Below are 72,089 nucleotides of genomic sequence, written 5' to 3'. Positions count from 1 at the left end.
AGGTTTGGTTTTTGTTATTTTTTGGGGGTACGTGTATTTTTCTACATGAGGTAGCCCAGATAGCTGATTTGCTTTGCGACCGACATCTTGCCCGGTGCATTTGGATCTGCCTTCCAGGTTGTTGAAGAGCCTCCAATGCATTGGGGGCTGGGGCTGATTTGTAAATGGACATGGTATGCATGTCAATTCAGAGTTTTCATCGGATGTGTGTTCTGGATTGATTTGTCAGCCCATCATGTAGGGGAAAAGGGAGACTAAAGAATCTGAGGAATATGTTTGCAAAACCTTCGCTGATGTTTTGTTCTGCTAGCAGTTTTCTGGATGCACCTCAGTATGTCATACCTCTGCTAAAGCATTGTATTTTCAAGTTGGTTTTTTAGCTGTTGTCTATGCTGTATAAGAATTTGTAGTCGATCCAATTACTTATTGGTCTATGCTCCTCTTTTTTGATGTTTGTAGTCCATGTCATATTTCCTACCAAGAACGAAAAATTTTCTGCTTTATTTCTAGATGTTAATATACATAAATACATACAAGGATCAAAATTTCATCACGTATCGGAGCCTTCCCAATACGCCCCTAGAGGGGGTGTTTTGAGTCGGCAAGTGGTTCAGAGGGTAGACCGGCCTTAAACCGGCCCCTGTGGTATATACATATTATTATTCGGTGGCTCGTTCTAGATGAGTAGATGCTAATATTGTTGCACATCTTGTCAGGCTTCTAATTATAGCTTATGGTTCTTTTGTTTGGCTGTCTCTAGGTTCTCTTAAGCTTTATTGTCCAAGAACATTTGTTTAACACTGCAACTGGACTGTTTTGAAGATGGGGGTGTAGCACATGCAACCTTCTGATGGAAACTGTATTGGTTATCATAGTTTCAATCTTCTGCTATTCTTCAAAGTTTGTAGATTTTCATAATACTATATATTTCGTAGGCTGGGAGAAGCTTTAGAATGTTTTGTTGATCCAAAGGATTGGATTTTGTTATCCTGGGTTAAGCCACATCTGTGCTTATGTTAGCTCAAGTATTATTGGCACTAGGCATGCTTTTGTTACTTAAATTCGACATATTTTACCATAAGATTAAGATTCCCCTTTTTGACGGATGCTTTATTATTATATAAATATTTTAGTGATTTAGCCCCCCCTCCCCAAGAAGATTTGGGTGGCGTTTGGGAGTGTCCTATGCATTTGGGCCTGGAAGCAGTTGGATCCAAGTTTGATTTTTGTTAATATTCGGATGGATTTCCTACATACCTCACTTTTTTGATATCACATCTGCGCCCCACATGCACATCTCAGCGTGCATTTGGAACGTCTCCCGAAGTTCAGTGGGAGATGCTTCCAATACACGGTTGGTATATGCTGTAGGGCGCAGATGTGAATTCCACTTTTTTCTACTTTCTTTGCTTTTTAGTTAATATTCGGATGGAGAAAATTCCTTGAAAACATTTTTTTTCTACTTAAAATAGGCTATACGAATTATGCTTTACATTTTTTTTCAAAGGCAAAAAAGCTATTGGAACAAAATAAAGGATGGATGGAGGCTTGTACTGATTCATTTATTGGACGCATTTTTTGCCTTTTCCTTTCTTCAGTGAACAAAAATTGTCGCCACGGCTATCTAGATTGCAATTGATATTTGTGTTACCTACGTGAAAACATCTCAGTTGTCACCCACAAGTCCACAACATCTCTTTGTCAATGTGTGGTTGAAGTGTTTGTAGGTAGCTAGATCCGAGCACCGCTGCCATGGGTTGATTATTGCCTTATTGGAGTCCTATAGACGTACAAACCGGATTCCCATGAGTGATACTCATGTCAGTAGGATAATGAAGTCAAGGCAATATGGTGCCGGGAGGGTAATATACGGTATACCTACCACCGGAAAAAAATGAGGCTATTATACCGGAAGGACTTTGACCGATCAATACCTCCAGTGAATTTTGACGAATACCCATGCGATTGATTACCGTATGACACCAATTAATTGGTTATCAATTTCATTGGTATCATGCTCTTTTGTTTCATACTCGGACTAGACAAGGAATTAGAATGTAAGCATTGCATGTGCTGACTCTGGGATAATTAATGCTGAAACCTTGCTGAAAACCCCAATTTTATTTCAGCATCTATATAATAACTCTCTCCCTTGTGCCAGCGGTCCAAATGGATGGGTTAGGGTTGGATTTGGGTTGAAGACGAACCCATCCACCTACCACCCAAACCCAAGGTTCAAACTTTAAATTTAAGCAAGTGAATCTTTATTAAGGAAAAAATTAGTTTTCAGTTTCTCATAATGCCATGTATCATCACTATATTAGTTTAGTCCAAATACAAAATTAAACTCGATTAAGAATTACATATTTTTTTTTAAGAATTACACAATTTTATGTGATTGCCCTAAATGGGTACCCATCAACCAACCTGATCAAACCCTTTTTGGTTGACCTATAGGGTTTGGGCAGATTATTAGCGGATGGGTTGGATGTGTTAGGGTTGTAAATGGACTTTGAAAGTCTGAAATCTGATTTGATATCATCCAATTATTTCGGATACAGATCTTAAAACCTGAATCAATTAATAATGGGATTGGATGTGGATTTTATCCCATCGGATCCCATTAAGATCCAAGTTCATTTGAAAATCATTAACACAAAACAGGCCATGTCAGCAGGCCTTCTTTCTCCTCTCCCTAACCATGCCTTCTCCTTCATTGAGTCTCTCTCCTCATTATACCCTTCCTAGGCTCTTAACCCTCTTCCTCTCATGTCACCACATCAGCAAGGCCTCTATCTGTTAGATAGTGTATGCCCTTAGCTCCAATCGGAATGATGTACATTATGACATTTATTGTAAATGAATAAAGTACAAATTTGATTCATGTTATTATGGTGTGTTTCTGTGTAATACCCTTAAACTGGATACATGAGATTCGTGTTAGTTTAAAATCTTCATAGCCGTTGGATATATCTGGGGAGATTTATCTTGCCAAGGCAGACACTGATGTGTCGCCAAGTTGGTTGGGGTGGTTTGTCTCAGCTGCCAGGGTGAGACCTGAGGTGCATGTAGTGTGGGTTTTCTTGAAACCCTGAACCAGACCAGAACTCCAGTATTGCCCTATACCTTAGAGATAGATGGGAAAATTGGAATGTCACACCTGACCCCTAGACTCGATTATGATACTACACTAGGTGTCGGATTGGGCTGTCTTGATATGCCAACCAGTGAGATCCTTAAAGGGGGTTAAAACCTGGGTATGTTGGGACAGTCTGAGAATTCATCTGAGTGGGTGATCATAATGACATGATCAGCCCCTTTGTCGGACAAAGTGAATGATCGGGGATGCACTCTCTCTGATGGAAACCTAAACTACCAGCAGTTGATTTCAACCGTTGAAATTTGTTTTGCAAATTATATTTATATGGTTTCAAAATGTTTGCAAAAGGTTTTAATTCCCAGGATCCATGTGAGTAGAGAGTGCAGCACTATACTTTGCAGCCGAGGGAGAGGTCCTCTCTTGTCGGGCAGTGTTTGATCATTATGGCCTGAGAGGTTAAGTGTAAGACCATTGAGGGTAATACCTGATGGGCTAATCTTGCATATGCCCACAGTCCTTGGGTTTTTATAATGTGACTTGACCCAATGACCATTTAGTGTAAATGTTGGGCCCATTAAGAGCCCATGGTGATAGACTCAGGGGTTCACTGTCTCCTACAGTGAATTCGGCCAGGCCTTATAACAGAGGCTATGCTGAGCCCATGTGTCTGATGTGTAGATCAATGTTTGGGTCCTACACCATACAAGATAACCAACTAGGCAGCAGTTAGGAGGCTAAGTGAGTAGATGGACTTAATGGGCCTAAAGCCCAATTCGAACTGGCTTAATGAGATTAATTAAAAGATGGCGGTTCTGAGATTTAGATCAGCAGATAGGATAAGGGATTATCCCTATCCACTCAAAGAGTCTACACCCCAATAAAGATTTGGATCAGGAAACTTCTAATTAGATTAGGAGGGCTGATCTTTATCTACAGATAAGATAAGGGATCTTATTTCTTAAAGAGAGTCCAGATCCAAATACAAGATTTGGATTAGGAAACTCCTAATGGGATTAGGAAAACCTCTCTTTAAGGCTATAAATAGAAGAGCAGGGCGAACCTCCAGATCATCTGACCGACTGCTGAATTGTAGAGAGAGACAACACAGTTTGAGTGCACTATCTCCTTCTCTCCTGCTCTTGCCGCCATACCAGTTCGATCTCCACCTGTGGAAGCGATCAAAAAGGGTTCTTGATATTACCTTTTGGTTGAAAAGGTAATCTGAAGTCGTGCTCACTAGCCCTCTATCAGATTCTTGCTGAAGAACCATCATGCTGATTCTGCTTCATCCTGTTCCGTGTCATCTTTGGCGGAAACAGTTTTTGGATTTTTCCTTGGGCGTGAACACCTTCATTGGAGGTTATTACTACTTTGTATCAGGTATATCCCTCCACTCCTTTTTGGTTTCAGATTTGGTCTGGTTTGGGTTCAAGATTGATCATTGAAAATGTAGTTTTCTAAAATAGGGAATGTGATTCCCACATGGGAGAGTGAGAAAATTTTGAAATTTCGCCCAACCTTCTTACAGGGTTCGACCATCCATATGATGGATCTCTCATCCCTTCACTATCCTTCCCCCCCGCCCCACTTTATTGGATCAAGTTGCACTTCAAAATTGTGATACACTCAAACCCCTCATATTTTAACTTTTTTTTAGAAAATCAGTCAAATCATTCCCGTTCGGGAATATTATACTTCGCTTTCATCCAAACCATTAGCTACATTTAGGGGTGGCAATTTATCAATCCAACCCACCAACCCACCCGACCCACCCAAGCAATTGACGGGTTGGATTGTAACCAAGGTTTAAAGTATCGGAAATGTAAGGTGTATCATAAAGGTAAATTGCCACCCAAACAATAATAAAAAAGGAGTTTTATGTGAGTATAATTAATTTATTTAAACATAAAAACTATTCTTTAATGATTTATATAAAGTATCGGGATATAATTAGTAACCATTGAAAAATAATAGAATAACTAAAATGTGTGTGTATATATACTAATATTTATTAGTTAATATTTTTTTGAAGTCATTTATTAGTTGGGTTGGGTTGGTCAGGTTGAACGTCAGGTTGGGTTAGGGTTTAGAACTTAGGGTTGGGCTAGGGTTGGCCTCAACCCGACCTAACTCGGCCCGACTTGCAGCCCTAAAATAAGTAATTTTTATTATCTCATAAATTAAGTAATAAAAAATAAAAATATAGAATTTTTTGTAAATTTTATAGAAAATTTTGAACATGCATTAATATTATATATTCTTCATATTAAACAAAAATATGTTTGAAAAATAAGAATTATTGTTAGTAAAGATAGAAATGGCTAAAATACAAAGAAAAAAATGAATTAATGTCTTAATCATAGTCAATTTTTCTGGTTAAATAGGTTAATGATTCAACTAGTAAGGTCATTTGGTTGCTGACTATCATCATCATCATCATTTGATATTGGCACATGCAACACACACGTGCACTTTTACTAGTACTTTTAAAAGTATGAAAAACCCCAAAAGCATGAAGTTAGGTTTTTATACCTTGTGCTTTTGGCGAAATTGTGTTTTTATTTTCCTGCAAATAGGTGGTCACGTGTGACCACCCTTTGATAAAACTACCGACCTTACCTCCGCTCGCCATTTCTAGAGTTGGACCGTCGTCACCAGTCTCTGACCCCAAAATCATTGGAAGCGGTCATCGGAAGTAAAAGCAGACATGCTTTTGCCAAATAGAAAATGACACTTGTTTTGGAAAACATACTTTTCTAAAGTTTTTATTCAAACGATTTTCAAAGCAAAAATACCAAAGTGAAAGTATTTTATGTAATTTATACTTTAATATTTTTAAAGGTATATTACAAAGGCCCCCCGTACTATGGGGTTAGTGACAAAGACCCCCTGTACTTTTTTTCTTTTTTTTGCAACAAAGACCCCTCCCTATGTTAGTGTTCTATTAGATAACTTCGAACAAGATTCTGATTTTACTTTTTAAAGTTTTCTAAATCCCTAAACTACCCTTTCTAATTTATTTTAGCTTTTTCTCCTTTTCTGCTATTATCTTCATCCCATTTACTTTGCTCAAACTACCCTCTTCTCTCTCTTTGGTTTAAACTCTAGAGTACAGAGAAAGAAAATGAAGAACACTAACAGAGAGCTTCCGAAGGGGGTTCCTCTGATGGCTGTGATGGCAAATTGAAGAACAACAAGCAGAAGCTCTCTTACATCTCGGTCCCATCCAAGACCGAGAGCCGACCATCCGAAACACTCGTTTCCCCTAGAAACCTCAATGCAAATGCTAGTTTCCTCCACCAAAAATTTCGTGTTGTAAAACTGATCGGCGGCATTGGCCACTCGATGATTGGCATGCCACGGCTCAAGCTTTCCGTCATTGAATTCCAACTGCAGTGGCTCAGAAAGGTAGAGGTAGACATGTGAGATAGAATATCCACCTGGGTGCTTATTTACGCACCAATAATCCTTTGTTTTGTGCTTTTATTCGTTCCTCGAATCCCTCAGGCAACCAATCATCTGCTCTGAATTCAAAGTTGCCTAATGACCGATATAAAATTCCTACCACTTGCCTCCAAAGCAATAGCCAATTCCATCATTTGTGAAGCGGAACGTAAAAAACAAAATCTGGAGGCTGCATATTGAGCCACTCGATGCATTGATTTGGGGTGATCCTGGCGGCTTTGTCCGTACGGGTTTTGTAGGCCAAGGAAGAGGCGGTAGGCCCAATCACCCAAACGGGCCGACCACTCACCCTTCTAAAATATTGTAAACCAATCCGATCGAAGTCCTCCAAAAGCCCGTCTGATCTCAACCACAGACGAACCTGTCTGTATGAATCTAGACCAAGCATCAGTTCCATTAGTGTACGGTTTGTCAGAATCCGTTTCGTAGCGAGAACTTGGGAGAATGAATTTGGTAGTGGGGGAGGTGTGACAACATGGAGAAGTAGATGGCCATGCCATAAGCACTGCCAGCATTGAAGACGAAATGAAATATACCCCAGGTCGTTGGCGACCTCAGCTGACCATCCCAAAAGCATGTCGGTTTCTTTGTCTTCTTCATCTCTCCAATTTCTTCTTCTCTCGCTCAAGAAGTTCTCCAGGAATGCCACCTCCTGAGATTATGCCAGCTGGTTCTTCATCATCTCTTCAGACCTTATGCTTAAATAACAACCCTAATTCTGGTAAGTTTTAAGAGAGAATGGCTGTGGTGAACGGATTGTTACTTTTGGGCCAGTTAAGTTTTATGAGAAAATGGCAATAAAAAAAAAAAGAATTTAAAAAGGTTAATGGGGTATTTTAGTAATTTAACGCTTTTAGGGGGTCTTTATTGCAAAAAATGTACAGGGGGTCTTCGTCACTCTCACCTCATAATAGAGTGGGATCATGTAATTTACCCTATTTTTAAAAGTACAAAAGTAAAATTCTATCAAAACAAAGCCTTAACTTCTCCCCTTCGTCTTTTGCAATTTTCTTCCTTGTCTTTACTTTTCTCCTCTCTCTCTCTCTCTCTGATTTATGAGTTCAGCTTGGATTCAAGGACACCATACGTGTCTCTAGTAAGCCCGGACAAGTGTCAAAGCCCAAATTTGGGACGCAGCACAAAGGTTGTTGTATTATGAACCAACAGTGTCTCATCCTTTGTTTCATTTATCGCTTTCCTGATTTTGATGCAAAAAGAATTTATTCCAATCGCAGGTATGTTTCTAGGGTTTTACTAGAACTTATTTTCTTTTTTCTTAGTTCTTCACAGAAACTGATCGGGGTATGGTTGAGATGGTTCTGGACGCCATGTGGCACCTACGTGGCCGCCCTATCTTCTCGGTTACGTCAACATCACGTCGGCATCTGTGGCCTACCTTATATCCTTGGCTACGTCAGCATCGCGTTACCTTCGCGGCCCCACTCTGCCTTTCTAGCCACGACAACTCTACGTCATGTAGACACGACCAAGACAGAAGAGCAAATGGGGACAATGCCGCTGGGGATTAGGTCTTATCCCGAAGACCTTGGCGGTTAACTTCATCTTGACAACCCCGGAAGTCTAATCCGATCAAGACACGGATCTTCGGCTATAAAAAGATACTCCCCACTCGAGGTAAGGGATCAAACTTCTGATTCTCATACTATTACTTTTCTTGGACCAGCACTGTTCTCCAACTACTCGGCCCGACCACCTAGTGACTTCTATTGACTTGAACGTTATGGGGGATAACTCCTCGAGCCTCTGACTTGTTTCTTGCTTGCATGTCTCATTGTACGGTTTCATCCTTCCACCTCAGCTCTGCCTAGTTGGCAAGTATCATTTGATTGTGACCTCGATTCTTGCACCACCTAGGATCGAGCAGTTTAAAAACATAAATTAAATTTCAGATATGAGTTGTTGGAGTAGTTTCCGAGATTTGGGTATTTGTGTTGTGTGGTTTGCAAAGAGCGCCAATGTAGTTGGCTAAAATGGTGAAGCCACCCTTAGGGTTCCTTTGAAATTCCAACGGGCTGTAAATCCCTTCTGTGACCAGAGAACTTCAAATTTTGGTATGTCTACAGTGATTTTCCAAAAATCAAATCCCTCTTTTCTATTTAGGTAAGACCAGGCAATGAGATTGTTGCAGCGGTATAGAAATTAAGAGCACTGGAGCATCTGGTTTTTAATTAAAAGGATGAAGTGACACGGAAGATGAAATTTCGTGGTCTAATATTTTTTTCATTTTCTGCATTTTTTCTACAAATTTTGTTATATTATTGTGTAGCATTTTATATTTTTATGTTTTTTTGTAATTTTCTGCAATTTCTGTTATTTTTGTTCATTTTTATGTTTTTCTATAATTTTGTTATATTGTTTAGCAATTTTTTTGTCTTTTTGTAATTTCTGGTTTTTATTTGTTTTTCCAATTTTTTTTAGTTTTCTACATTTTCTATTTTTTATAATTTTGTGCAATTTCTATTATTTTCTGTAATTTGTATATTTTCCTATAATTTATATTATTTCCCCAAATTTTTTATGTTTTTATAATTTATGTATTTTTTTACAAGTTATAGGTCACATTTAATGAATAATAGATTAACGGGTTGGGTGGATTGGGTTAGATCAAGGTGGGTTTGGGTTGAACCTAATCCATTTAATTTAACGTTAAAAGGTTAATGGATTAGATGGTTTGGGTTGAAGCTGAACCCACCCAAACCCGCCCAATTGCCACTCATCCTCGCTGCTTTTAGAATTTAGAGCCAACGGCTCTGCTCCTTTGATATGTTGGATGACACGTTGAAACTAGGGCTACAACTTGGGCCGGGTTGGCCCAAACCCAACCCGAAAAAGTTGGGTTGGATTGGGCCGGGTTGATGATCGGGTTAGGGTTAGGGTTGAAATTCTTGAACCCGACCTTAGTTCGGGTTGGGTTAGGGTTGAAATTCTTGAACCCGACCTTAGTTCGGGTTGGGTTAGGGTTGACCCCTTAGGCAACTCGACCCAACTCAAACCCGACTCCCTATAGTACTAGACTACTAGTTTACTAGTCTACAACTCTACTACATGTCATATATATATAACATACACTGATTTGTTTAGATGCAGGATAGTTGTATAGCCCCCTACATACTATCATGCCTTTCTTTAGTTTAAGTTATTCATAGGTACTTGACTACTTGTCTTTTCCATTTGTTTTGTAATTTTTATGTGTGACCTATCAAATGGATTCAAATTATTTGCCTGATCTTATGAATTGTTATTAGTGATTTTATTTCCATAATTTTATATTTCATTATTGTTGATTTCATGAACTTATATTTTTGAGTAAAATTCTATCATGTCATAATTCATGATAAATAAATACTTATTTTTCTACTAGATTTTAAGGGATGGGAAGGTTGAATTGGGCCCAACCCAGCCCGAAGTTGACATCGGGTTGGATTGGGTTAGGGTTGAAGGAAATAATTAGGGTTAGGGTTGAATAGGTCGGATTGAATTAGGGTTAAGGTTGGGGGTTTAGAGCATAGGGTTGGACTAGAATTGGCCTCAACCCGACCTAACCCAGCCCGACTTGCAGCCATAGTTGAAAATGCTTGGTGTCTTTGAAGGCCACACAATGATTCGTTATATTTCTTTTAATTGTATTTTTGTAGAATTCAAACAGGAGGAAAGACAGTATTGTGCTTTTTCAATCTGCCCTTTTGGTAAAGTATAATTAGTCTTCCAATTTTCAACAATGGAGGAAAGACAAGTTTCAAACAGATAAGTTACGGTACAAGTTTCAAACAGAAAATTTCTATTAATTTACCATTAATTTAAAATAAATTAACATTTTAATTTGGGATTTAAATTTTGGATTAACATAACACTCTTGCTAATATATACCTAGATTGAAATCATACCAAATGTAAAGAGAAAATAAACAAAAAAACTAACATAAATTATCAACAAAAAATTAATAGATATAATGATTATTGTTTGGGTTATGGTTGAGTTGGCTACAGGTGCCACATGGAAGCTTCTGCGGCCATCTTATCTCCCTAGTCACGTCGGCACCACGTGGAACAGATAAGTGCGACCAAGAAGGAGAGTTCTGCACGGACAAGGAAGGCGGCATTGCCGGGGAAGAGGACCCATCCCGAAGACCTTGGCAAGTAGCCTCATCTCGACAACCCCGGAAGCCTCATCCAAATAGAACACGGATCTTCGGCTATAAATAGGTAACTTCCGCTCAAGGTAAGGGATTTTTGGATCTTCAAACTTTTATTTTGCCTTTTTGCTCAGACCAGCATTGTTATCATCTACTTGGCCCGACCACTTACCCTTCATTCCACTGACTTGAGCGTCGGAGTATTTACCTGGGGAACAACTTCTCGGGCCTTTGATCTTCTTTCTTGATGCGTGGTTTCGTCCTTCCACATCAGTTTCACCAGTTGGCATGATTATCTAACTGCGATCTTGGTTAGAGACACCTCGGATCGGACAACACCAATTATATTTCTTTTAATCATTTTTGTCATCTACTTGAATAACAGGTTTTCCTGTACGAGGCCCGTTATTTCTCTTTAGTTTTGAGTTGGTCATTTTTAACTTTGTTCTATATATTGAAGTTGTAGATTAATACAAAGTTATAGAAAACATTGTTCTACAATAGAGTGTTCCTTAGGTACGCACATAGGGGTGTCAACGGTATTCGAAAATCCAATTTCGAATTCAATATTCAACATAATCAAATCGAATTTAGATAATTCGAATATTTAATCGATTGAGTTCGGATAATTCGAATATTTAATCGATCGAGTTTGGATATCCTATTCTTACCGAACAGTTAATTGGATTCGAATTCGGACATGACCTGATTCAATTCGATAAATATCCAAATTCGATTGATTATTTAATTCTTATATATAATATAAAAAATATTTTGTATAATTTATATATAATAATTAAGTTATATAAATAATTTGTATATTTATATACTTTATATCAATAAAATATTTATTTTATATATTTATTAATTATCTGAATTCGAATCGAATATTTGAATATTTAATCAGATTTGAAATTGGACATTAATTTTCAATATCCTTTGGATATCAAATCGAACTTGGATATTGCCTAATCCGATTCGAATTCGATCCGTTTACACCCCTATACGCACATTCTCTCTTATGTCAAGTTTTAAATGAGAAATGCACATACAGTTGTTCATGGGTTGGTTCGGTTCAATTTCAAGTTAATTGCCCAATCGAATCGACCTGGTCAGGTTGGGGAGTAGTCACCCAAAATTGACTGACCAATGATGAAAACTGGCTGATTCGGGTTGTATCAATTTAGTTGGTTTTTTGTTTGATCGTTTGGTTCAAAAAATTTTAATTTAAAAAAATAAATTAAGAAGTTAAATTTAAAATTAAAGAATTGTAATGGTATTATTAAAAATAAATTTAAAAATTAAAAATTATAATACAAAATATTTTAAAGTAGCAAGTATGAGGAATTTATCACATTCTCATATTAAAAAATATAAATTTAAAATATAAAATATGAATATTTATCTATAGTCGGGTCAATTTGATTTTGGTCGGTTTACAAATGATTAAATTGAAACTGACCCAACCTCTCAGATTAGCACAAAAGTTAAACCAAAACCGACTGAAATAATTAAAAAACCGACCAACAATTTCATTGGTTTGATGAACAACCCTAGATACACGGTCATTTGATTGATTTCTTATCAGATCTATGGATTTCCTGACATCCATGGGACATTTTTGGCCCAAACATGACTACTGTAAACAAGGTTTTTAAAACCGACCCAGACAATGAACTGGTTAGGGGTCCAGTTCTCGGGTCAAATGATCTGACCGTTCGAACCGAATAGACGGCCCGTTCTGACCAAAAAATAAAAAATAAATAAATAATCGGCCAAACCGTTAAATGGTTCGAACAATTCGACCGCCCGGTCAACGGTTTTTTGACCAAATTAACGATTTTGAAGGAAATAACGATTCTAGGATAAAACGGAACCAATCACCTAACTAATTCCTGATTTTTCCGGTCCGACCATCCGATCCCATCCGGTTTTAAAAACCATGACTGTAAATTTGTAATGACCTTGGGATGCTATTTTGTTTGCTCTTTTCACGAACAGTAACGCAATGAATACAGTTTAGAGAGACGATGTTCGCAGGTTGGTTCATTTGAATAGTGTCAACCTCATAACCTGATCAATTTAATTAACCTAATTGACCTAATGAAACTATGTAACCAACTTTTTTAATCCCTTCTATGTTCTATCATTGGTTATCAAAAAAAATAAATCTCTTCTATTATCATATTAGATATCAGATTTTTTTGTGCATTACATGGGCCCATTAATATTTATTTAAACTATTGTATATGCATAAGTTAAAAAGTAATTATTTTTTTGGGGTTTTTATAATTCAATCCATTTCAGAAATTTGAATTCACTGTATAGGTCAGATGAATTCTAATCGTGTATTGATGCCAAATTTACGGATAAGATGCGATTTATAAAAAAACTATTAATAGATTAGGAAGGGCTGTAATTTTAGATTTCTGAGATAGATTACAGTCTATTTATTTTTTTAAGAATTTTGAGTTATTTATTTGAAAGATAATAATGAAATTTAGGATATTAAAATCTGACCCGATTGCAGCCGCAGATTGGTCAAATGGGTATTTTTGGTAGTCGATCACTAGGTTGGGTTGGTAATTGTCACCCCTAATTGTGTGAGAAAACTACCAGTTTTGGCTGCCAACAGGCCAGGACTCTTCGTACGTACGTGACACGTTTGTTCACCTAACAAAGTATCCAAAGAAACACCATTAATGCTATGAATATGCGCGGATAGCCCTATTGACAATGTAGGCTGGTTTTCTTTGAAAAACAACCCTAAACCGGAACCTCTTTGTCTACTAGTGTTTGGGTTGAACCGTTCGACCACCCAATCCAAATGGTCAGCGCATGACGTTTCTAAAATTAAAAAAAAAAGAAAGAATAAAAGTAATTGAAGATAAAAAATGACATGAAAAACTGTTATTTGCGTCGAACAGTTTAGTGGTTTATTGACATGAGTTAGAAAAGGGCAGATTCTGTGGTGCCTTGATGAATGTTTTTGTTGCTGCTTCCAAACGTAGAGAATTATCTCAGAGTTGACCTTATGATTATGATTAAGGGTGTCAATGGACCGGTTTTGGATTGTAATCCGTCCAATCCAAAATTAATTTGGATGGATTGGATGGACTAATAAGACATATTAGATTGGATCAATCCGGTCCAAAATATTTATGAGACTGGATTGAACCTGGTCTGTCCATAACAAAATTATATTGGATTGGGTTGGATTAAGCCAATATCTGATCCATTGATATAAGATAAAAATATATGTGTCAATAGACAAGGTTGGGTTGAAACTAATATAAATCAAAATGAATTTGAACAGATTGGACCAAATCCAGTCCAATTGACACCCTTACTTATGATATCACTTATTATTCTTTTTTGGTATAGTTAACTTTGGCTGTTGGGGCCCAACAGCATAGGCTGTTGAGACAGTTTTTGGGCTGGGCATGTTCTGTGCAGTTTACCTATTCACGCCCATGCTTTGGTATTTAATAAAAATAAATTAACATGTAATTACTAATTTACCCTTTCTCAGAATAACGTGACATTCCCAGAAATTCTGTCAATAACAGAGGCTGTTGGCCCCCAACAACTAAAGTTTTTCCCACGGAATTACACGTTAGAGATTTTGATCTACATGTAATGGTTCTGAATTTCTGATCAGTATTCAATTTTATTATATATGGATTAAAAGAAATGAGAAACAAGGTTTTTAAAACTGACCCGGAGACTGAACCGCTCAGGGTCCGGTTCCTAGGTCAAATGGTCCGATCGTTCGAATCGAATGGTCGGCCCATTTTGACAAAAAATAAAAAGATTTAAAAAATTAAAAAAAAATAAAAATAGTCAAAACCATTGAACGGTTCGAATGGTTTAACCGCTTGAATCAGCAATTTGCTGATCAAATTAACAGCTTTTTGCAAAAATCCGGTTTTGAGAAAAAAATAGAACCAATCACTTAACCGTTTCCAGTTTATCCGGTCTGGTCCGGTTTTGAAAACCATGATCAGAATTCCATGTTAAAAAAAGAAAAAAAAAACCGAAGACTTTCACTAGAGAGGAACTCATTGACTGAAAAGAAGTCTTTACAGAAAGGTTGTTGATGTCAAATAATTGATGTTAATTAATAAAAATTACGAAGTTAAGAAGGGGTCGAAATCTAATTGGTGTTAAGTGGACCGAAAAGGGCCATATTTGCCTTTTAAAACTGTTCAGTTATATATAACGGCTAAGTATATATTTTACAGGGGAGGTCCTAATCCATTTTAAGTAAAAGAAGGGAGGTATTAGTATTTAGTACAAAACTCAAGGGAAGTTTAAGGCTTTTACCCTAAAATTTTATGAAATGTTCCCAATGCACATGGCGAAATATACTCTGAGGCTTTCTTTGTGAGCAGATCCGAATTGTAGAGGTGGAGGGTGGAGGCTGTAATTTCTTATTCACCTACCAATTTAAGTCTGAAGAGTTACCTGAAATAGAGTCAATAATTCATTGGTGAAGTTGAACCGTTTTAGACTTTTTTAATTGGGAAAATTACTTAAATCTCCCTTGTATTTTCTGATAAATACTTGAATATCTCAAGTAATATGACCTATGCAAAAATCTCCTCTCATATTTTAAATAAATATGTAAGTACGGTAGCACACCTTAACACCAACAGTATTTGAAAATTTGATTTCGAATTCGAGATTTGACATAATTGAATTGAATTTGGATAATTTGAATATATAACCGGTTGAATTTGGATATTCTATTCATGTCGAATATTTAATTGGATTCGAATTCAGATATGACCTGATTTGATTTGATAAATATTCGAATTTGACCGATTATTTAATTCTTATATATAGTATATAGATTTTTTAAATGTTTTATATAATTTATATATATAATAATTAAATTATATGAATAATTTATATATTTATATACATTATATAAATAAAATATTTATTTTATATATTTATTAATCATTTAAAATAATTAATTAGTTGAATTCGAATCAAATCAAATATTTAAATATTTAATTGGATTCGAATTCAAATATTAATTTTTGATATCTATCGAATATCAAATTGAATTTTTAAATCGGATTCAAATTCGGATATTACCTGATCCCATTAACAACCTTGTTTTTACTGAAGATGATGAAATTATGACCGTGCCCTTATGCCTACAATTAACAACCTTGTTTTTACTGAAGATGATGAAATTATGACCGTGCCCTTATGCCTACAATTAACAACCTTGTTTTTACTTTTATTTTTTGTATTACATATATATATATTAGTACTGGGGATAAAGAGGTGGAGATAGAGAAGGGTGACCATTATGTCAGTTTTTGTTTTTCTTTCATTTTCCACCAAACAAATGCAGCAAAACGGGAGTTCAGCGCCCTCCAAGACGCACCCTACAACGTCCCACGGCACATAATGTGAACTCCAGCAATGGGTATTTTATTTGAAATATGAATGGAGGTTTTAACTCAAGGGACTGATTATATACATCATATCCTATCTGAAACTGTAAAACCTTGTGAAAATCTTTCTCTTGGAATTTTATGTTGCAATTCATTGCGGAGGCTGTAAATGTTATCTGAATGATCAAATCAAAACAAACCGAGCTGGAAATCCTATCTGAATGAATTTTATGTCGCAATTCATTGTGGAGGATGATGCCATTATGATATTTAATTGATATGGCTAAAAAAATCTATATTATTTTAAAAAACACGAATGGCCTCAAAAATATTTTTGGAATTTTTTAAGGATAAAATTTATCTCTTTATATTTAAATTTATTGATAAAAAATGAGGGCAAATAGGGTAATCGGTTATTGATATTAAATGAATTGAAAAGAGGTAATTTAAAGATATTCAATGCATTCAATTCTCTCTCATTAGATCCAACATTTAAGTTATTAACTTGTATTCATATTCATTGAATCATATATTTAAGCCATTTTTGTTTCTTCTCATCATTAAGTTTTATTAATTAATTCTATATTTAATAAATTAATAATTCCAATAACATAAAAGCTTATACTTTTAAAGTCTACCTAACAAAAATAGTGTTTTCATCTAGGTGGTGGTAAGAAATTAAATCATTTTAGGTCAAATTGGCTAATCCATGTTGTCACGATTAAATAATAAAATTAAAAAAAAAGTTAGGAACATTTTCAACATACATATTAAACAATAATAAGTATTATAAATAAGAAATGTTTTTATTAATGATGGAAAAGGCATGTAAAATTTAAACCAATTGGAAATAAAAATATTTTCCTATTCTCTCTCATTAAATCCTATATTTACGATATATTTTATTTTCTCATCATTAAATTCTTGTAAATAAATTCACAATATTAATTTTAATAATATAAAAATAAATATTTTGAAAAGTAATTTGAAAACAAAACCATTTTCTTCCCTCTCGGTGGTGGGCAAGCAATTTGACCATTTGGGGTCAAATGGATTAAAAAATAATGTCATAATTAAATAAAAAAATTTAAAATAAATAACTATGAAATGTAAGAAGCATTTTTATTAATGATGAAAATGAAATGCGAAATTCAAAATCTACCTAGAAACGAAATGATGTCATTGTCAGATAATAAACTTTTTAATAATATAAAATACAAAGAATCACAAAAATTAAAAAAAAAGAAAGAGAAAATTTTGGGTACATATCTAATTTTATATATTTATAAAAAGTAAAATTTTAGGTACATCTCTAATATTGTGCATTCATTATATTGAATAAAAATAAGTTTTATACATAAGAAATAATTTTGTTAGTGATGGAAATGTAATACAAAATTTAATGTCAGCTTAGAAATCAAACAATTTTTATTTTTAGATGGTTGGTTAGTGGTTTGAGTAAAATGATACCATAGAAAAACAAAAATTAAGTGTGATAAGTAAAAAAAAATATTTTATATAATGTAAATAAAATATATAATTTAAAGAAAAAATTATAATCAAAGTCATTTCTACATTTAAAATTAGGTTGTAGGTTGGTCTAAAAACCAACAAAACTCTGATAATCGGCTCTACATTTTAAATCATAAAAACCCCTGCCAAGTCATCGGAGGCTTATGTTGGTCCAAAAACTTTATAAGTGGTGTTTTAGTAAAATGCTAGGGTAGATTTTAGTAAATCCATTGCAATATAATGAATGTATAATATCTCCTTTTCCCTCAATCCCTATCGTTCTCCAGTTGGTGTAAATTTCATAGCCAAGATTTGTTGTGAATTTTTATCAAATTGGTGTAATGATTTTTGAACCATACCAAATTCCAAATTGATCTCATGTTCTTTTATATGATTTGATTAATACCATATAAGTGGTAAGAAAATAAAAAAATGAGAGAGGGAGCGGGAGAGAAACTAAGGGAGAACGATAGAAATTAAGGGAGAAGGAGATCGACCAAGAAAGAGAATGAAAAAGATTGAGGGAGAATGATAGGTGTATTGTGTGTGTGTGTGTGCATGTGTGTGTGTGTGAGAGAGAGAGAGACTAAAAACCATTTTTATAATTTCTAATCGTCCAACATTAAAGGGCAATTTCAGTATAATCTTTTTGTTGTGTCCAACATGGACTAAGAGTCACATGTTGGCAATAGCCACATAAGCCTCCAATGACATGGTGAGGGTTTTTATAATTTGAAATGTAGAGCAAGTTGTCAGAGTTTTGTTGGTTTATACACCCACTTGTAGGCTAATTTTAAATGTATAATCAGCTTCAACTATAATTTTCCCTAATTTAAAACTAATCCAAAAGCAATGTTATTTTTTTATCTAAATGGTGGGTCAATGGTCCAACTTTTTAAAGAAACCCATGAGGTCATAATTGAAAAATAAATAGATAAAGCCCAAGGGTCCAATTTCCCGGGGCTGAGTTAAAGATTCAGTTGAGATGATTCTGAAAAGAAAAGAAAAAAAAAAACTGTAAGCTGATTCAGCTGTTTAAAGAGGTTAAAGTGGACAGCCCTCTGTTTGGAAAGGCTTTTATTATGCAGTGGCTTTTGGCTTTAGAAGGTGGTTCCTGAATGGAAGCCATGTTATGTGAAAAACCGAGAAAGCCGTTACACCCTTTGATTCAACTAATAGATCGACTTTACCGAGAAGCAAATTTTAAGACATGTTTGAGAGGGCTTCTTTGAGCTGCTATGGAGAAGCTACTGCGGTAGTTCCATTGGAAAGTTGATTTTGCGTTCATGTATGTCTACTTTCAGCTTTCCGGTTACCAATTAAAAGCATTAATTCTCTATTTTTTTTTTAACTGATGTAATGCCATAAACCGTTGCATAAAAGCCCTCATATACGGATTAGCTTGTTGAAAGTGACTCACTCAACGCAGCTCAGCTCAATCATGGCCTACCTAGGAAAGGGCAGAACCAGAAGCCACCGCGCTTCAGCCCTCTCAAGTCTCAAGTGAGCAGGAATTCTGGGTGTTGTTGGGTCCCGTTTGAGATGGTGATAATCCGATCGAGTATAGAGTCAAAGTGCAGAAGCCAATCTAATCCAGTTCCAGATAGATTAAAATTTATGAGTCCAGGTCCATTATTGCAGTACAGACAGTTTTATATTGTGAGAGGACGGAAGACAATTTATGAATGCCCGGCCACTTATTGTCCACATCATTCTGATTCATGGGTGAAGAAGAACGGAACGGACGATACAGGCGAGCCAGGATTAGATCGCGGGGTCCACAGCGGAGCGTACAATACATTAACATTATGAACCTCTCTCTCATTCTAGATCTATAAGTCGTATTTAAATTTTAAACTCAAAGAGCAGTACTGAGTGTTCATTTCATCTTACAGGTCGCTGAATATCTTCTTTTTGTTTGATTGATTGATGCATCGTGGGTGCAAATTAAAGGACCAGGCAGCTAGCGTTAACACCGATCGAACTCTCTTTCCTTTGGATCGACAAATTCTTCTTTCCTTCCATAAACCATTATATTGCTCTTGATCATTCTGTAACTTATACAGTTGGAAGTCCACTCCGCCCAGCAGTGCAATAAAGGATGATCATAAATGACGTTTTTAGGAGTTACTGATGACGGGAGGCTGCTCAAGGCTAGCTGAAGCTATCTATATATGCACCATCAAGCAACAATCGTGTCATATATACTCTTACATACACTCAATGCACCTGCATTTACCTCTCTCTCTCTCTCTCTATCTGAGGTTTCCCAATTAAAATTTTGAGCAAAGCATGCTGCAGTGCGGTGTCGTATGCATGGTTCCATTACAGTCGATCTTATTATTTCATGAGCACCATTATACCATTCAGAAATGATTTCTCCCCATGTTCTCAACCATGTGTGAATCGAAGAGGCTCGGTTAAGAGGATGTGTGAACCCAGTTCAGGTTCACTTTTAAAAAAAAATATACTCAAAGTAGTCTAACATTAATTATAACCTGTAATATATACTACGATTTAAATTCAGAATGCATGCAGAGTATTTCTTTCTTAATCAAACCTACCTACGTACCTAGCAGGGATGACAATTGGGGTATTTGGTTAATATCAGCTCCAAATGGCGCAGATGTGGTATGCAACTCCTAAATGCTGCACTCTGCACTCTTCAGATTAGGCTGTTAGGGTAAGGTTTGGGGGGTTAGACAGGATTATGAATCCATGAGTGACGTTGTTTGAGTTGAGGGTGAGCTTGGGTTACCACACCACACCCACTAAATATTATGCGTTTGCCTTTGGGGTCAGTTTCAAGTTCCAATCACACTATTAATTGCGCATTACTTACTCATTACTGGATTTCTTTTGGGCGAGACAGGATTGATCAGGATTAGTTGTCCTCCTTGTATCTACTCTACGTGACATCTCCAGAGTGAGTACTGGTACGTAGCTCTTGTTCCCGCCTTTGACACTTGTATCAACCTTGAGAAAACTTTGGCTGTTTCTTCAAATATTATTCTGTTACCTTACCCACCCCACCCCCACCCATACCCATGCTTGGTTGGGTTGGTTTCATGCGCACAAAACTTTCAAACGGCCAAAGTTTTTGAAAGTTATTTATTTACAAACGCACAAAACTATGTATATATATATATATATATAGCATGCAATGATGGAGAACAACATGGGTCATGGCCAATTGGCCACATATATATTTAATTATTATTTACTTAATTGTTAATTTTTCATTAATTTGCCTATATATTTACTTCACCCCGGAGGCTGGAGGCCTGGAGCCAAGCGCCTGACTTCAACCTCATTCACTTCTACCGATGATTGCCTTGGTCTTCATTCGTGATGCTTCTTCAAATGCCATCATATTAAATTAGCTTGATTCAATTAATGATCTCTTCTGGATGTCACAGTTGCTCATCCTTTACTCATGCGATATAAATTACTAATATATGCGTTTATGAGTTGATGAGTTGCTCATCATATTAACTGCTGCTCTGTTTCTTAAGAAATGACTCCCACCGGAGAGATCTGCAAGGCCCGTTCGGACATTTTTTACAGCCTTGCATCGGGAATAGACCTGTTCATGGGCCGGGCCGGGCTCGGGTCGGGCTTTTACTCTTCATTAACATAAATATGTTAGGCCCGAGCCCGAGTCCGAAGCCCGACCTAATAAAAAAAATTAGAAAATTTTCCTATTCAATAATCAATATAAATTATAATTTATTTACATTAAAAAAATATATAAATTCAAAATTTATTTATATTAAAAAAAGATTATAAAGAAGGGAAAGAGGATGTGGAGAAGAAGAATTCGGTTGGAAAAAGAAGGGATAGAGGTGAAAAAAAGAGGGGTATTCGACTAGGGTTTTTAGGTTTAGTTATAGGTCGGACCGGGCTATTTTGGCAAATCCCGAGCCCGGCTCGAATTTATTGCGGGCCAGGCTTTTTGGCCCGAAGTTAAGCCCGCGGGCCTATATAGGTGTTCAAGCCCGTGGGCCGGGCTGGGCCGGCCCGTCGGGCCACCCGGCCCATGAACAGGTCTAATCGGGAACATCTCCGTATTTCTGTGCGGAGAGATATTCCCAATGCAAGGTTATAATGGGTATTTAAACGGGCTTTGCATTCTTCTTTCATGAAAATTGCTAGCTTACAAAGTTCTGTTACACGTATTTGTTGGTCCATTGGATTAATTAAAATTTTATGGTAGATGAGGATAACCTGAATTGCATTTTATATTTAAATTCAATTGGATGTCCAATATGAATGTTAAGGTTGCATTTGGCATTTCTTATTATTTTAAGGATTTATCTTCTTTTTGCAGTTATATGTACCATGTAAGCATCAATGGTTTAGCTCATCAATTAGCAACTTAAGCATTTAAAGGGGAACGGATTTACTCTATCAATTACCCTTCAACAGCCTTCATGTATCATCTTTTAAAAATCTGCTTTCTCAATTAAAAATTCAGTATTCATAGGGGCATTTTGACAGATAAGTCCCTAAAATAAGAAATTCCAAATGCAGCCTTAAAACTACTTAAGTTCGAATTCCATTCAACAAAATAATCACCTGTCTGGGCTAAGATTGGTTGAATTAAATTCTTCATCCACAAAACACTAATTCAAAACCCCAGAATTAAGAAGGTCCAGGTTCTGCTCCAATTAAAATCAGAAATAAAAAATAATTTGAACAGGTTACTTTGAAACCATAGGGTAATTTATTACTCACTTTCTTGTCATTTAAAATTGCATAACAGAACTTTGGAAATATATTTGATCACAAGCTTTTAAATGCTTTATGCTTCTGATTCTGCATTGTGAGAACACTATACACAAACGGGCGAGACCAGATCTGCTCCTCACACAGGGCGCCTCACACCGACCTCATGCGCACATCCTACCATGCATTGGGAACATCTCTCGTACTTATAAGTTATTATCCACTGGAGATGTTTCTAATGCACGGTAGATGTGCCTGTGAGGCGCCCCTGGGTGAGGAGCAGATCCCGTTCCCAAACGGGCGGGTCGCAAACTTGTGGGAAGTGGCATGTAGCATCCTTAAACATGGATAGACTTGAAGCTTGCTTTGGAGATAGAATTTGCTTCTCACAAAGTGCGCTTCACACCAACCTTACAGCGCACGGAAGCCATGCATTGAGAACATCTCCTAGGCTCAATGTTATCATTTATGGGAAGATATTCCCAATGCACCGCTGCGATGCACTATGAGATTGGTGTGAGGCATGATCTGTGAGGAGCAAATCCCAATTCCTTCCCTTGTGCTCCTTCCCATTCTGTAATTCAGACTTGGTTGTGTTTGGTACCATTGTAATTTCTATTTGAAACATTTTTTATTGATCAATACAAATTGCTATTTCAACTATAAATGTCAATTATAAGTTTCACTCATGCATTTTTCTAGTTGAAGTGACAATCATATTAATATTTTTCACCAATTCGTATTCATCATCATCATCATCATCATCCATGCCTTATCCCAACTATATGGGGTTGGCTAAATGAATCCTATTTCATTCATTCTATTTAAAACCATATCTACTATTAAATTGTTAGTGCTTAATCTTAGAACTTACTACTACTACCCACGTGGCTTTAGGTCTACCCTAACTCTTCTAACCCCTTTTATTTGTAACAAATCACTTTTTTTAATTGGATTTGTTGGTGGTATTCTACGCATGTGACCAAATCATCTTAGTCTAATTTTTCTCAGTTTATCACTTATTGGAGTTATTATTAGGTTTTTATGAATGGTTTCATTCATGATCCTACCCTTTTTGTTAGGTTTTCTTAATTCTCTCCCACTAGTGTTTTAACATTGATTGTTGCTCTCTCATAAATATCTTTAATTAGGTCTTTATATCTATTTTGAACCCCTTTATTCTTTCAGACTCAATATATTATCTCTCTAAGAATTCTATCATAAGCCTTTATAGATCAATGAACACCATATGAAGATCTTTTCTTTTTCTTTTTTGAACTTTCCTATCAATCATCTAAAAAGAAATATAGCTACATGGTTGATTTCCTTGGCATAAAGGAAAAATGGTTCTTTGATACACTTGTTTTAAGTTGTAATTGTTGTTCAATTATTCTCTCCAATCTGAATTAATGAATTCGAAAAGTTTCAAGTAGAAATACAAATGATATCAAACACAACCTTATACATGGGGGTAGTATATTACATAGACAATGAATATAACAAAAGCCTTAGGAATGTTAGAATGCACCGAACGAGGTAGTTTAGGACTTAATTAAAACCCCCTTATCTCCGAATTAAGACTGACTGAACTTTGTCTGCTCATTTAAAAGGCAACAGTATTGAGTGTGGATATTTGAACCTATATCTCGACTCATGAGGGTATTTTATGATTTTAGGTTTATAATTTGATTAAAACTCTTGTGAATTGAAAGACCTACTTGTTTAAGGAAGGAACAAATGTGGAGTCGTGTACATGTGTGTCCTTATAACCAATTAACCAAATCGAATTGGCATAAATTTGAATTCAATCAACTTATTAGAAGGATCACATTTTTCATGTTTAAAATCGATTTCATCAAGTCAAATTAGATATTTGAATATGGATTAAACAGATTGAGGCCAGGTTTGGTTCACTACTCTGAGCCTTATTCTTTTAGTTCTTGCTCATTGTGGGCAAGAATGAATAACAACAATAAAGTGTTTGGTTATAAAATTCTGGCCATGGGCCACATTCCTTTTAGAATGAAAAATCAGCCCCATAGCACAAAAATTGAGTAGCCTGCAACATGAAAAATAATCATGCCCCATCTTGCTCATTTTCACTCTTTGAGGAAACTTTGCCTACAAAAAGTACTTTTACAAAAGTACTTTTATAAAAGTAATTTTATGAAAAGTACTACGAAAACACTTACAAAATCACTTTTGTAAAAATAATTTTATGAAAAGTACTTTTACAAAAACACATACAATTAATTTTATGAAAAATACTTTTACAAAAGCACTTTTATACAAGTACTTTTACACAAGCACTTTTATAAAAATTCTTTTTCAAAAGCACTTTTATAAAAGTTCTTTTTCAAAAGCACTTTTGTAAAAGTTCTTTTTCAAAAGCACTTTTATAAAAGTTCATCTACCAAAGTGCTTTTATTCATTCACTTTGGATTGGCTTGGACCCAATCCGGTCCATTTGCATTTTAATTGGATTGGATTGTATTGCACTAGGTGTTGTAATTTTTTTATATATATTTTCAGGATTTCTCATGTTATTTTGGTGTTTGATTCAATTGGGATTCCAATCCAATCCATTTACATTTTATTTAGAACGAATTGGACTTGGTTTGTATGGATTTGGACTAGATTTGGTCTAGTCCATTTGTAAATGGAAACTCACCTTGACAGACATTGACTACCGGCCATCAACTACCAACATCTATGCCAATAGTTTTGAAGACCTATACTGACGGTTTATGAATACTGGCATAGTTATTTTTTTTGAAGAATGAAAATGAGCAACATAAAACACTTGTTAGTCTAAAAAGAATTCATTTTTAGGAAAAAAAGTGTTTGGTTCATAGCAATATTAGTAATTCCCTAAATTTATCAGAGTTTACTAAAAATTACCAGAATTTACCAGATATTGCCAAAACTTAGCTTAAATTAGTAGAACTTAGTTGTAATAAACAAAAATTACTAAAAAAATACAAGAAATTACCGAATTTTACTAGAAATAAGTAGAAACTAGTTGTAACTAATAGAAATTATATGTAAATTATCAAAAGATTAAAAAATTATCAGAAATTACTGGAAATGATCTTTAATTACCAAACGTTAAATGTAAATTATCAAAGACTACTAGGAATTGAAAAAAACCAAAATTAACTAGATTTCACCAGAATTAACCATGAATTGCCAAAATTTACCCGAAATTATCTATAATTATAAGTTATTAAGTATTAGTAAATAATCAAAATATACCAAAAGTTGCCATAATTAGCAATGATTTTTTAGTAATTATAATTTCCAAATCTTTTCAGCAGGTTGTGAATTGATTTGAATTAATTCTGATTCAATTTTGATTAACAAAGTCCATGCATCCCATAGGGTCCCACTAAAAAAGTGATTAGACTTGTTAATTAAATTTCTATATTAATTTAGTGTATACTATTTAATAGTTTAATTAGGGTAAATTACAAAGACCCCCCTGTACTATGGGGTCTATGACAAAGACGCCCTTGTACTATGACCGTGAGACAAAGACCCCCTTCCGTTAGCCTTCCGTCCAAAAAAGCCGTTACAATATTTTTAAATCCCCATGCTACCCTTGTAACAACTAGACGAGAAAAACAATGTTCATCTTCCCTGACCTTACGATACTATCCTTCCATTCCTTCACATTTCTCTCTCTCCCCCTCTCTCCTTTCTCTCCCCCGATCTTATAAAGTTCAAGCTGCAAACGCAATCGAGTCTATATCGATTGGTTATGGTGGGCTAGCCAGTGCAGAGCAGAGCAGATCTGGAGCGTTAATGGGGTTGATGGCTAGGGACGACTGTGGAGTGGTCAGAGCCTTGTAATTCCGTTGCCGTGCACATGCTTCAATAACACTAGTAATGGCATTACAACAGTTTATTTGTCATATTTAGTGCATGCTGGGGAGAGCTTAAGCAACATCGGAGCAACGTATGGTACGATTGTAGCAGAGTTAGTGGCCATTAATGGGTTAACACATCCATCCTTCAAACTTTGATGCTTCAACACACCCATTGTTGAATTTAAGACGGCAAACGAGCAGTAGCGCAGAACATCAACAGTTTGGTCATATCAGAGGATTTGCAGGTGGTGGAGCATTACTTCCTATGGATAAATGCATCATTCTGCAATTGGAGAGCAAATTTATTAAGATAAGTACCCTGTCACCATCATTTCCAATACGTAGACATGCTCTGGTTCTTTAGTTTAAGATAAATTTTTGTTGTTATTTGGTTCATGAAAAGGCAAAAAAAATCAACTTTTTCTATTCTTGCTTTTTTTTTGAAATTATATTGTTTTTTCTTTTCCAAATCCAAAACCCAAAATGAGTTTGTTGGAAATCTTGGTAACTCCCCTTACAGAAGTGGTAAAGTGCATACTAATGTTTGTCGGGAGCCCTAGAAGAACCAGGTAGGTCTCACCGTGCCATGGGTTGCTCCTCCTCCCTTCCAGAAAGCTTGTCTTCTAGACGGTTGGATGGTTTCAGTTCTGAGAATGTTGAAGCAGTTGACTCAAAAAATTTACGAGTGAAGCTGGTCCTTTTAGGGGACTCTGGTGTTGGCAAAACCTGCATTGTTCTTTGTTTTGTTCGTGGACAGTTTGATCCATCATCCAAAGTGACTATTGGAGCTTCATTTTTATCATAGATAGTAAAATTGCAAGATTCTACAACAGTCAAGTTTGAAATATGGGACACTGCAGGGCAAGAGAGATATGTTGCACTGGCCCCCCTTTACTACCGAGGAGCTACAGTTGCAGTAGTTGTGTATGACATAACAAATCCACATTCATTCAACAAAGCTCAGTACTGGGTTAAGGAGCTACAAAAACATGGGAGCCCCGATATTGTCTTGGCTTTGGTAGGGAACAAAGCTGATCTCCAAGAAAAATGAGAAATACCCATTGAAGATGGTATGAACCATGCAGAGAAGAATGCGATGTTCTTTATTGAGACATCTGCAAAGACAACAGATAATATTAACCAGCTATTTGAGGAAATTGCTAAAAGGTTGCCTTGTGCTCCCTCTTTATGATTGCAGAAAGGACACCAACAGCACTACAGATTACAGAATTCCAATACCTCTCTTTCTTCTCCACTGTACTTCCGAATTTGTTTATATTGTGGATTACCTTGTTATCTTTGATCTATTTATAATGGGTTTTTGGTATGATTCAAAAAAAAATGTCTATCGGGAAGGAGATTGGTTATATTTTTCATTATAGAAGGAACATCAACAACCTTAATGAACTCACAGAAATCTTAATTTCGAAGAGAGGTCATACACAACAACTATTGAGTGCAGCTCAAACGAGAGGAGAGGAAGCCAACCGGCCGGTAAATGCAAACCTAGGTAGAAAGAGTGGATGCCATATTAACACAAGTTCATAGTTGGTTTCCTAACCCTGAAAATGCAGAGAGAAATAACAGTGAATGTGGAAAAATTTGAGGATTCCCCGTCCTTAATGGGGAGTAGGTACTAATGTCACGCGATCTGGAAGCTCCCTCGTGTCTAATGACTCGGACTCTGATTCAGGTATTTTTTGGTCAGGGCCGAGCTAATGTATACTGTGAAAGAAAGAGAATTAGAGTGCCCGGGTGTCTTTTAACTCGGGAGGGCACTCCGATGCTTAAGTCAGAGAAGTTTGTGAATTCTTTTGAGAGTTTAAGAGAGCTAGAGAGTGTGTAATCATGTGTACCGTTTTAGGTAGAAGTGAGTGCCTTTTATAGACACCAGTGGTCAGAGCCCTCTTGTAATGGGCCTGAGCTTCTCGTGGAACCGTTTTCGCTTCGTCGAGCACATTAATGTACCGGTTGCGAGATCTACGCAGGGGTTACGATCTACCCGAGTAACTCCAAGGCGTGCGATGCGGTAGGCCGGTCAAACTGTCGAGATATTAGCGCTCTAGGGATCTTGGCTTAGTAATATTTTGCTGGAATGGGTCAGCGGGCTCTTCCTCGTGAGTCAACGTAATCTTACAGAGTCTATTAGCTCGGCCTTGCCGAGGTGGAGGTCGGCCTGGACGAGGTGCTCCATGCTAACTTGCCGAGCTAGTTTGCTTACTCAACACCGAGATGTCACCCAAAGGCCACATGCCGCAACATGATTGATCGGACCAAATTACCCTTCATCAATTGCCCCCCACTCTTGAGTCGGCGTTAGCCCGACGAAGGGAGTAGCTGTTAAAAAAGGTAATTGGTCTGATTGGTTTGCTCTTTCTTGACCTGGGATGAGGTAGGGCTGGTGGCAACAGATTTCAATTTTCAAACTCCAAGGAAGGGTGCGTTTTGCGAAATTTTGAAAAGAGGCACATGCAAAGGGCACGCTGATTTCAAAATTTGAAAAGAGGTGCGTGGGAAGGGTGTGCTAATTTCAAATTCAAATAGGAGCGCTCTTACGGCGCGCAAATCTCGAATTAAATTTTTTTTTTGCGCGCGATGTTGGTCATAGATTCGTTATAGGCGCATCTCTACCATTCACAGTTTTTTAGATGGGTTATAAATAAGGGGTCCCCATTGAGGTCCCCACTTGCACTGTTTTTGGAGCTTTTTGGGGTGGTGTCTAACTGGTTGGGGTCATAGTCCGAGCCTTGCTCTTCGTCTACCTTTGTCGAGGTTCTGCTAGTTGCTATTGTCAATCTTTTTCACCTTCTCCGGTGAGTATTTCTAGTCCTTCCAATGTCTCACATTCAGTTTGATGGTAGGTCGTTCAACCAGAAATCAGATGATGAGGCGAGCTCCTCAGGGGAGGACTCATTTTGGGAGTACTGTGAAGGGTGCTTAGTAGGGAAGAGAAGTGAGATCGAGCGAGTTGTAGCTGTCTTTGGCTCAACCGAGCTATCTGGGGATTGTATAATCGAGTTGTTCCATACATACCAGATTCCCAATAAGTATGATTGGATCAAGCCGTGTGCCAATTATTACCCATGGGACCATGACCGAGATGCAGTGTGCGTCTATGAGGAGGCGTTGGTCGCTGGTCTTTGATTCCCCTCCATCCTTTCATTATTTCTATGTTGAGATACTACGGTGTGTCTCTAGGTCAACTCAGTCCCAATGCAATTCGTACCTTGGTGGGGCTGATAAGTTTGTTCCATCATCGCAATTTCCCTTTGAATATGGATATTTTTTCCAGCTTGTGTGTCATGAAGAGGACTAAAGATCCTTTTTGCTTTTACCTTTCATTCCGAGGTGGTCAAAAGGTTTTGATTGATTTCCCTAATAAGGTTAAAGGGTGGAAGGGTAAGTTTTTCTATCTTTCTAAGGACAGTGGTTGGGAGATGAACATTGTGTGGAAAAGCAGCTGTCAGAGCTTCGATGAGTCTTCAGACGTGGAGTTGCGAGTTTCACTTCAGGAGTTTGTCCGCCAAAAAGTTGAAGTAGTGAGTGTTCTGGCCGAGCCCAAAATATTTAGGCAAGCCAGAGCTGCGTAGGTAGGTCGGCCATTGAGCCATTTGCATATGCAATTTTTGTTTTGCTGATGATTAGCTCGTCTAACTGTTTTTTCTCTTTTCTTCAGATATGGCGAGCATGGCTTCTATGTTGGTGCTTAATAGGGAGAAGAAAGCTTCGAGGAAGAAGCGAAGGGCAGAGCACCGCTCCTCAATGGAGGGGACCTCGACAAGTGCTGAGGTGAGGTTGCCACACCCCGCTCCACCTATTGTCGACCTCGAGGGAGGCAGCGAACCCATGAATAATGACCAATACTCATCTGGCCCTTTTGCCTTCAACCTCAAGTCAGCCATGAGGAATGCGAGGCCGACTCTTATGTTTTAGACATCCCCCGCTTCGTGCCCAATGTCATCAATGTTTTGATTGCGTATCTGACCCTCGGGTGGTCATTCGGTTGGTCGGGGGCATGTTGCTCACTGAGTACATTCGCTATTTCCATAGTCTGGACCCCATTGAAGCCGGAGCTCGTATGGCTCACCATATTGTTCAGGTTTGTCTGCTTACAGGATTTTTGTCCTTTTGATTCAGGAAAGTCTGTTCTGATCATACTTACGTTTTTTTTTGCAGGCAAGCTCCATTTGACAGGTCTTGCTAGACCTTGTTCATGCAAGTGAGAAGGAGAGAGGTGAGATGCGGGTGAACATAAGCTCATTGCAGGCCGAGATGCAGAGGGTCCAGCTCAACTCGGAGGAGGATCGCCGCCAATTTTATGAGCAGAATCAGGGGATACAACGTGAACTGATCGAGGCTCAGCGCAAGCTAGTTGAGGCTTAGGATACCATTGTTGCCCAGGCATGTCAACTAGAGGAGAGGCAATCAAAATACACTCGGGATATCCACCGAGCTGAGGAGGCGGTCATTGCTCGCTTCTTGAAGTCCCCGGAGTACGAAAAGAAGAAGGCGAAGGTTGGTATTCCCATGATGAAGAGGGGTTTCAAACTCTACCGCCGCTACCTGAAAAATGTTGCATCCTACCTCCGATTTTGGCTCCCTTTTTGTGAACGATGTGCCATTCGAGCTCGCGACACAAGTTGATGAGGAGCCTCTGACGCTAGAAGAAAATGAGGAGGATGATGGCGAGATCCAGGGTGACGGCGAGGAAGGGTATGAAGAGGACGACAACGAGGCCCCGTGCGGCAACAATGAGTAGCCTGATCTATCTACTAGTGATGACTTTCTGATGATTCCGGGAGCCTGCGTGCTCTTGTAAGTTTCTCTTGGGCCTGTGTGCCCTTTTAATGTCTGAACTACTGAGATCTTTCTTTTCTTTTTTTTTTTGATACATGTACGACCATTGGCCTTTCTTTCAATTAATGGACTTAGCTTTTTTGCATTTGTTGCTTTCCTCTTGGATGGATTTCTTTTTTGTCTATGTCGTGCCAACTCAGTCAGATTGTCACCATGTTGGTCAAATGCCATATTTTTTGTAGTAGTCTGGATCTCATCTCTTGCGCCTTTTGGCGAAGCTGCAGGCCGATCTGGATGCCTTAGCGAAATTTGTTTTTTTGTTCTCTAAATTATTGACATGTTTCTCTCTCCCTTTTTTTCTTTATTCTCTCTTTTCTCTCACCTCTTTTTGTCTGAAAAATTACAAGAATGCCTTATATAAGACAAACCTCCATATATAATTGTCTCTATAATATTCAAAAAAAGTACAACAATGCCACATATAAAACAAATCTCCTTATTTAATCGACTCAATGGCATTCGAAAATTATAGTAATGCCACATACAATTATTTACGATTATGACATCCTATAAATAAAATGCCATTCCTCTTCTTTCTCAACTCTCTCTCTCTCTTATTCTCTATCTCAACTCTTATTTATTCATTTATTTATTATTATTATTATTATTATTATTATTATTATTGTTATTATTATTATTATTATTGTTATTGTTATCTAAACATTTATTTATTTAATAAAATAAAATAAATTGGTAGAATAGAAGGGATGTGACATTAAGAAATAGATTTCAATAAACATTTAATTATTTATTTTACTAAATTATTTATTTATTTAAAAATAATTTACTAACAAATTATTCTCTCCCCTTGAGCCCAATATTTAGTGTTGTTAATGGGTCGGGTCTGGTTCGAGATAGCCTATACCAGTCCCAACCCAATAGAATTTTATTTATTTAATTTATTTAAGAAAAACTAGGGCTGAACCTATGTGTTGGGTCTATCTTGATGGAGCTAAATTGATTGAACATAATTATAACGGTTTTTGTTCCATGATTTTGTCTTGATTAATTATTGGATTGATTCTCGTTTTTACTTATTCAGAATTGATTCAGGTCTGAAACCAAACATTTTATGAAATATATAATTTTTTATCTTTCTTGTATTTTTTATCATGTTTCATGTTTGAAATAGTAAATTTAATAAATAATAAATAAGATAATATTAGTTAAAAATGTTTAACTTATTAACATAAAAATAAATTAATATTATTTTGGATATTGTTTTCAATATAATGAGGTCTATGATTTGATCCCAATTAAATAATTGGTTCAAGACTGGTTGTACGTGGTTTATTATTATTCATAATAATATCTCCCATGGTTTTTGAACTGCTATTAACCCGGACAGTCGGACCGTTCGGCTCAAGAACCGTTCTGGTAACCAGTTCTGTTTTACCTTAAACCCAGTTCCTAGCAAAAAACCATTGAATCAGTCAATGACCCGTTGATCTGGGCAGTCAGATCATCGATCCTTTGACCCATTCAACAGTTTTTGGCTGTTTTTTATTTTTAATTTTTTTATCAAAACGAGCATTCATTCAAACCGAACAATCTAACCGTCAATCCAAAAACTGGTGACCAGAACGTTTCTATTTCTGGTTCATTTTTTAAAACCATGTTATCTGTCGAAATGGGCGTAAAAAAATTGTATTTGCAAAAATGGCATTTTTAAATTTTGCCGGGCGCTTCACCGCTAATGGGGTTGAAACGGAACGGGCCGGATGAGTACCGAGTTGCAGAGTCGAACAGGCCCTGGGACTATGGGAGTTTGTAAGTCCTACCTAGACAGTGTCCTGATCTGATCTGATCTGTGGACAAATAAAAGGACTCTGATGACTTTGGGACCCATATTTGACTTCTACTTCTAGCCCTGCTAATGTTGGAAAAAGAGACCTTTTATTGTTCTCCACCGCTAATCAAAACCAACGAAACCGGCCCACCAAGGAGGAGGGAGTATAAATCTTTCAATTATCTCACACGGTTGATCCGGAATATTCTCATTCCTTTCTGGCAATTGGCAAAGCAATAGGTGGTGACCCACACGTGGTGGGGCCCAAAAATATTCTATATCAACCATGCACAATGAGGTGACGTGCCCCACTAAGTTAACTACGCATAGCTATCAATTACCACGTAGGGGTTGTTCACCTGCACCCACCATCAACGTCAATTTGGAATTATCAGAATCTAAGCCAGGCACGTTGTTCTTCTTCGTAGACGGTGATGGACGCACCCGTATGACTATAGCATATTTAGGTAGTAACACACGGAGTGTAGCGTAATTTCGTTCCCGTACAAGACGCCGACGATAAAAGATTTGACTCGTGGACCGAATTGAATACTTTAGCTTCTTTCTTCAAAAGAAAAAAAAAAAAAAAAAAGAATAAATGGCTAGTCGGTAGACACCCGGCAGCAAATCTCTCAGAAGGGTTGCATTTACGTAATCGTACGTCACTGTCACCATTATTGACTTAACACAAAGTTTGACACCCTTTATTTATAACAAATTATAAACCTTTGTTTATTTATTATTATTATTTAAATTTAAAGTAATTTGATAGTTTTTGTTTTGGCTGGTCACTTTGTAGCATTTATTATCCATGTATGTAACATGGGTTCATTCATTCAATCGAAAGCAGCAGAAAGTGGCAGCCAGGAAGAGCTGGACGAAGACAAAGGAGCACAGAATCTGATCATCGAAACGGAAATGTATCTCCGACCCCGAGATTTCCCAATTTGTGAAACCTTAACCCTAATCGCAGAGATAGTTGATTCAAACTTTTATGGGTGAGGAAGCAGTACTAGAGCACAGATGAAATGAAACCCTACTGGGGTTTTGAACAAGTCAGAAGAGAGAATCACCACTTTCATCGTTTCATGATGAACTATAGCATTAATCGCTCTCTTTAATCTTACTTTGTTTTTCTCGTAAGAATCACTACTAGCTAATTCTGACTTCATCTTCTTTAATCTTCCATTATGTTCGATAAGTGTATTTTTTTTTTTCAATTATTCATTTGTTTCTAACTTTTCTTTAAAAGTGAATTCTTATTGTTTTGCTATTCGTGCGAAGAAAATAAAAAACGGAAAAGAAATACTGATGAGTCCTTGGAGGTATCATTTAATGCAGGCCAGCTTCGAAGTCGCCGATCGTCCTCGATTTCGTATTTTGATCGCTTCGATTTCCATAGATATTATCGTCGCATTTAAAGCGCTGGGATTCGGTTGATCCATCGAGTGATCGATCTTCTTCTCTTTCTGTTATAAAGATCTCTGGGCTTAAAGCTTTTGATCTTTTTCCTTGCTTTCGTGCTTCATTTAAGAGGAGTAAAAGAACATGGGAAGAGCTCCATGCTGTGATAAGCAAGGACTGAAGAAAGGACCTTGGTCACCCGAAGAAGATGAGATCCTAGTTGAATATATCAAAAAGCACGGCCACGGTAGCTGGAGATCTCTTCCTAAGCACGCAGGTTAGATTTGTTTTTGTCATTCTTCCCTTTTACTGGCCATTATTCATTAAAGATCAGACTCTCTGATCGGCTGGAATGGTCATTTATTCTTGAGAAGCCTTCTTTATTTTTCTTTTCCCCTTTTGTTTTCCCCCCGAAAAAAAAAAATCTTGAAGTGGCGTAGAGAAAAGGAATGAATGAAAAAAAAGGTGATGCTTCCCTTGGCTCTCTTTTGAGGAAGTATTTGTCTATTTGAACTATGAAGTTCGCAGAGTTCTTTTTCTTTTTCTTTGAATACTTGAGAGTTACGTTGGGTCATGGTATAGTTTTTCAAATGAAAGAGGAAGACGAGTTTTCCGATCGAGCTGGTTGGTTTTTAGACTCCGTGGAATCGATTTATAGTCGATGCTGCGCATTGTTATCAGTTCATCTCGACACGTTTAAGATGATTCGAGATGCTTTGAACATTTGTTTTGGTTTTGTTTTTTGCAGAAGCTTATTTTATTTATTTTTAGTAATTTGTCTTCGTTAAAATCAAAATTAATTAACCAGAGGATTCTGGGACGTGAAGAGCATTTTCGGTTATTACTTGTTAGTATACTGCGTCTTGACTCTTCACTCATGTTTAGCTTCAAATCAAATATTGTTGTAATACCAACTTTGCCTTACTTCCGAATTCCAAGTTGAGAAGATGAAATATACAAAATACATGAATCTAATATAATGATGCATCTTACTTTTTTTTTTTTTTGTTATTTTTGAATAAGTAACTAAGAGGCTGTAGCTTTGGGAAGTGCATTTGCATGCTTTGAATGATGAGTGACCCTACTTTCTGTAGAGATGAGATTAAAATAAGGGTATAGTCTCTTTCTCTAATTATGAAGGAGTTTAATGAGTGTCGGCTGTATGAATCTAGGCCTGTGCGATGATATTGATGACTTTGTCATATGCATTTGTTACTTGTCAACGTAAAAGCTGTGATCCTGTTCTTTGGTTGTTGTTCATTATGATTTATGAATGAACTGGGTGGGGGGCTTATATATGCCATGGCAGGACTTCTGCGTTGTGGGAAGAGCTGTAGACTTCGATGGACGAATTATCTTCGACCGGACATCAAGCGGGGTCCTTTCACCCACTCTGAAGAGAAGACTATTATCCAGTTGCATGGCATTCTTGGAAACAGGTTCTCTCTCTATCTCTCTCTCTCTAACTTTGAAGTAAGTTGACGACTGTGTTTTATCGATCCCTAACCGGCCGGTCAACCCTAATAACCTTGTGATGCTTTCAACCCACTACGTGTTCATATTTTAATGTCCAACTGGTATATGTTCCCCCACCCCCGGCATGTCACACACTGATTAATTGCAGATAAAATGGGTCCACTTCGAAGTTGAACTGTGAACAATCAGGGGAGCTAATCCATCTCCATTCTCCAAGACCTCAAAAATTAAATTCGTATCACAGAGAGAAGTTGCTAAAGAAAAGCAGATTTCTCATTTCTGTGTGATATGTGTAATATAAGGCCAGATTGACTAGAACAAGAACCGCTTGTATGAGATCATCGTTTAATTTGATCAGAGCACCACATTAATTAGAAAAAGGGTGACACTGTTTGTTTAACGTCCAATTGTCAAAGTTGTCGGTGTCGTCGATTGGACACTGACATGGATCGTGTCAAACAGCATAAGCAAGTTCAATTTGGTTGTGTTTTTGGTGATGAAGAATTTAAACCCACTTAAGCTATTAAAAGAAAGGGGATTGCAAATAATTTTTCGCTTGATTGACTACCGAATCGGCTCTCCATTTTTACGCCGGGGTAGATCTATTTATTGCAAACTTGCTTCCGTTCTGTTCGAGCTTTGAGTACTGAAACTGAAGAGGGTGAGTTTTACAGGTGGGCTGCCATAGCATCCCAGTTGCCAGGAAGAACGGATAACGAGATCAAGAATTTCTGGAACACCCACTTGAAGAAGCGCCTCCTCTCCATGGGTCTCGATCCACAGACGCATGCTCCTCCCGCCCTTTCCTCTGGGCTTATAGTCACTCCATCGGCATCTCCTTCGACGCGCCATATGGCACAATGGGAGAGCGCTAGGCTCGAAGCGGAGGCTCGGCTGTCAAGGGAATCGTTACTCTCAAACCATCCATCTTCTTCTAAGAAATCCGATACTGATTACTTTCTACGCATGTGGAATTCTGAAATTGGGGAATCGTTTCGGAGGGTAAACGGGCGAGAATCGTTGGCATGTCAAAGCCCCATGTCCCAGGCATCGTCATCAACGAAATGGGGATCAGGGATGACAACAGAGGTGGTGCCTGCGGCAATGGCGGTTGCACTTACTACAGATCAACCCGAAAGGGTGCAGTGTGGAAACAGCAGATCGGATGCGGAAGAGGTTGCAGCTAGGTCAGACTGCTCGAGCTCGAACGAGCTGGATGAGTCATCAGAGACGTCATTGCAACTGCTGTTGGATTTCCCAGCCAGCGAAGATATGAGCTTCTTTCAAGGACAAATGGGCAGTTTCTCCTTGTTGCCTAACATGCTAAGCGAAAGTTCCTTGAATTCTACTCTTTGAACCATGACCTGGAAATTGGAGAAGAAAAGGAAATTACCATTTTTGTCGTCCCTTTTACGGGCTTGTGGTTTTTGAGTAAATCATGTTTTGAGTTTGAGCTGGTGTCGCTATATAGATAATAGGGATAATATTATTTCCCCTCTCTTTCTCTCTCTGTGTCTCTTGGTGCGTGGTGGCCTTTTTCTTTCGGCTGGTGGCATTTTGTTGATTTCTCCGGCTATTGTAGAAAGTAAAAGAAGGGGCGGCCCTGGTTTGGTTGACGATGTACGGTTGAGTAGATATATACACTAAATACAGTTGGAAATATTATTGATTTATTTTTGTCGATTGGTTTATCGGGTTGGGGAGTGAATGGACGACGAAGAGGGAGACCGGATCTGTGAAACATCTTCCGTACTGAGAGCAGATCCCGTCACACGAAGAGGTGGTTGTTTATACCCTGTACGTACTGAGATGAGCTCGGCAAATGCGCATGTATGTACAACAAAGACGAAGCAACGTAACACTTGCTGAGAAGAGTTTTGTATGTGTTGTGACAGTTGGATTTGGGTAATGAGTATATCTAAATTATCTAACATCGCAGCCACACATGGAGAATATCTATCTCATCCTCTTAGATAGTATTATGCAGGAGGAGATGTTCTCAATTCACCGGAGGTAGTGTGTTATGGGTGGACATGGGCAGAGTTCTTATGAGCAGGAGATCCAGTTTCAGTTTACATCTATTGATTGGATGATGACGAAACGGTGTGTTGTGATCAAGGTTCAAAGTATCAATACGTATTGGTTAATATGTATCGTTCCGGGGCCCCTTCAATATGCCCCTACTATGGGTGTATTAGAGATTTGACCGGTTCAAGGGATAGAGGAAAACTAAACTGCCCCCCCCCCCCAAATCGGTTGCAAAAAAAAATAAAAAGAAAGCAACTAAAATGTGTATGGATTTGCCCGATACACCCCTATCGGCATATTAGGCATAACGATATTTTGAACCTTGGTTGTGATGACCATGCGAGTGGTGCACCCCTAATAGACGACTTGATCAATAATCAATACCTATTTAACGTACTCTTTATTCCAAAAAAAAATGACTAGGGCTCTTAATTTAGTGCTCAAAGTTTGACAAGATTGAGCTATTGTTGCGTGAGTGAGCACTCCACTGATCTAGTGACACGTGGCATTTGTCTTTGCTGTTTGACACCTTAGTGCCATGCGGATAATAGCATATCTCGCCAAGTCAAGGAGACACCCCAGAATCAATCCAGGGCACCTCATGCACAACTTGGGCACCTCAAACGTAACTCGGGCACCTTGGCAGGGCGAGTAGTAGCATCTCGTCCTCGAGGACTTGCCAACCTGACTGAGGTCCAAGTGGTGACCTGCGAGATGTGCTCGCCGACCTCATCCGCGTGCGTCCTATCATTCTTGGGTCCTCTGCATGCGAAATTACCTTTGAGGACTTCGGGTCGATAGCCACATCTTCCCAGAGATCTCGGACACAGTGCGTGAAGCTCGCACCAAACAATGCTTATATAAAGATCTCACTTCCAACCTCATAAGGTACGCACGATTTAACAATCAAAGTCTCTCTCTCTCTCTCCCTCTCTCTCTCTCTCTCTCTCTCTCTCTCTTGCTTTCTACCTCTCAAAAACTCCAACTTGCTGACTTAAGCATTGGAGTGCCCACACCGGGTAAAAGTAACCTGGGTACTCTGATCTTCTCTCTTTCTTTGTAGCTCAACCAAGCGACCCACATAGTCCAATATCCGAGCTGTCCTCCAGTAGGGCTACTAGATCGCGGACCATCAATTGGCGCCGTCTGTGGGAACACTACACAAAGCCAAGTTCTCACCTTTCTCTAATCCTAAGTTCAATGGCATCCTTTGGCAACAATGTCTTCAACAACGCTAATAGAAACACACGTATTGATGATGCTATCACAAGGGGGGGGCAGAATCTGAACAACCAGCTCGAGTAGGCTTCAGAGATCTGGCCTAGATGACCCATCACTATCTGCAAGGCCGCACTATAGATTGAGCCCTCCATGTTGGTAGCGAGTTGATTGTGGAGCTAGCCTCGCATGCCGAACCCCTCATGGTTCCCGTGAGAGTCAGTGACCTGCAGATAGTAGAGCTGCCCCCTCAGGTTGAGCCTCCCATGGCACTCATATGAATGGATGACTAGTAGTTCCAAGAGCATGTGTAGCACATGTGTGGCATTGACCAGTGAATACAGACTCGGGAGGGTCCCCCCCGCGATGGCATAGGTGCAGCCGCGATTCATGCCCGGTTCCCAAATGCACCTGCAATCATATATAGTACAACTGATAAGCTCGCGGGGTGAGCGTAGTTCTGACCTAGTCGAGCCAAATTCTGCTTCTAGCACTCTAGCTAAGGCACACTCGAACTAATCTCAAGGGACATCAGCATTTCATGGCCGACCTGATAAACAAAAAGGGGGGGAAAGGCGAGGAAGGGAAGACTACTAAGCTCATAGGCCTAGTGTATAGCTGTCTTGAAAATGTTTTTTGGTCAATTATTTTTGGATATCACATCTTTTCCATATCATCAAACCCTATATGGAAAGATAGATCCTCCGCTAATCGTCATTCTAGTCGCCACCCTCACTATCACACTCATCACCGTTTCCCTCCTACGGAGTAGTTGCCTCTTGCTCGACCTCTTGGGTAAGATCGTCCAGAACCGACCTAAGCTAGATAGAGCCCAAGTCAATGTCTGAGTATAGGTGTTGAAGAAAGCGGTGGCATAGCTTGAAGCCCCTCTTCAGAGAGGGTACCGCCACTTCAATTTTCTCGTGTTCAAACTACGAAGATCGACAAAAGCGCTCCACAATAGCAACTTTGGCTCGATGAATATCATCAGAGTGCCTAGCCCATTGTTCTTGGAGCTTGCCGTTCATACTAGCAATTGTCCCCCCTAGCTTCTTCTAGCTCGTGGTTCATACTCGCGCTAAGGGAACAAAACCACTGTCGGTCCTCCTCAGCACTAAGATAGGCTGCTTCTAGCTAAGATTGGAGGGTCTCTGTATTGGCCCTCGTCTCGTGGGATTCACACTTCCAGGCAATGACTTGATCCAGCATGACTTGGCCCAGTGAGTTGATCTGTGGACAAAAAAACAACTTGGTAAGGGATAAATAAAGCAGCGAAACAAGTTTTTCCAAATATGTATACTTGCATGGCATTCTGAATGATTCGTGCACTGACTTCAAAGGGATTAAGCTCATGATACGCGTAGACATCTTTAAGAAGGAGAATGCCCCTTCTCATACGAAGTGCCACATCAAGTCATGAACCCGATCGGCGATCAAGCAATTGACCTAGGGAATGAATGGAGGAATTTTCGGGCCATAAGGAGTCATTGCCTCATCGAAGTGGGACGCACTTGCTAGTGGTACTGGAGCAACATGGGTAGGTTCAGTTTGAATTGGGTCGATGCGCTCCTCCAGGTCAACCGCAACACGACGACCTTCCGTCGACCTCTCTTCGACCGCATGGCAACCACCCTCCTCTTCTTCTTAGACGGCTTTCGTGTTATGTTTACGATCGAAGAAAAGCTTGTCATCTCTGCGATCAAATAAAAAAAACTCAACTGAGGGACAAAGGGCCAGAAGCAAAATTCGAAGGTAATGAAAATAGTGCCACCTACATATAGGAAGGCTGGCCTTGATGAGCATTGGTTCGGCTAGGAACTCGTCGACCAAGGAGCGCCATTCAATGAGGAGTCTAAGGTCATTCAGCAACTCCTTGTTAAACTCGACTTCATATCTTCTTGGCTCGGCACTCCATGTCTTCGACATTGGCCAGCCTTCCTCATGACTCAGAAAGAAGAACTTTGTCTTCTATTTCGCGATTTTGGATGGAATACATCACAAAAGTTTAAACTTAGATCGGTGGCTGATGTAGAAATAGTAGGTATCGTTGGAAACCTTCCTTGTACTGCATAGCCCCAAGAAGACATCTATATCTAAGGGGAAACCGAGGTGATAGCTAAGAGAAATAGTGCCTGCAATGGTCTTGATTGAGTTCGGGTGCAGTTGACCTAGTGCCAAACCGTAGTGTTAGAGGATTTCACAAATAAACGGATGAAGGGGAAAGCAGAGCCTTGCAATGAGGGCTTCCTTGAAGACACAAACCTCAGTCTGTTCCACTTCCTGGCTCCATGGATATTGCCCGTCCTTGGGCTGGATATAGCTCAAGTTATTAGGGATTTGATAGGTAGTAATTAGACCCACTATCCCCTCTCTGGGAACCTCTTCGCTCTTGAGCCAAGGACCCCCCTCGGCTCGAGCATCTGGGTAGCACTCTTTCTCCCACCCGCTAGACGTGACTAAGAGGAAATAGAGACTCATTGACAAGAAGAGGAAAAAAGACGGGTTGCCAAAAACTACCACCGCCAAGCCGGAGATTGTCAAAGCTTCACCAATCTTCGGCCTAGCGTAAGTCCAAAATAGGATAGTGAAATGGCGCCCTTGAGGGTCCCCCAATTTACAAATAGAAGTGTGGACAATCAACGGACCAGATTTGCCCAATCCAATGGTCCAGGAAGAAGCCCACGTTCGAAATTTTGAAAGGTGCGCGTGCCATAGTTCAAAATTTGAAAGTGCACCCTAATTCGAATGTTGAGAAGTCATGCCCAATTTCAAGTGCACGCCTATTTTTAGACTGAAAATGTTGTCTTTACGCCAATAATAGCCCGATAGGTTGGCCAACTCAAGTGGACTGACTCATCTGACGTCTAGAGCAAGTCAACTCGGGCCTCATCTTAAAAAAAGCTACACCCTTCGCCGAACTGGCCTTGGCTCGAGTGTGGGGGGCAACTGATGAGGGGTGATTTGGCCCTCCATTGACCTAGCAACATGTGGCATCCGCTTTCGTTGCTTGACACCTCAGTGCCATGCGGATAGTCGTGTATCTCACCAAGTCAAGGAGATGAACCTTGGAATCAGTCCAGGGCACCTCATACATAGCTTCAGCACCTCGACAGGGCACCTCATACGCAACTTGGGCACCTCGGCAGGGTGACTAGCAACACTTCATCTCGAGCCGATCTATGGTACCTCAGGTACCTCGTTGTTATTGGTCCAAAGGACCTTGGCATGAGAAGTGACCTCCCTTGAGGACTTAACAACCTGGCTGAGGTCTAGGTGGCGACCTACGAGACATACTTTCCGACCTCCTCCGCGTGCATCCTATCACTCCCAGGTCCTCTGAAAGTCAGCTCCTACACCAAATTTCCGGAGGAAGGGGCAAAAGCCTAATTTACATGCCAAACTACTTCCAAGGATTTCAGACTGGTCAGCCACGTCTTCCTAGAGATCTCGGACGCAGTGTGTAAAGCTCGCCCCAAACAATGCCTATGCAAAGGTCTTACTTCCAACCTCATGAGGTGCACATGATTTAGCATTCAAGCTCTTTATCTCTCTTTGTGTGTCTCTCTCTCTTGCTTTCTAGCTTTGAAAAACTCTAACTTGCTGACTTAAGCATTAGAGTGCGCACACCGGATAAAAATAGCTCGGGTACTTTGGTCTTCTCTCTTTGTTTGCAGCTCGGCCAAGCAACCTACATAATCCGGTGTCCGAACTGTCTTCTAGCAAAGAGCTACCAAATCTCACACCATCAGCAACCATGTGGGGGTGGGACCAAGGGAGTTGGATTAAGTAGTGTCAAGATTGATATCTGAAAGTCCGTCGCTCCTATTTGGTATCTTATCTCATTAAATCTGAATCTAATTATATTAAAATATTTATTGATTTTAATATATAAATTTTATATAATATATTATATATGAATTTATATATATAATAAATTCAAAATATTATATTTATATGAATTTATTATAAATAAAAATATTTTTTTATTTATTGTATTTTAAAAAAATTAAAGTATAATTAGATTAAATCTAAATCTCTCAAAAATCAAATTAGAATCCAAGATTTTCAAATCAGATCAAATTTTGGATTGGAGGCCCATATCCAATATCCACACCACACTAGGGCCTAGGGGGCATCGTGGCTCTCCCGTCTCATCTGCAGACGCGCAGTTATGGGTAGGTAGGTTGGTGACACGCGTGTGTGAGTGTGACAGACAACAAAAGAGATGGAGGGTGGAAAGTGGTCCAATCAGTATTAAATGGGGTCATGTGGACTGCAGGTGGTTCAAGTTAGCATTGACTGTTTCAATTACGAATTCGAAAGAGATGTACGTGTCGCAGAAGACTCTGTGTGATGTGTCGGACGATTTCTTCTCACTCTCTCCCCTCTTAGTAAATAGGAGAGAGGGGGTAACTCTGGTATAATATATCAGTCAGGGCCCAGAGGAGTGAAAGATGACATTGGCTTGTTCATTCATTCATTCAGTCGCATCTTCGGTTTTACGTAATTTTTTACTTGGAAAATGCATGGCTTCATAAATGATAAATGTTGGTGGCTTTTGTTTTTCTCCGCACGGTCTCCGTGTTCAATCGGCAAGCACCAGAACCAGAAGCCAGACCAGCATTCAAGGAGATTCTTTTTACACGGATCCGCTTATACAGTGGGCTTTTTAGTGGTAGACCTGAGAATGAGAAGAGGCCTCTCCTTGTTCTGCCAACTGAGCCCAGGGGTTCAGCCTCTTTAGTTTAATATAATCCTTTGCCACTGATTTCCAATTTCGTCCCTCTTAATTGATAGTGGTATGCTTCTAACCCATGTTATATTCTTTATATTCTTTTTGGTTTTTTGGGACATTCATCTAATGTCTGTTTATCTGCACTTCAAATTTGAATTAGCATCTCATTGATCAATTTTATATTCATTTTTTTGTAACTATGATTTACTGTCCTACCCAATACTTTTTTTTATAAGCAAAAGACCAATTAAACTTAAAGAGAAATACAGGGAGATAGGTTCAGCCAATTGGGAGCATTCTCCCAATACCAAAAAAATTCATCAGATTTAGCCTTTTGGACTACTTGATGAGCAAGTTCCCTAGGCTTGAACAGAATATTTACAGAGGAAAAGTCATGACATAAATTATTAATTTTTTCAATATAAAGGTTCAGACGCTTATCAAAAAGAATTTTCAAACTTCCATCAAAAGCTCCTGATGTCGTGCGATTTGGAAACTCCCTCTGTCTGAATTCTGATTCGGATATCTTCTGGTTAGGGTCGAGCTGTGTAAGGCCAAGCTGAAAGGTGGCCGAGCTGATGTATACTGCAAGAGAAAAAGAGCTAGAGTGTCTGGGTGTCTTTTACCGAAGGAGAGCACTCTGGTGCTTAAGTCAGAAGAAGCTTGTGTATTCTTTTAAGAGATTGAGAGAGCTAGAGAGTACGTAATCGTGCATACTTTTCACAGGTAAAAATGAGTACTTTTTATAGACGCTAGTGGTCACAGCCCCCTTGTAATGGGATTGACCTTCTTGCGGAACCATTTTCACTTTGTTGGGCGCGTTAATGTGTTGGTTACGAGATCTACACAGAGATTACGATCTACCTGAGTTAACTCCAAGGTGTGTGATGCAGTAGGCCAGTCTAACGGTCGAGATATTAGCGCTCCGGGGATCTTGGCTTGGTAACGTAGTAATGGAATAGGTCAGCAAGCTCTTCCTCGCAGGTTGCCATGGATTTTTACATCTCGGCTGGCTTCTAAGACAGGTCACCGTAATCTTACAAAGTCTACTAGTTCGGCCTTGTTGAGGTGGAGGTTGGCTTGGTCGAGGTGCTCTAAACTAACTTGTCGAGCTAATTTACTTACTCAACGCTAAGATGTCACTCAAAGGTCACATGTCGCAATATGATTGGGAGGACCAAATCACCCCTCATTCATCAACTCACACTAAGACTTCCAGGGGATTGCATACAGAATCAACCTTATTATCATAGGCGCATAGAAAGTTAAAATAGCAGTCCAACAAAACAAAGCCAAAAGCTCCTTGGTTATTTCTTTGATAACCCCATCACATATTATTATTATAGATTGTTCATTTAACATGGTGGGATTGTTTTCCTGAGGAACTGGATTTGTGCGGTGCAAATTTATACTTTTTTTTTTGTGTTAATTGCCTTCCTTGGCAGTGCAAATTTTGCATCATAAAAACTGATGCAAAATTTGCACTACATTCCCCTTGCACTAAGGACTGCATTTTACTTCTCATTTCTCAAAATAGAATAAAACAAAAGCAAATCAGAATTTACACTCAGCTTATTTGCACTTCCAAACATTTTACACCAAATTTGCACTGCAAACAAACTAAGCCTACGTATCCACCACATAGGGCCAGGGAGTTGTTTGGGAACATGGTAATTTCCATTTAATTCACTTCTTGAAAATGGAAACAATCCTAAAACTACAAGATGGGTTTGTTGAAGGCCTCTTTTCAGACAATACATGGAGAATGATCACTGCAGATTTCATAAAATGAAGCCATTTTTGAAAACCCAAAGGACTGTCAATTGTTAAGGAGGAGAAAACATTTTTTCAACTAGTGAAGTTCAAAAAGTTCTCTAACCATGCAATGCAGCCACCAAGATATCTAGACCACCTTTGATTCTCTCTAGTCTCTACCGGAGATAGTAAAAGATCAATCAATGCAATCCTTTTTCTTTTTGCCTCTTCATTTGTAATTTGCAAGTAAAACTACAAGTTGTGTAGAACCTGACCTCACTCGATAGGAGCACAAAGTCATACTCCCAAAAATTGCTACTTCTTGAAAGTGTTTCCCATCTTCCAAAGAACGACTTACATTTCAATTATCTCTGTGTTACTTCCTGATCTTCACACACAAGCAAACTTATTTAGAGGTTAGGTAGGGAGCTACCAAAATAAAATGCTTCTGAGAGTAATTGTTCATTGCAAGAGCCCAAAAACCGTGAAGAATATTTTCAAACATTGTTTTTTCACAATTAATTAATGCAAGTTTTTTAATTTGTTTATATACACACAAACACATCAAGCATTCACACTAAATGAACATTTGCTTTATCTCCACCAAACACAAGCAATAAACAGCAAACAAACATAAAAAGGAAATATACAAATGAAAAAATCAAACATTTTCCCACTTCTATTTGTCAAGCTTGAGAATTTCAACATCAAAAGCACCCAAACAGCTTCTTTGGGGCAGTCCCTTTTGCACGGTACTTTGCAGCCAACTCTTCTGCCTTGAGTAGATCTTCCCCACGTTTGGCTTCAACCATGGCTTTCTTTTCTTCTGCTTCTTTGTGGATTTGAGCTATCATGTTTTTCATTTTCTCTGCATATTCTGCCTTCCTCTTCTCATATTCTTCCTGTTGCACCAAATTATTTGCCAATACAACATATATGTGTTAGAAATGGAGCAAGAGTTTCTTTGACCACATCTCTTTTTTCTTTTTTCTTTCTCTTCAGATAACTCCATTGAGTTTTCTGTTTGTTTAAGGCTTTTCTCAATTCATTAGTTTTTGAGCTTTTCTTGTTCTCTTTATCATCAAAATTGAAGATAGACTTTGAATTCTTTTTCAGCCAGCATTTTTTGGGTAGTCTTTTGAAAAAAAGAAAAAAAAAAGAACCAGATAAAAAATGCAGGAGTAAGTTTTAGCCTTAACTGAGCTGAGTACCATGTTACAGACATTAATGAAGTAATTAATGCTCAACCTGAAGATGAAATATTAGAAAAATGCAAACAAGAAAGAGCAAAAGCTTGAAGCAAAATCCAGAGCATAGGTAAAGGAAAATACTGGATTGTTGTTTGGAAGCTGATAATAAGCTTGGCTTATCTTGCTTCTCCTTTTGATTAGGAACATAAGGTTTCATTTTTTTTGGGTCCATAACAACAATTAGATCAGTGCTATAACTAGAGCTGAATAACCAATAATCTCATGGCACTTATGTTACCATGTTTTTCTAGATTCTTGCATAGAATATGGTTGTATCCTGTATGGTGTTCACAACTTTTGATTAAGTGTAACATGGATTTGGGATTTTTGATGCCATATCACGATGTTAAACTAGAAAATTGCTAGTCTTTCTTGCTAACTAGAGACAACAAAATATATTTTCTCACATAAACTGTTTTCAAGTGTATTGCTTGGTGACATGATAGAATCTCCATTTGACAGGCATAAGAACACAGGTTAAGAAAATGTCAAAGGTTAGGTCCATATCCAGCCTACCCGTCCCAAAATCACCAGGACCATCACTGGATATTGACTAAGTTGTTCTCAAGTGCATCAAAAAGCATGATAAATTTAAAAGGACATCCACAAAATGGACTAATGAGTTTACCTCCTTCTTTTTCAGTTTAGCTTCTACAGATGCTTTCTTGCTGTTCTCCCATGACCCAATTGTTGACAATTTTTTCTCTGCCCTGTTCAATTGTTTCAGTATGATTAAGTTTCAGTTCCAACATGTAGTATGATTTTGGTTTAAAGGAGAAGCAAAGTACAAATATACAATTAAGTCAAGTCTCAGAAGTTTCAAATCAACTCCCAGTCTACCTCAGAGAAAAAACCAGTAACAGGACAGCATTTTGCTTTTGAAGATCATCTAATTTATTGTTTCTTTTTGAAAGCCCATCTATTTATTGTGACCATTAAGTCAGGTGATTTATAAAATTTGGGGTGTACTTTTTTACTCAACCACCAGTCAAGTTGCAGAGTTCCTGAGAATATTGGTATGTTTCAGAAAGATGAAAATATGAAAAGAACTTTCCTGAACATAAAGGCAAACATGATAATAATACTATATATGTGAATATGATACAAAAGTTTATCTGAAGAACATACATCAAATTTAGAAAAACAGGGACAGCATACATGAAATTTAGAAAATTGTAGAGAAGAGTGGAGATATATACCCAATGTAGGTTGATAAAAATGCAAAACATGGTTCAATGAATGGTGTCATAAACTCTTCAATGCCGACCATTTTTCTTTCTTCTTCTTTCTTTACATTGTTTGCAGTTTTCATAAATTTTCTCTCTCCACCAAAGAACTTCAATAGATTTGTATACAAGAGCCAATATTTAATACGCTTATGATAAAGTCCTAGTTTTAACAGTGATGACACACCATTGTTTCCATTATTAGCATGTTTACCCATTATGGGTACCTGTGTCAAACAGTACAGAGGCACATGGAGGCAACTAAGGCAAAATACAACATATGAAGGCTTCTAAGAAGGACAACCCATAAGAATGACAAGTGGAAATTTGCGATAGCAGGGCCATATAGTTATACAAATTCATATAATTCAATCTAAGGTTGTTTCTAATCACCATGCATGAACAATTACTAAATTCTTTCTCAAACAGAAGTACAATGAAATCTCTTACTTGTTCTCAGCTTTTGTTTTTTCACTATCTTCCCATGCTCTGATTAGGGACAACCTCTTCTCGGTTTCAACTCGTGCAAGGACAGCATCTAAAGAATATATGAAGGAAACAATTTATCTATCTAAAGATTAGCTGCCCATAGTAGGTCGGATGCTAAATCAACACTTACCTCTATTATCTGATTTCTCCTCTGTAGGTTCTGGAGCCTCTGTTATTGACAGAAGAGCATGCAAATGGTTTAGATGTTAAACAATACCAAATAGGCAAATATTATTTATTGTTTTTTATCAGAAACTATAATATATTGTTTTAATCATCCATCATGAGAGAACAATATTGTTCTGCATTTCACAGAGAAACCTAAGAGCAATGGTATCTATCTTCACTTCAACAAGGAAAAGTAAATTACCCACATCATTAGAACTGTTGCATCAAAGTCTAGGAATTTTTTACATTTATGTGCCAATGGTAAAATTTCAGGCTGAAAAGCGTAAAATATGAGCTCAAGTCCAAGAGCAGCTACTTTGTGCAAAAGAAAAAAAAAAAGGGGTGAAGTCCATACCGAGTCCACCTTCCCAAGACCCCAGATATCTGGGATCAACATTGCGAAATGATATTTTTATGTGCCAATATTTACCCACATATTGATCATATAGAAGAACTGAACAACTTGTATTATTATTTGGCTACCAAAAAGCACCAACTTTAAGTTTCACATACTAGTGAGCTCAAAAAAACAAAACAAGCTCCAAGACAATAATATTGAATCACACAGCTAACAGCCATATATTTTAATTTCCTTTTTTCCCTCCTCTTAGGTTGTGTTTGGTTTGAAGGAAAAAGTAGGGAAAGGCAAGGAAACCCATACAAGGTTTGTAAAGGTTTCCCTTCCTTTCCCTACTTTTTCCTTCAAACCAAACATAGCCTAATAATGAAGCATTTATTAGATGATGCGAATGCTCCCTATCCCTGTCCGTGATATATGGAACAACAGGGCATAGGAGTCGAGAGGAGGAGGCAGAAGGAATCAGGAAGAAGATTGATTTCCTTTCAGTCTGAGTATCTTCTGTTATCTTGCGCAACATGATATCTATGGGACACAGCATAGTTAACTCCAAGTAAGTTCACCAGATGAAATAAAGTAAACCATCACAAGAAAAGGAGTAAAAAGGAATTCTGTTTCAATTTAAAACCTACAAAGGAAAGCAAGGGTGTCAAGGTAAAATCCCATCAAACTCATGGCTTTTTGATACCATTTCAACATAACTTGACATAAAGAAGTATCTTCAAGCTCAAAACCCGAAACAGGGGTTGATTAATTTTTAGGCCAGGAATACAGCCTTGATCATAACAGATCATTAGCAGAAAAATTTACACAAGTACGAGGGTATTCCATGTAGAGCAGATGAAGCCAATAGGTTATGAAGTCTTGAGAAAGTACTCATAAAAGGAGAAAAAGCCAAAAAGTAGAATCCCTCGTAATTGGACATCTAACAAAGCAAAAGCAATCATCGCTTCGGAATCTTAGAAAGTCAGTCCACCCCAAGAGAAATAGTCTGAAACCAAAAAGAAACTATAGTCTATACAACGATACCAGATCTCAAGGAACAATCTCAAAAAGGGGAAAAAATTATTGAAACCTCTCTGCTCTCAGTTATCACTATAAGAGCAGGGTCTAAGAAGAAGTACTTTTCAGTCCATCCAATTATCCACAATAGAACTTCAATTCAAAAGGAATCTTTGTTTTTTGGTAAGCAATTACAAAAACGAATCTTGAAAATTAAAAAAGAAAAAATCACATATTTGTATACGCTCTCGCTCTGGACAAAAAAGATTCAAAAGGAATATTTTAATTTATTCAGAAGATTATTAATTATAATTACCAAATCATCACTCATAAATAAAAACACAAAACGAGGAAATAACCAAACGAGACCTCAAAATTTCCTCTAGCTTCTAAAAGGCATGGGAAAATAATCTGTAATAATAAGACACATATCACTTTATGGTAATTCCATCAAACTGAAAGTATGAAAAAACAAACACCAAAAACAAGAACAACCATGAAGGAACTCCAGTCGTTCGATAGTAAATTTAAGGAGATTGAAGAATCTCATGATTTCCTTGACATACCGACCAGAAACAACCAAAAAAGAAGATGAAGATTTTACCAAAGTTCCAAATAACGACCGAGAATCGAATTAAAAAAGAACCACTGGAGATGGTGAAAGCCTTTGAATTTCAGAGAAGATAATAAGGAAAACCAAACAGAGAGACGCAAGTTATATCTCTAAAAGTCTAACATATGCTTTGAAAGAAGTAGAGTTAAGCTTAAGAACAAACAAGAAAGAAAAACCAGGAGCAGACCTTTGGGTTCATCGACCTTGCCTTCGGGAGGAGGTGGGATTACAGCTTTCTCTTCTGCAACGTCTTTTGGAGCTACGACAGTTTCAGGAGGAGGCGGTGGTGGTGCAGGCTCAGAGGCTGCCTCGGCCTCAACTTTTTTTACTTCTTCCTCTCCCATGTGTTCACCAAACCCTCAGCCGACGCAGTAACAGAATGGGTCCTTCAAATTTAGCGAAATTCGCCAAAGAAAGCAGAGACAAAGAAGAAACACGCTTCCAAAATCGGCAACTAATGCTACTGGCTGCTGGAAGAAGCCTTGAGCATAGCCCCCCACTTAGCTTAGGTAGGGGAGAGGAGAGCAGAGAAGTTGGTAGAAATAGGAGAAAGGGTGGGCGGTGACACCTCACACCTGACAGACGGAAGACAAAAGAGTGATGACAGATACTGCAATGGATTGGGAAATTATATATTGTTTATTTTTTTGAAGAAAGGATGATTGAAGAGCCGGAAGTACCAAAGTACCCCTGCTTTCTTAACGAAATGATGGAAGGTTGTAGCCGAATGGTTTGATGTTGTAAACTTACGATTGGGTTTTAGCTGTGAGGACTGAGGAGGCTTCAGTAAATTCAGTAAATGGATATGGATTAGAGAGCAAGAAAGAAGGAAGAAAGATTTATACAGAGTATAGTTTAAAATAAAAGTGATATAGCCGTTGGTTTCAGTAGTGAGGGACGGCTAGCGCTGGCTTTGGAGTTTGGACTGCTCCCTCTGCCTCTGGTGAAAGATTTTTCATTTTTTTCTGGGTAAAAAAATATAAAATCGTCAATGATAATACGAAAATATGGGTTTTTTTTTTTTGTTTGTTTGAAATTGCAAATGCAAATTGAAGGAAGGGATTAGGGAACGAGGACAGAGGACAGGAGGGAGCGTCGCTTTCAGATGGTCATGGTATTGTATGCTTCTGAGAGAAACAGGTAAAGCGGGTAAATCAGTTTTTCATTTTGTTGTTGTTTTGTTAAATGGAAAAAGACGAAAATATCGCAACAGTATCTGGGTTTAGGCTTCGTTTAAGCGTTGTCCATGTGAAGGGTGGGCCCCTATCCTACTTAAATTGAAATTGTCGGCATTCATCTCTTCTTGAAGACGTTTCACTTCACAGTTCACGCTCAAACAGTCCCACTCCAACCTGCCTTTTAACGATTATTCGGAACCTCACGCAACCAAACCTAAGCCTTTTTTAAGGCTTGATTCTTTGTGCAGAGGCCAGAGTTTACTCTCGAATGAATGATGAGAGATGGAGGAAAGGCCAACATCCTTACATACGCTCAGATGTTGCTTCCAAATCAAATAAAATACTTGTTTGTTTCTAAAACGGTGGGGTCAGCCAAATGTTTTGGATTTCTTTTTTGTTTATAGGAATAACAAATTTGCAAGGAGGGTTTCTTGGTTCATAGGCTAGGCTTCCCGCTTCCTCCGCCCGTTCTGTCAACCATGACAGATCATTTTCGTTCGCGCAGTGACACTTGTAACGAAGAACAGATCATCAGTCCTCAACCACCACTAGTTTATCAAGCGAGCAACAACAACTTATGTACGCACGCAAGGCCTCGTTTCAATGTCCTCACAACACAAGACTGTCTACCAACTCCCTCCGCTCGCCACCCACATGATCATAACCCTAATATATCTCACTACAGTTGAAATGTTTGGCTATCGGTTCCAAGAGCTGAGATTCTTCTTCTCTGGTGGAGTGGAGTGGCAGAGTCCCAAGTTGAATGAGTTGATGGAAACTTTACAACCAGAAAGAAAGTGGGTACTTTGATTACCTTGAGGTTTCATAAATCATAATGAACTTTAAGGGTCCCACCCTTCAAAGGATCTGATGATGGATGCAATGCTGTAGGTTATCACCGGCCCCACTAATTTAGACGAATCTCAATTTGATTAATTAAACTAAACCCTATTATTATTATTGTTAGCTTTATATATATCTTTTAGTTTTAAATCTTTAGCTTTTATACTTTCTTCTTTAATTTGCGTTTTGTTTCTCCTTTCCTTCGTATCTTTTTCTTCCCTTTTTTTTTTGCTGTTGGTTCTCATCAAGAAAATAACCATCACATATCATCTATATGTGATTGACATTACTTGTTACAACTTAATTACGAAACCAACTCATCTGGCAGACAGTTGTTAGGAGTCCTTAAAAACGATTCAATCAAGAGAAAAAAGGAAAAAGAAATTAGGACCTAACACGTTGATACAAAAGGGTCTCTGTGAGTATTATTATTAGCACAACTAGCTAGAGCTATGTCTGTCTAATTATCAGTTACAACAGAATGATTGATCATCTAAACATGGTCAGTTCATTAATTAGAATGATTGATTATAAGTATGACCAACTCATCCTCTCCCTCTCAGTGTCGTTGAATGACCGACTCTCACCAGGCTATTGCTATACATATTAACCTCTTGATTACTTAATATTGCCCCTGCAAAAATAAATAAATAAATGCTGGGAACATGTAAAATAAATTAAAGCAAGAAAAGAAATAAATAGTGACTGGACAAATCATGATAAAGTGGTTCAACTAACAAGACTATCTTCACCTATAATCTTATAATAATAAACAGTCAATTCAGTGCTGTTACGTTTTATATAAAAAGAAGGGGTAATAAGGGCAAATTTTGAGGTTTAATATTAATAAAAGTAATATTTTTAAAAATTTTAAAAAATAGGTTAATTTTTTAAAAATGGTAAAAACACTGTTAATAATCTTCTTCTTGCCATTTGTTCACCAGTGCTGCTGCCCGTCGCCGCTCGCCATCGCCATCGGCTGCCGCCTCCACCTCCGGTAGCGTTGCCAGAGGTGGCGGTTGTGGTGCTAATGGTCATTTCTCTGCCCAACGCCGCCACCTCTACCTCCGGCCTCCGGTAACGTTGCCAGAGGTGGCGACGGCAGCGCTGGGTAGAGGAATGACCACCAGCACCGCTACCGCCACCTCTGCCTCCGGCCACCTCCAGCAACGTTGCTGGAGGCGGAGGCGGAGGCAGAGGCAGAGATGGGTGGTAGCGGACGACGGTGGCGAGCAGCGGTGTTGATGAACAAATGGCAAGAAGAAGATGATAAACAGTATTTTGCCCTTTATTATATTATTTTTAAAAAGTTAACATATTTTTGAATTTTTTTTTAAATATTACTTTTATTGATATTAAACCTCAAAAGTTTCCCGCTACTATCCCTAAAAATAATAAAAAAAAAAACATAAAATTTACAGGGGCAGAATCGCAGAATTTACTTTTGGAAAAGATAACTTGATAATCATCACCCCCTTTTGGCTTTTCTTGTCTATCATCTTATCTTATTTCTTTACCAATCATGCATCAAACAGCTCCCTTTACAACGTTATTTCTCATAAATTTAGGCTTGGTTTGGCTTGGGGTAAAAAGTGGGCTCACGAGTAGGGATGGCAATGGGGCGGGTTAAGGGAGAGCTTTGTAAATTCTAGACCTTATGTCCTCCTTAAACCTTTCAATCCGTATCTACTCTAAAACCTATAGCGGGTTAGATTTTGAGAATCAAAACCCTCTTCACATATGAAAGTGCAAAACCCTTCCCAACCCTACTCTCCCCGCATTTAAAGGTAGGGGCAGGTTGGGAGAAATTGCCTTCCCTACCCATGAGTTCTCCTCACTATCCTTTGTTAATGGGTTAATTTTAAACAAAAAAAAAAAAATTACCACGTGGTCAGAATAAAACTCTCTTTTGGTTAAAAAAAAATAATATCAAAATATGAATAATATTGTTAAAAGCACAAGTAGAAACAAGGTGGTTTGGACAAGAGTGCTCAATTGACTTATTTTCCTTAAGATTGAGTCTGATGTTAGATAGGGGCAGCATTAACAATAAAACAGTCTTGGTCCGGGTGTCATTATAATTGAAAATAATGGAGGATTTTAAGGTTACTTAAGACTTAATGGTAGTTCAATTCTGGTTATGGTTACAACTTACACGGATAGATTTCCTTCCATTCACTCTAATTGATGGGAAATAGCTTTTCGTAAATGGTTTTATTTGTGCAAGTGTTCCTTGTAAATTAGTAAAACTTTCAACAACCAATATTACTTGTAAATATATTAATATAAGGTGGGATCCCTTATATAGGCCTGATATGAAGTAGAAGATAGAATAGCTAGCTGTTCAATTTCAAGGATCCCTCATATGGTAGACAGCTTGGATTGGCTATGTCATGCCTTTACATTGTACAAATATGACAGGTTGTGTAGGAAAGCTCCCCACTTGACCGCATCTTCCCTAAATATTCAGAGGCCAGGTTGGTTTGGAGCTTAAAAGTAATAGGAAATGTCTTAAGTTCCTTTCTATATCCTTGTATTCAGGAAAAATTTTGGTCAACAACACTAAATAAGCCCACATTTATAGACAAATTTTATATCAAAAGATCAAACAACCTAAATAGCTAACTAATATTAGTTGTAAAAGGTAGAGTTAATACATACAAGGTAGAGCATGTATGTAGTATAATTGATACGATATGAAGCGGATGATTAAACATGGGATCCATCCAATGGAGCTCTTATCTGATGAACAGGATTCTTTCTTGTAGGTAAGCTCTCTACTCCATTCGGAATTGGAATTGATGTCAGCAATACCAACTTGTATCATTTCCTCCTCTTCCATAATAACATGTGGGAAAGCCAAACCACAGCCACATATATTATATAAGATCATTTACTATTGCCATCTCACCTACTAAATATCCATATTCATTCATTGATGTAATGATTAATGGTTTGTACTGGGGCATAGCCTGTTGCCTCATTCACATATTAAAATATGGTTGATGTTGATTGATGAGATGGTATCTCTAGGTCTGATCTGTTGGTGACCTACCTCTCTTCCCTTCTTCACCCTCCACATATAATATAAATTAACTAGGTGTATCTAAACGAAGATTCACTTTGTTATTTGATTACCCAATAGACAAAACAAGGAGTATATTTATTTAATTATCATTTATCAACCAAATTTTCTTTCATATGATTTTTATTAGTTGGCAGCCCTTGGGAAAATTTAGTAATCTTACTTGAGAATTGACATAGATGGGTGCATATTCATCATGGGGGAACTGATTTGGATTATTTATATTGGGTGGAAAGACTTTTTTTTTTAATTTTATTTGGGTTCATTTTGGTTCCATTGAGTATGATGAGTTGGCTTAGTGTGAGCATGCCACGTGTATGACACAGACCCTTTTGAGTAGAGGCACCAAAAGAAAAGATGATAGGGCACCTACTTGTTTATTTGGAGTGATTAACACGTCATATGATTGCCACCTCGAACCACCTTATTAATTAATTTATTTATTAATAAACTACTGGTCTAGCTGTACTGCTCTTCCATACAAGTCGTCTCAATTAGTAGAATTAGTAATCCTCCCAAGCCTCCATCGTCAAACTATTGGCTATTGCTGCACATAATCAAACAGTTGGAATCCATATACGGGCGGGGTCCAGTCAGATTCCTGAGTTGATGGGCCTTCCATGTTTGATATTTGGAAAACTTGTGTCCATGAGCAATCAATGAGATGGAGTTGGGTCATTGAAATCTTGGGCTGGGCTTTTTGGCCTTGAGTGGCCTACCACTTAAATGCCCGTCTATAAATCCGACAATATTCTGCTTTGTTGTTGGGTTTAAGCTGAGATGGCCACGTGGTGGTCCTCCACTGGAGAGATTTTTGTCTAGCTAGAACTTAGTAGTCAAAAAAAGACAACGTGGACAATGCGAATACCCTACAAATCTGTCGTGCTTACAGCTGTCACCGGTGCTGCTACAGTCGGACAGCTCACTTGGATTGAACAAACGAGACAAGCTGGATGGAAACGTTTGCCCTGTGAGAATTGACAATTTGAAATGAATGACCTCATTCTAATATTTTATTCCCGAGTAGGAAATTGGAATAGCTCCAACGATAACCCCATGAAATGGGTTTCATTGTAGAGCTACATCCCACCTAATTACCTTTCTAATACAAAAAAATATCTAGTAAGAGGCAATTAGTTGTGTCCTGATTTTTCAAAATCATGCTTTTTAAAAACGAACCGGTCAGGGGTCCGGTTACCGGTTCGAACGGTCGGACCGTTCGATCCGAAAGGCCGGCCCATTCTGACAAAAAAATAAAAAATTTAAAAAACTGGAAAATGGTCAAAACCATTTGAACGGTTAACCGGCCGGTTCAGCGGTTTGCTGACCAAAATCAATAGTTTTAGGGGAAAAAGCGATTTTGAAAGAAAACGGTCAGGTGACTGATTCCCGGTTTTTCCAGTCCGAACGTCCAGTCCCGTCCGGTTTTGAAAACAGTGTTCAAAATATAAATTTGTCCATCCAGTTTATTTATTAGAATTATTATTAATTCTATTAATGCTTTTATTATTTGGAAATGTAATACAGTAAGTACTACTATTTTACAATTCACAGCTTGACCTCACAACTTTCTTCTCATTGAATTCTGATCTCAAAATCAATATATTTGTTTTTCTTGTGTTTTATCTATTAATTAAAAAATTGTTTTGATGTAACTTTTGGTCTATTTTACATTGAACAAACAAATTGAACCAAATAAACGAATAAAGGAGTAGACACATCATAAATCGGAAGTATATTGATTTATTGATATCCAATTCTGTAGCCTGTAGGAGCTTAGATCCCTCATATCCAGACAAATTTGATTTGATTTGTTAATTGTTAGTGGTTGAAAATCCTGGGAAAGAGCACAGCTGCTGAAGCAAACACCTGCAGGTACATGAAAGTCAAGTTAAAAACATGGAAGAACACTACATCTTCACGTGGGCTGGACTCTCCGGTGAATACCTTAGCCCAGTCCATACTGCAACTGGGCTAAGCCAAACTTTACGTCCTTGTTTGTTTGCCTTTTTATTTTCCCCGAATTTTGCCTTGTTACTTGAGGCCGTCCAATAAGACTTAACCAGGCTGGTACTTTTTTCATGTATGGTGATTCTACTATTGTGGAATTGTCGGGGAGGTGGGGAGGGGGAGTCACCCAGTCGAAGGGACCAGCTCCTCCATAGGACTATAGGAGTTTTTCTGATTAGGTATTGTTCTCTGTTGGGGTTGGGGGGCATTCGACCTCTTTGTTTTCTGGCGCTCCTTAACATTTTTTGCACCATTTCCAGAGTTCTTGCAAAACGTTCACTCTTGATATTAAGATTACTTGTTTCTTTGGCTAGTAGTTTTACCTTCATTTATTGTTTAGGCCAATAGATTACTTATTACTTGTTAGTCCAGTCTTCCCGTGGGGTTGTTTGGGTGTCAATTCTTATCGGTTTCTTCTTGATTGTACTCTCTCTCAGCAGTATTTAATGACATTTTGTCATTTGCCATTTCTCTAGTCAATACATGGGAAAATCTATGATACATGAAAGATATGATAAATAACACCTGATGAAGGGTAATTTAGTCCTCCCAGACAAGTGGTGACACGTGGCCCTTATCGACATTTCAACACTAAGCCAGTAGGCCAACTCGACGGGTTAGCTCGAAGCACCTCGCATAGCCCAATCTCGACCTCAGCAAAGGGCGAGCTGGCAGAGTCCATAAGGTCACTAGAGACCTAGCCAAGAAGCCAGCCGAGCGGAGGCGAGCAAAGGCAGCCTACAAGGGTGAGCTCGCGACTGTTAAAACAGCTCGTTGTACCGTATGCCAAATTCTAAGTAAACGAATTGTAACTCCTGCGAAGATCAATCAACTGACACTATAATGCGCCTGAAAGTAGGGAAACAACTCCACGAAGAGCTCAACACAGTTACCTTGAGCCCCTAGAGTCAAGGGACCTGTATAAGACATCTAGATCCACCAAGAAAGGTATGCGTACTAATACTCTCAAGCTCTCTCACACTCTCAAAGAAATCGCCATTCACCTACTAACTTAAGCATCAAAGTGCCCTCCCAGGTAAAAAACTACCCAGGCACTCTCACCTTTCTTCCCTTGCAGCTCACTTTAGCTCGGACATCCAAACCTCAGCTCAGCCAAATTGACATTCAGTCAAAGTCCGAGTCATAATACATGAGGGAGCATTCATATTGCGCAACATCACCCCCTTCTTAATTTCATGTTTTTCTGAATTTTTCATTTTTTAATTCCACATAATTAACCATTAAACCAATAAGGAAATAACATAGACTTAAATATTCCTAACGACCATAAAAAAGGAGAGATTTACTTTTCTAATGTTTACCCATGTAGCACCACTTTCTCCACTTTCTCCTAAATTGTCTTTAATTCCTATTTATCTCCTAAATTATCTCAAACTCCTATTTATCTCTTAATTCAACTTTCTCCTAAATTACGCATGTAGCACCAGTTTTGGTTGGTTTACAAATGGCCAAATTGAAACTGACCTAACTTGGTTGAGTTGGAAAATTGATAAAACAAAGCCAATTGGAAATACTATAAAACCGACTAATGGTGCGCAATTTGACTACTCTTATCTGGAGGACAATCCGGACTCTAGGTGGATGGCAAGCTGGATAGGTCTACAAAACAATCTATCAGAGAACCCAGGGTGGCTAACCCGGCGAGGTCGCTCCGATGCTTAAGTTAGTATGCTGTAAATGCAAGCTGAGTGCTTGAGAGCTTGAGTGCTAGAGAGTAGAGTAATCATGCGTACCTTTGCCTTGAGGTTCCCATCTTTATATACTGGAGTAGTCGTGGGTCTCACAAAAGAGCTCTGGGATCTCTAGGGGTGTGGAGATAGTGTTCGTTCCGCTTTCGAAGGAGCAGTAGGTAGATAAGGCTTTATCGTTTCACTTCCGACTCTAGCGGAGCTGGGATGAGTCCTCATCGTGATCTCGGAAAAGTCGGGATCTGTTAGCTCATCGTGATCTCGAGAAATTTGGGATCCATTGGAGAGACCTCTGGAATCGGTTACGTGGCGATTCGGGTTGTCAGCCTCAAGCTGATACTTCGATTCTTTAGTTCTAAACTGAATTGGATGCTGAGGTGCCTCGACGCCGAGGTAAGCTTTGGGCCGAGGTGGCCGAATACCTGAGCTCAAATGTTGCGAACTAGGCTTGCCAGGCTGAGCCGTCATCCCTTAATCAGGTCGCGTCCACGTGTCCCCTTCTCGCTAGGTCAGGCCAAATCACCCTTCATCACCGACCAACTCGGGTTGAGTTCGATTGGATTGGTTATTAGAAAATGAAAATATAAAACAATTATATTACTCCTATGTATTTCTATTGTTTAACTTTCGCTTAACAAAGCTTGTGCATCGCACGGGTCCCTGCTAGTATATATATACACACACTCACACACACACATACACATAACCATGCCTCTCCTTCCTCTAAACCCCCTTCCTAATTTTCTGTTTTTTTATGAATTTTTTTTTAATTCCACATAATTACCCATTAAACCAATAAGGAAATAACATAGGCTTAATTATTTCTAACAACCATAAAGAAAGAGGGATTTTCTTTTCTAATGTTTAGCCAAGTGGCACCATTTTCACCCACTTTCTCCTAAATTGTCTCTAATACCTATTTATCTCCTAAATTATCTCTAACTCCTATTTATCTCTTAAATCTCTAACTCTTATTTACGAGTACGTGCAACCTAATTTACTGAGCAGTGAGAGAATTTTCTAATAAAAAGTTTGCAATCTGCAATCAACATGTGAATCCGCCAAGGAGCGTGATAGCCAAACTCCAACAGACTTGTAGTCACAAGTGTAGAATCTCCCTCAAGAATGATGGAAGAGAGCCCCAAATCTGACGCAAACAAAAGGGCCGCATGAGTAGCTTTAGCTTCTAATTCTTCTGGGGAAGCTTTAGGAACTTTAATGGATCTACCATAAATAAAATCCCCTGAGTGATCACTCACAGATCACAACACCTAAATCCCCATCTAAAGATGATAAAGCACCGTCAAAGTTGATTTTGTACATAGGAGGGATAGGTTTCTGCCAAAAGTGGGAGGAGCCATCCAGGAGACGGTAGTATTAGAAATATCCCCATTAATCAATATTGAGCATCGAATCTCCTCCAGTTGGGACTAGGCCTTGAGTTTTAATAAAAGGACACTCTTATTTTGGCCCTTAGCAAACCATATTGGTTGTTATAAGGAAATTTGGACTTGTGACCTCACAGATATTTTTGTCAATCAAGTCAAATTTGGGTCCGACCATGGTTGGAACCATCAGTCCATTCACATGTATGATAATTGAAATAGTCACCTATATACGAGTACTTGATAGTATTAATATGGAAATAGAAGGTTCTAAGCAATAAGGCACACATTGATCAGATTTTTCAATGTATAAATAAGGCCATGTTTGATTCAATTCTCATTCTTTTTTATTCTTACATAAAATGAATCAAACGCTTTTTTCTTAAAAATGAATTCTTTCCAGACTGACAAGTGTCCTATGTAAGAGTACTTTTGTGAAGTATTTTCATAAAAATACTTTTGTAAAAGTGCTTTTGTGTAAACGTACTTTTTATAAAAGTGTTTTCGTAAAAGTACTTCCATGGTGGTAGTCCGCTAGTAAACATTTATGGCAGCAGTTTTATAGGTGGAGTTTCCTCAAAGAATGAAAATGAGCAAGATGGGGCATGATTATTTTTTATGTTGCAGGCTGATTTTTCATTCAAAAAGGAATGTGGCCCGTGGTAAGAATTTTGTAACCAAACACTCTAATGTTCTAATGTTATTCATTCTTGCTCATTTTTATCCAAAATGAGAAAGAATTAAAAGAATAAGGCCCAAAGCAGTGAACCAAGCATGGCCTAAAGTACCGGCAAATAGGGTCTACTAACATTAATCCATCCATTATCCATATCTAAATGAAAACTTCTATATAAGGACAGTTTTTGTTGGACCAGATCGGTTGGTTTACCGTAAATCAAACTGGTCCGGTCCAGACTCCAGTATGACCATCAACCCAGTTGGATTGCAAAATATTGATCTAAATTCATTAGTTTTTCTATCCCCATGTAAGCTAAACAAGTGTGGTTAAACAAGGCGCATTGTGAGATCAGACAAAGAAGTTGGTGTTGTAACTTGTTAGCACCAGAAGTGCGCTTGGGGGGATCAATGGTGGGAACGTGGGTTCGGGATTCAGATTAGATTCAGTGCATATTGGACATGATCAAGTAATGACCCGACATTGGATGGGTGTGGGAGGATGGGCGATCCAGGTGGCCAATTTTGATTGGTCCAAGTAATCAAACTGCAAGCTGATGTGACCAAAAAGTAATGAATGAATGGATGCATTGCATGTATATGATGTATCCGGATAGGGTTGAATGTTGTGGTTGCTTTAATTTTCTGGCCTTTATTTCTCCCAGTGGCGTTTTTCAATTGAAGTATCTTGACCCAACATATTCCAACAACTAGTCAACTACTAGAGGCCGTGGGGGTCAATGTTACAGGACCGTTTAATGAGATGCATCCCCGAAACTATTTCAATGCACAGTTGCAATCCTCCAAGCAGCAGCAGACAGCATCAACTCTCTTCCCTCCTCTCCCTCTGGACGGCTTTTCTCGAAATGTTCATGATGTTTGCAAAATGTGGGGCTGAGTTTTGTTTTGCTTTGCTTTGCTTTGTCAGTTGTGGTCAATCAAATCCATTACATGGGCCAACATTTTTAAGACAAATAAAACGCAAAGCCCAAATGATTCGTACATCAAAAAGTTTGGGCCTAACTTTGCAAACATGAATTAAAGGAAGGAAGTCATTATTGGTTTGTTGAATTGTAAGCAAACCTTGAAGGGAGATCTGAAGCCGTCTCTGTTTCCGTCTCCCTCACGGCATCATTCCGGTTTCACATATACTTTGTAGTAACCTGCAAAGGGGAGAGTAAGTGAGAGATCGAAGAGGGAGGGGATTGCCGACACTGGTTCGCTGCTGCGTTGAGTGAAGAAGATGAACAAAGATTTCTTGGGGGCAAAAAATACATGGTAATCCGCTCTCATCCCTCAGGATTTGCTGTGTGCTATCAGATAAGAGGAAAGGAGCGTTGAGGAAGCCCCAACCATGTCTCCTGTTGCAAATGAGGATTTCCCAACACACTCTTCGTGTTCTGAACACGAACGTCGGGTAAACCTTCAACAGGTTTTTAATGATGGATGGTCCCGTGTGTTCGAACCTCCTCGCCCCACCCACAAGGCAGATGGCAATTCTCGACCGCTTCAACTCCTTCTTCACCAGCGAACGATTCATTAATCTCTGTCTCTTTCCCTGTCTCAAAGCTCCTCTCCTCACTTCCCCAATTTCAGAGAGAAATATAGTATTATTAAGATTTTTCTTGAGGGTATAAGATTGCCTAAATAGGAACAATCTGAAACTTCAGATCTGGGCAGATGTGGGTAAATCCTTTGGGTGGAGGCGGTGGATTTCCGATTGAAGAGCCCTTTGCCAGTATTTGAGGGACCATCTTCCAGCTGCGAAAAAATAGATTAATAAACCTAACTAATCAGAAGAATAAACAGGAAACACTTGGTGGTATACAAAGTTGAAATTCACTCTGTTTTTGCCTTCTTATCAGAGAGAAAGAGAATAGATTGCTTAAAGTTTAACGAGGGGAAAGAGAGGAAGAAGAGAGAGACGTCTGAAGAGGAAAGTAGTGCCCGTGTTCAGCGGTTGCATTGAGACGAAGAAGACGAAGTTACGAGGGTAATATTGGGTTTTAAAAAAATTAAACATTGTGATGTCACATGTACACGGATTTTGACAGAATATTAACATCAGTAGAGTAATATAAGACAATAATTAATAAACAGTAAGAGTAAGAATAGTTTAAGAAATTTTCATATATATAATAAGTAAATTACTTAAATACCCTCAATATTTTGTCGAATATTAAGACCGCCCTTCAGGATTTGAATTATACCCGTCTGACCAGAAAACTATAAGGGTTAATTAACAGAGAATAGACAGAATTAAAATAGAAATATTGTTTTATCAAAATGTACTTAATAATAAAAATGTTGGTTTTGCTTTTAATATATATGTTTTGAAATTGACAAAAATGAGGGCTCTTTTGTCCACATAACATTAAATAATAGGGTGCCATAAAAGGATAAAATAGACTTTTGCTGAACACTTTCATGGAGTTAGTAGAGGAGTGGGACACATAAATCAACCCCAAACAACAAGAAATATTGAATTAGGTAATAGGTAAACCATCTAGGTGTTTCCCCTTTAGATGGATGGTATTGTGTAAATGCTGCAAACCCATAGGTGTGTAAAACTAGCAATCCCCAAATATAGATGACCACACTGATGAACACACGCAATAATTTGATTTTGTGTGTGTTCATTATGCATTGCACAAATGGTTACTGTACATTTCTCTCTCTCTCTCACAAAATAAAAACAAAAACCTTAGGGACGAGCCCACTGTAAGAAGCAAATTAAACAGCCGCTGTTTGGTCATCCCTAACGGAGGGAAGGGAAAAAAAAAAATTGAAAAGAGCACAGCCACTGTTTGGCCATCCCAAACGGAGGAAAGAAAAAAAATTAAAAAGAGGACAAAAAGAAAAGAAATAGAAGAGAAAGTACGGTGAAACTGAGAGCTAGTGCAATATAAATCGCCCCCGGTATTGGGTTGACGAGGGACAAACAAAAGGAAGATGGTGTCGTTGATTTTGATGACAAGCGGTTTGGTTAATTTTCCATTTATATGTATTAATAAAAAGGGAAAATCTATGTTGCACAAAAGATATGGTTTGACCAATCAAAATCCACCCATGAATTTTGATAAATAACACCATGTTCCTTATTATATTTATGATTCTGGTTTATTGGTCAATTGTTTTTCCCATATCATAGTTGAACCCAAATAAAAAAGTTAATTTTGGACTTTTGGGGAGGGTATGTATACACAATTTGCAACAATAAAACAATACTAGGGGTATTGCTGAAATCGAGTGCATCGTATTGAAATACTCCCACAGATTTGAGTTTCGATATCTCTGATTTGGTGATATCTCAGGAATATTCTATTATAATTAAAAATTAGTGGAGACCCGTGTGGTGCACGGGATTTATTAAGTGAAGGCTAAATAATAGAAAAAGTCATTTACTAAAATATTCCTTATAGTTTCATGGATTTACTAAAATCTACCCTATACTTAGCATTTTATTAAAACACCACCTATAATTTGCAATGGATTTAATCAATTTTCTATTAGATGACAGTGGAAAATGATAGTGTTGATCTTAATGTTCATTTAAATAAATTTAATCAAAAGAAAATAAAAATAAAAATACCGTTTTTGCCCTTAATAAGACACGGGCAACCACTCTATTGGCTATATTTGATTAATTTTGTTTTATGTACAAAAAAGTGTTAGGGTATTTTTGGAATAAAAATCGTAGGCCTAATGGCAAATAACCACTCCTTAATGAAAGGTTGATTAAGTAAATAAGTTGTAAAGTATATTGGGGGTTTTAGTAAAATGAAAACTATAAGGTAAGTTTAAGTAAATATGTAAAACTATAAGATGTGTTCTAAGAAATGACCCTAATAGAAACACATAAGAGTAATGTTTTATATTTTCAACTTTTTAAATAATTAATAATTATCCATATTTTATATTTACTTTTAATAAATATTTTATAATACGAAAATAACAATACTTAATTTTAGTTAAGTTTATTCATCAAATGATGAAACCGACCAACTCGATCAACTCGACCCAAGTTGGTCGGTCTTTTAGTATTTTAGGTTGTATTTGGTTCAAAAATTTCCCAATTCAACCAAATTGGATCAGTTTCACTTTAGCCATTTGTAAACCGACCAAAATCAAACTACCTAACAATGGATATATATTATATTTATATTTAAATATAATTTTTAATATGAAAAGTAGGAAATTTCTCATATTTATTAGTCTAAAATGTTTTATATCATAAATCTAATTTTTAAATTTATTTATTTAATAATTGCACTATATTTTTTAAAATTTAATTTAATTTTTAAGTTCAAATATTTTGAACAACTAACTAAACCAAAAAATCGACCCAAACCGATACAACTTGGGTGGGTCAATTTTCACAAAAAATCTATAAGTTTCAACTGACCAACTCCCCAACCTGACCAGATCAATTTGGTTGACTAAATAGCCTACAACTAAACCAAACCAACTCATGAAAACTCATAATTTCAGCAAAATTAATAGTCTCATCTTTAATAAATAACAATAGTTTAATCTCCAATAATTATTGAAAATTTATAGCGAAAATACACAACTATTGAAAATATATTGATACTGAAAAAATAGAATAATTACAAAAATACAATAAGTGCTAAAAATATATTAACTTAGTCAATAAATAGTATAATCTCAAATAATAGTTTAATCTATGATAAATATTAATCAATAAGTTATAACAAAAATACAATAAATACAAAAAATTAAATTTAAAATTTTCAAGAATAGTAGTTTAATATTTAGTAATTATTGAAAGTTTTCTATTAAATAATAAAACAAAATAAAATTATGAATAATCATTGAAAATACATTTATAACAAAAAACAATATATAATTACTGAAATACAATAAATAGTAAAATTAGTATATATAATTATATAATAAATACAAATTAAGTTTAAAATTATTATTAATAAGTATTAATTTTTTTGAAAGTTATTTTCTTGAATTATTACTTGATATAAGTGAAATTAGTTGTTTATAATATTATGTAAAAATATAAAATTATTATTAATTTCAATTTCAATATTATGTTATAATTATTTTTCTAATTTTCAGAATTTTTTTAAATTTATTACATAATTTCTTTATCTTAACTATTTAAAATATAGTTATCTTAAATATTTTGTTATTTAAAATGTTTAGTTATTTAAATACTTAAATAACATGTAAAATATTTAAATTTTAAATATTAATTTTTTATTGAATTTAATTTTCCATAAAATCAGAATTTATACTATTATTATATAATTTCATTATTAAATTATTTTTAATGTCAATATTATGTTATAATTGTTTTTTTACTTTGAAGAAATTTTTTAAATTTATTACATAATTTCGTTATTTTAACTATTTAAAATCTATTTATGATATAATTAAATATTTAAATAATCTATAAAATATTTAAAATTTTATGTTATTTTAATTTTATTTATTTAAAGCTATTACATATTATTAAATATTTGTAAAACATTTAAATTTGTAATCTGGAAAAACATAATTTAAATTGTTTGTTCATAATTTCATGATATATTTTATAAAAATATAAAATTATTTTTTGTGTTTGTAATAAGTATTTTAAAGTTATTATATAATTTTGTTAAAATATTTAAATAATTCTTAAATTTTTTAATTCAAATTCTTTAGTTAGATATAGATAAAAAGTAGGAGAGAGGATAAATAGGAATTAGAGATAAATTTGGAGAAAGTGAGGGATAGTGGGGGAGGTAGTTTAGGAGAAATTTTAGGAGAAGAGATTAGTTAGATTATTGGGAAAATGCATCTCATTGGTTGTTTCAAAATTGACCTGGAATAAAAAAAAATAAAAAATGAGAAAATTTCTTCACTGGGAGATGAGAGAGATTAAGAGAGAGTGCTATACCAAGAAGAAAATATGTTCTCATAGTTAAGCATATTCCTCACTATTTTGGATTCTATTTATAGATCCTTACTGTTGGGTTTGTTCCAATGGATAGGAACTACCCATAAATCTCTCTAAACAGTTGGGATTAGCCTCCACTGGGAAGAGACATTTATCCTTGCTTATTGAGACACTTTCTCAACCAATAACTACTCTAGTGGACCAAGTTTAAAAGAGATAAGTCAAGAAAAAATTTATTTTATAAGAAAATAATAAATAATAATAATTGAAAAAAAGGTGCAGGTTATATGTACATATTAGTCTACATAGAGCAAATACTCCATTGATCATGTGATTATTCCCATTGGCCTACGAATAGTCCTACACGTCGAGGATAATATCGAGGGCCATAGCCACTCAATCCAATAGTGATGACTTTCCATCAGCTTCACCCATTTTTGGGATTCAATTTTCAACCATTTTCTTCCTTCTATCCATCAAAATCAGCCGTTTAGAAATTAGAATGATCTCCAGTACTATACTTGGGCGTTAGTTACAGTAGACTACTTTAATCCAAGGAGGCATTCTTTTTCTGGATTTTGAGAGGGGGGAAGTTGGTCAATGGGTTTTTGATTTCCATTGACCAAGAATTCCATGTTCTTTTTTAAGATTTATATGGGGAACAGTGAAAGTTTATTTTCTTGAGTCTCCTAGGTGGGTAAATAACTTTCCCACCTTGGGGGAAAGTTGTCAACACTTGAATGGGACAAAAATGCTCCTTGTAATAATGGATTTTTATGACTAAAATGGTCGTTGCCTAATTTATATGGGAAATAAAAGAACATGGGTAAATGCAATCACTTGAGAAACATTTATTTGGTTAAATGCATTTACCCGGATAAATAACTTAACGAAAAATGAACGGGGCCTAAAATTTATATTAACACACTTATATTAACACGTGGTAGGTTGAGATAGTGCCACGAGTCACCATTAAGCACATCAAGTTGCAAGAGCAGCACACATTATAGAAGAAATTGCCTTCCACTTCCACATCCTTCTTTTTCTTTCTTTCTTTATTTCCTCTTCACATTAAATTGGTGCAAATTTTTTGAGATAAAGTGTTTGAATTATATCTTCACTATTTTTGGGATGAAAGCTTTGTTTTTTGTCCTTTCTTTTTAAAAAGCCATTCATATCCAAATAAACTAAAAAATATAAAATAAAGTTTTTACTATACAAAAAAAAAATATTTGTAATCGAAAAGGTTTAACTTCCATTTTACTAAGAAATAAATTACAACTATTGTATTATGTACATAATTAGGGGCGTGTACATGCGGCAGCTCTCATTAAGTGATAGCCGGTCCAGCATATGACAAAGTCAAAATGTGAGACCAATGGTTCTTTCTTCAATTGTAATTTACTTTAAAATAATTTTTAGGGCTATTGAATAAAATAGGAGATAGATAGATTCAAATTTAATTCGTTTATATATGAATTTTAATCAGATCAATACATCATATCCATTGGATTTATGGTGGATTTGAATCCAATTTGGACGGCAATTGGATATTGAATAAAGTTAAGAAATTAAACTATAAAGATGAATTAAAAATGGCTTTGATATTTTATTTCATGAATATATTATATATATATAAATTAAATTTGGATAAATTTGAATTTAGACAAATAGATTGAATTTGGATTACCCTTAATCAGGTGAATCCATAAGACTAAGCAGTACAAATACATGTAAAATAATACAAAATACAAGATTTTGTGCTCTACATATTTGTATTTGTATAATGATAAAAAATTAACTTTTAGCATTATACCAACAATAACCCATTACATTTGTTGTTAAAATATGTTTGATAAAAGTATTTGCTAATTAGGCATTTAAAAGATGCTTGGGTCAGGGTCGAGGAGTTTAATTTCTAGATTAAATGAAGCCAACTCTATGACATGTCAACAAGACAAGATAGTCTTCGGGTCTGTTTGGTTTGTGGAAAATAGAATAGTCCATTTTGATTCAAATTGTTAGGTTGACTAGAATTTTCTTTTTTATGTGAAACTTTGGTCAATCTATTGATTTAATTACATAAATCCTCTTTAAATCTGATACCAGAAGATGTCCAATCTAATGAATAGGAAACAAATATTGTAAACGAATAGAATTTGGTCAGAAAACTAGTCTCGCTCTCTTTATGCTCTGACTAGGGTGTTCACTGTTCAGTTAAATGAATTATGAGTTAATTTTTGAAATTGAATTGATACCACTCATTTTTGAAAAATCGAAAACTGAAACCAATTGATTAACCGATTGGTCGGTTCAGTTTGTTGATTTTTTGGTTTTTTATATTTTTAATATATTATAAAATATATAAATGTATAATATAAATATTATAAATATAATATATATACTATATAAATACTACAGATCTATAATATACAATTTCTTTAATATAATAAAATAGATTATGAAAAATATAATTTATATTTATATATAATGCATATAAATTTGTAAACAACAAATAGATAATATATATTAACTGTCGGTTTTTCTTGGTTTTGACAAAACAGGGACCGATGGGTGTGGTTTACTCGATTTAGTTTGGTTTTTGGATTTTTAGCTCAAAATCCAACTATCCAAGGTATGAATCTACGGGAAAACCGCATCGTGCAGAGGATTGAATTCGATTCCCCAAACACCCGCTCCCGTGGACTAATCTCAATCTGCCTGGCACTTGGCAGGCTCAATCCTACTCACCCACACCCCACCGTCCAAATTTCTAATCTTCAATTGTCCTCTCAACTTTTTGCTACGTGGTCATGGGTGACGTGGGAGTGCAGAAGAGTTCCGTCCACCTCAGCTGCCACTCAATCCATATAAGCATGAATCAAAGACAGCCTGGGAGAGCCCGAACCTGGAAGCTCTGAAAAACTCACTCGTAAAATATACTAGTTCATGTGTGATGAAGGAAGATTTGGCCTGACCTCGCAAATCATGCCACGTGGCAAAAAACGAGTAGCTCGGCACTTAAAACAGCGTACCGAGGGTACAAACACCAAAGGGAAGAGACCAGCGGTCCGAACTCCCTGGCAGGTGCCCGAACTCCCTACTTAGAGTTCAAACTCCCTACGAGGAACCCAAACTCCCTGCAAGGTGCCCGAACTCCCTACTTAGAGCTCGAACTCCCTACGAGGAGCCTGAACTCTCCCTTTGGCCTCGAGTCACACAAAGCAGAGACCCGAACTAGCCCGTCTTATGACAATTCGGGCCCCCCCCTTATCCGAACTCAAGACTTCGCCTCACGCACCGCTCCAGGCACTTCGCTTCTGGAGCATTGAACTGGACGAACCACACTGTACCTGACACCGAAAGAGTCTGTATCCAGGGGCGGCGCACTTGACTGACTTGGGATCTGACGCTTGACAGCCGCATTTCAAACGGTCGCCTGCCACCGTCACCTGTCACCGCTACCTCCAGTTACAGAGACAGCTCCGACAAAAGGAGCAGTGACGGTTTTGCCCCAAAAGAGGCGATGACGCCCGAACTGGCAGAAGTACGGAAATACTCATTCCCGACCTGACAGGAGTCTAGGAGTGAGTGCGCGAGGTGGTTATAAAAGGCTCTCCACCCCCAAAGAGGAGGTATGCAAAACTTTGCGCTATCTGGTTTTATCTTGCCTTTGAAGGATTCTAACTTAAGCTTCGGAGCCTTTACGCCGGATTCTCCCCGGAGCTTCCTCATCTCCTCTGTTTCAGGTTCCCTGCTACTCAGTTCAGAGGCAAGGTCGTTGACAGCTAAGACCAGCCGGATTGCGCATCATCAATTGGCGCCGTCTGTGGAAAAGCTTCAAAAAGCCTCCCTCCAAACTCTCATAACCCCTTTTCTTCAAAAAACCCAACACTCATGGCCTCCTCCAGCAACGCCGGACGTGGCACGGAGACAAACACCACCGGGGAACAACTTCAAGTCCCCGTGGTGTGCGTTGGATAGTTCACCATCCCCCTTTCGGTGGATGGGATCCCCAGCTTGAATGCGCCACAAGCAGTGGCGCCCGTAAACCTTCCTGCCACAAGCATCCCCTTTCCTCCCCCTATTGAGACAACCTTTACTGAACCGACTGCCGTCTCCCTGGCAGCCAGCCAAAACCGGTTGGATGACCTGATGCAGTGCATGCGGGCAATGCAAGCCCAAATGCAACAGTTCCAGCAGCACTAGCTTCACCAGCACCAAGTGCTACACAACATCTCCCAGTATCACTATCAACAGCAGTTCCCCCAACTGCCACTGAACCAACCACTACTTCCACCTTGCCGATCAAGGCCTCCCCGCAAGATGGACGCCCCCACCAAGGAAAGGCCTCCTGGCCCCAAAACCCCCCTAACAGCCAGGCCTCGTCCCCAGGCCGAAGAGAGAAAAAAATCATCCCCGCCTCGCAGCTCGCAGGCGGGTCGAGAACCTCGCCCGCGAGATCGGCACCTCGGCGCTCCAAGCCCGAGTTCCCGCTCACGAAAAACCGATTCGGCGCCCTGGCGGTAGACTACCAGCATTCCGGGCCCATCGAGCTCGGCAACACGGAGGCCAGCAGCGCCAGTACAAGGCCCACTCAACAACAAAGGTGCCGGCGAAGTCGCCGAACCGCCACCCGTGTCCTGTCAGAGCTCAGAGGCAAAGAAGAGACGAGCTC

At 37.8% G+C, this 72,089-nt stretch overlaps 3 protein-coding genes and 2 pseudogenes across 6 annotated transcripts in view; 3 read left to right on the top strand and 2 right to left on the bottom strand.

Annotated features, from left to right (window-relative positions):
* LOC104596115 (DEAD-box ATP-dependent RNA helicase 8-like) overlaps window positions 1-1,102 on the top strand; it is a 16,948-nt gene extending 15,846 nt beyond the window's left edge. For 2 of the 3 annotated variants that reach the window (XM_010257142.3, XM_019197570.2), the window contains exon 10: window positions 761-1,102. The gene's annotated coding sequence lies outside the window, so the exon portion shown is untranslated. Of the gene's footprint in view, window positions 1-117; window positions 332-760 lie in introns of all 3 variants that reach the window. The other variant, XM_019197569.2, reaches the window with a different exon arrangement.
* Window positions 1,103-6,019: 4,917 nt separating this feature from the next.
* Window positions 6,020-7,142, bottom strand: LOC148804254 (UDP-glycosyltransferase 92A1-like; annotated as a pseudogene).
* A 19,676-nt stretch (window positions 7,143-26,818) lies between these two features.
* LOC104596278 (ras-related protein RABF1 pseudogene) lies at window positions 26,819-27,485 on the top strand (annotated as a pseudogene).
* A 6,237-nt stretch (window positions 27,486-33,722) lies between these two features.
* Window positions 33,723-37,448, top strand: LOC104596114 (transcription factor MYB17-like). 2 transcript variants are annotated; one of them, XM_088895619.1, is made up of 4 exons: window positions 33,723-34,026; window positions 34,229-34,568; window positions 35,601-35,730; window positions 36,442-37,448. In XM_088895619.1, the coding sequence occupies exons 2-4, from the start codon at window positions 34,436-34,438 to the stop codon at window positions 37,121-37,123; spliced, it is 945 nt and encodes a 314-aa protein (XP_088751745.1). In that variant the 5' UTR covers window positions 33,723-34,026; window positions 34,229-34,435; the 3' UTR covers window positions 37,124-37,448. The 2 variants fall into 2 exon arrangements, with proteins under 2 accessions (XP_088751745.1, XP_010255443.1); XM_010257141.3 differs by having other exon boundaries at window positions 33,723-34,568.
* An 8,547-nt stretch (window positions 37,449-45,995) lies between these two features.
* Window positions 45,996-51,211, bottom strand: LOC104596113 (remorin-like). The gene is made up of 5 exons (XM_010257140.3): window positions 50,797-51,211; window positions 48,599-48,637; window positions 48,430-48,517; window positions 47,382-47,463; window positions 45,996-46,405 (listed from the first exon to the last, which is right to left on the bottom strand). Exons 1-5 carry the CDS (start codon window positions 50,951-50,953, stop codon window positions 46,211-46,213), a joined length of 561 nt encoding a protein of 186 aa, XP_010255442.1. The 5' UTR covers window positions 50,954-51,211; the 3' UTR covers window positions 45,996-46,210.
* Window positions 51,212-72,089: the final 20,878 nt, after the last annotated feature.

The sequence above is a fragment of the Nelumbo nucifera genome, chromosome 1 (genome assembly GCF_055504915.1).
Source record: "Nelumbo nucifera cultivar China Antique chromosome 1, China Antique-T2T, whole genome shotgun sequence".
NCBI classification, from domain to species: domain Eukaryota; kingdom Viridiplantae; phylum Streptophyta; class Magnoliopsida; order Proteales; family Nelumbonaceae; genus Nelumbo; species Nelumbo nucifera.
The sequence above is the reverse complement of the archived record's forward strand: the minus strand, read 5'-3'. Positions and strand labels throughout refer to the sequence as shown.

Bases quoted from the DNA above. Each gene is read 5' to 3' on its own strand.
- LOC104596114 (XM_088895619.1), top strand. From the start codon at position 34,436: ATGGGAAGAGCTCCATGCTGTGATAAGCAAGGACTGAAGAAAGGACCT. The intron at 34,569-35,600 runs GTTAGATTTGTT...ATGCCATGGCAG, and splicing joins ATCTCTTCCTAAGCACGCAG to GACTTCTGCGTTGTGGGAAG. The intron at 35,731-36,441 runs GTTCTCTCTCTA...TGAGTTTTACAG, and splicing joins CATGGCATTCTTGGAAACAG to GTGGGCTGCCATAGCATCCC.
- LOC104596113 (XM_010257140.3), bottom strand. From the start codon at position 50,953: ATGGGAGAGGAAGAAGTAAAAAAAGTTGAGGCCGAGGCAGCCTCTGAG. The intron at 48,638-50,796 runs GTCTGCTCCTGG...TGTCAATAACAG, and splicing joins CAAGGTCGATGAACCCAAAG to AGGCTCCAGAACCTACAGAG. The intron at 47,464-48,429 runs GTAAGAGATTTC...ACAATTGAACAG, and splicing joins AAAACAAAAGCTGAGAACAA to GGCAGAGAAAAAATTGTCAA.